At 36.4% G+C, this 72089-nt stretch overlaps 2 protein-coding genes across 4 annotated transcripts; one reads left to right on the plus strand and one right to left on the minus strand.

Annotated features, from left to right (window-relative positions):
• Window positions 1-20117: 20117 nt before the first annotated feature.
• Window positions 20118-37437, plus strand: LOC131165660 (nascent polypeptide-associated complex subunit beta-like). The gene is made up of 6 exons (XM_058123635.1): window positions 20118-20377; window positions 21457-21540; window positions 21721-21869; window positions 22007-22063; window positions 22565-22603; window positions 37061-37437. The coding sequence occupies exons 2-6, from the start codon at window positions 21473-21475 to the stop codon at window positions 37222-37224; spliced, it is 477 nt and encodes a 158-aa protein (XP_057979618.1). The 5' UTR covers window positions 20118-20377; window positions 21457-21472; the 3' UTR covers window positions 37225-37437.
• Window positions 37438-43274: 5837 nt separating this feature from the next.
• On the minus strand, window positions 43275-48537 carry LOC131165661 (GATA transcription factor 8-like). 3 transcript variants are annotated; one of them, XM_058123637.1, is made up of 4 exons: window positions 48373-48537; window positions 47268-47496; window positions 46315-46556; window positions 43275-44666 (listed from the first exon to the last, which is right to left on the minus strand). In XM_058123637.1, the coding sequence occupies exons 3-4, from the start codon at window positions 46537-46539 to the stop codon at window positions 43818-43820; spliced, it is 1074 nt and encodes a 357-aa protein (XP_057979620.1). In that variant the 5' UTR covers window positions 46540-46556; window positions 47268-47496; window positions 48373-48537; the 3' UTR covers window positions 43275-43817. The 3 variants fall into 3 exon arrangements, with proteins under 3 accessions (XP_057979620.1, XP_057979621.1, XP_057979619.1); XM_058123638.1 differs by having other exon boundaries at window positions 48266-48429; XM_058123636.1 differs by lacking the exon at window positions 48373-48537 and adding an exon at window positions 48020-48293.
• Window positions 48538-72089: the final 23552 nt, after the last annotated feature.

Raw genomic sequence — 72089 nt, forward strand, 5'->3', positions numbered from 1 at the left:
TGTTCTCTTCAACCTTCATAAGGCACCAAACATGTAGTTATGAATCATACCATCAAAAGATGTGCTCACATTGTAACAATTGGAATATTTTAAAAGTATTTTATAATTATTTTATTATCATTTGTGAAACCCTAATTTTTTGACAAATAATCGAAAACCAGTACTAAAAACAGAAAACTAACAAATAGAAACAAAAAACAGTCCATTGATCCTAAAGTTTTAAATCTTAAATTATGGCTGTTAATTTAAAATTTAATTATAAAAGAGTGGAACAGAAGCTTCTAAACATGCAGTGGGTACTCTTTTTATATAATGGTTGTGGCTGTGGTTTAAGGTTGAACAATTCATGGGATTTATGGGAACGTGATATGATGCATGGAATTTGGTTGGGAGCCGGAGAGGGACAGCGGCTTACCGAAGAAGCAGCGGACAGCAGCTCGCCGGAGAAGCTGGCGCATAAGCAGTGGCGCCGTGAAACAACCGGAATCGCAGGAGGGGCAGCAGCTCGCCGGAGAAGTGTCGTGAAACCACCAGAATCGCAGCAACAGAAGGATTTCTCCTGCAATTAAAAATTAAAATGGTTAAATTTCAAATTCAAATTATTGGCCATTGGTTTGAAATTAAAAATTAAAACAGCAAAACTATTTTCCTGGCGATATCTTAACTACTCCGGCGAGCAGCTACTCCTACTTTTCTTAATTTTTGTTTATTTTGATATGGAATCCACGTCATGCATTTGAAATAATTTTATTGGTCCTCATTTTTAGTTATGGTTTTCATTGTAAATTTTTGCAAATCTTTTTTCAAAAGTTGTGAATCATATTAGGTTTTTTTTCTAAAAAACCAATCTCACCTTTGGAGCCCAAATTATCATCCAACTCCCATTTTGGGCCCAATAGATCCTCAATTCTCAAGATTAGCTCAAGTTGGCCTATTGAGCCCAATTGGGCATCTACTTATAAAAACCAGCCCAATGTCTCATTTGAAATCTAATTGGGCCTCCAACCTGAACCTAGCCCAATGCCCCAGCTAACCCTCAAAATGAGGCCCAATTGGGACCCAATTTTCCAAATCCAAGCCTCAAGCCCTCGAAACCCCAAATTGTGCGCAATCAAACCTCAAGGCGCAAGCTCTAGAGTCCAGCGCAAGTGCTGCCCCAACACTCCTTCTAACCCTCAAGTAGGATAAATCATTAGGTTAAACACTCTAATGACGTCATATTTTAAGTAATCAGACATATTTTTAGTATTAAAATAATTTTATGTGATTTATAAATATTTCAATTAAATATTTATTTTTTAATTTAAAATCATTTAAAATTGAAATATGTGATTAGTTTGTTGCTTGAAATATGACGTAGTTAAACTTAGGGGTGAGCAATCGGTTGGTTAGGCTAATTTGACCTATTAATCAAATTAATTAAATATTTTTGGTTAACTCTTCATTACAAACGAATCGACCAAATTACCCCCTTACTCGAACCTTACCCGACCGAACCAAATTTTTGGTTAATTCAGTTAACCGAATAACCAAATTTGTCGAAATATAAAACCAAACTAAACCGACTGAATTTGGTCAGTTGTTTTCATTAATTTGGTTTTCACCGAATTATGCACACCCCTAATTAAACTATCTAACTTAATGATTTTTCCTCGAATAGAAGCTAAATTGGACTTTTAATACTTACCAGTAAAATATGATATATGATTATGGGTGTTTTCAGAGTAAAAAAAATTATATAGTTTTATAGATTTCAGTATATGTGTTTTATTTAATTAATTGTGTGGCGTGAGAAATTTTTTAGTACAATATAGAATTTATACAACTTTCATGTTATCAGCATTTATGTAATTTTACACAGTTAAAATATTCAATTTTCTCAATATCATGATTATACAGTTTATACAGAAAGCATGATATATAGTATTAGGCAGAATTATGATTTATACAGATGATGATTTTTACAGCTTATACAAAAATATGAAATTCAATTTTAGTAAACCATGATATTTAGATTACAGAACCATAACATTTAGATATATCAGTTTATTCATATCAGTTTACTACAGCGTTATGGTTATTTCAGTTAAACAGAATTATGGTTAATCAGTAATATAGAAATATCAGTTATATATATATAGTATCAAACCTTGATGGACCAGATCAGTTTTTAGAGTAAGGTACCGTTACTACTTCAGTTATGAGTGCAAACACATATCTTAGATAGTATATGGATTTTCAGCAATCGATCGTGCCTTTATTGTGGACAGGCTCCCCGTCAGTTAGGGTTGAGGTGGCGGATCTGACTATCGGAGTTTAGTTGACTTATCCTGGTCAGCCAACTAGTGTTAAGTCCCGCCTACGGGTCGCACAACCTTGTCATGAGGGGTTAATTCATGACTTTCAGTTATTCATTCAAGGAAGTTTTCTCAGTTATTATTATATATCCAGATTTACAGAAACCGCAGTCATGCCTATAAATATTAGAATTATTTTGAATAGAATATTCAGAAAACAGTTTATGTTAAGCAACATAGGTGTGAGTTATACTATATATTATTTATACGTGTTTTCTTAGACTCAGTTGTTTGCAGTACTTTTAAATCAGATATTACTGTTATGCAAATTCATTTGTCACACACTGGTAATGTCACACACTGGTAATAACATATTTCATCTTACTGAGAGTTGTCTCATCCCAATAATTTATCACTTTTCACGTGAACTAGATAGACGAGCAGATCAGGCTCAGAGGTAGGGGAACTACAGTACTGCCCTGTCTGTAAGGTGAGTATTTTTAGGAAAGATGTATTTTTTAATGGTCCCTAGGAGATCAGATGGAATATTTTTGGGAATGTTCATGTTGTATGTATATTTTGGGAATACTGAAACTCTGGTATTGTAAATGTGGATGTATGCCTTTTGTTTATCGTTGCAAGGGAAATTTTATGGATGTTTAGACTTCCCAATCCCCACTTGGATCGGGATGACGTTATCGATTGTATTAAAGGTATAAGAGTAGTATAATTTTATGGTAAAAATTTGCATGAAAAATCAGGTCATTACAATTTGGTATCAGAGCCTGGGTTGTTAGGTTCTGTAGACTCTAGAGTGCAACACAAACAATACCAGAGTATAAGAAAAAGGATTTGAGATTTTGTTCTGCAGTTTGGAGGTAAGACTTCCGTGGTAGTTTTTGTGCCTTTCCTGGGGTGACGATTTCAAGAAAGTCATAGTAAACTATTGTCAGATTGTGTTTCTAAAGTGTAAGACTAAATCTTGGATTAAGATAAGGATGTCAGGGTAGAGGGATAATATGAGATTTTGGTTAGATACGTAAATTATAAGGATAGGGTTATTAAGTCATGTTTACTGTCTTTTAAGAATGGACCTTGGGGGTGGTAGTGCTCATACGAGCGGTAGTGAGGGTGTAGGGCCCTCGAATGCAAGCGGAGCTGATTCAGATGCAGTATTACTCAATGTAGCTCAACAGGTAATGACTGAGATTACACGAAGCTCTAGAGTATAGGGAGGCTCGACTACAAGCCTGGGTTGTACTATAGAAAAGTTTACAAAGATGAACCCTCCAGCGTTTTCAGGAGGAGCTAATCCTACAATTGCTGAGAACTGGATGTAGGAAATCGAGAAAATACTGACGGTGCTCCAGTGCACAGATGAGTAGTGGGTCTTGTATGCTACCTATAAATTGACCGGCGAGGTTGAGAGGTGGTGGAAAGCTATGAGGTTATTGGAGGAGCAGAGACCCATACTGGTGGCTATGACTCGGAGTCGGTTCAGAGAGACATTCTTCGATAGATATTTTCCCACCACTGTTAGAGAGGTTAAAGTACAGGAATTTCTAAATTTGTCCCTTGGTAGATGACAATTCAAAGGTATGCAGAAAAATTCATCGAGTTGTCACTCTTTTGCCCTTATATCGTCCCAAATGAAGCTAAAAAGGCCAAGATGTTCGAGAGGGGTTTGAGGTGGGACATTTATAAACAGGTGGCAATTCTTAAGGTACAGGATTTCTCTGAGTTAGTAGATAGGGCTACCATTGCGAAGGAGAGCAATCAGAGAGATGCAGGAACATCAAACCAAAAGAAGAGGTCTCTTCCCTCAAGTTTTTAGACCGATCCTAGCTGGACCCATGGAGAGGAAACTGATATAGTGGAGGTCAGAAGCAGCTGACATGACATCGCGAGAATCAGGATATGCAGATCTATCTGTGCGTTAGACGTACGAGAAGAAACATTTGGGAGAGTGTCGAGCAAGGAAAGACGTCTGCTATCGTTGTGGGAGATTCGGACATATGGCACGAGCATGTCTAGGACCACCGATCCATGTACCAGCTCCCAGACCATTACGGGGTGGTTATCAGGTGCCCTGTGGAGGCCAACAGATGAACGCAACTCCAGCGAGGGTTTATTCTTTGACGTCGGGAGACGCCGAGGCTGTCGGAGGCATTATTACAGGTACACTTATTGATTTACCATATAAAGTTGCTATTTTATTTGACTCAGGTGCCGCCTATTCCTTTGTGTCGTCGGGATATGTTAGAGTATCTGGGGTCGAGGCACATTTATTAGATATTGATTTGTCAGTATAGACCAACTGAATCAGTAATGAGATATAAGAGGCTACTTAGAAACTATCCAGTTGGTATTCAGGGAAAAGTGTTACCAACCGATATTATGGTGTTAGACATGCAAGGGTTTAATGTGATATTGGGTATGGATTGGCTGGTAGCTAATTACGCTAGCATTGATTGCCATCAGAAAGAGGTGATCTTTAAACCCCTAGATGAGCAAGAATTCAGGTTTGTGGGTTCGCGTGTGTGTGACTCGCCACAGTTAGTGTCGGCTATTCAGGCGAGGAGGCTACTTCAAGGTGGTTGCGAGGGATATGTTGCCTATGTAAAGGAGCTACCAAAGGAAGAACTGAAACAAGCTAACATTTCAGTGATTAGAGAATTTTCAGATATATTTCCAGAGGAGTTACCTAACTTACCACCAAATCAGGAGATAGAATTTGCAATTGATTTGCTTCCAAGGACGGCCCCAATATCTAAAACACCTTACAGAATGGCTCCAGTTGAATTGAAAGAATTGAAAGATTGGCTACAATAGTTATTAGACAAAGGTTTTACCAAGTCCAATGCGTCACCCTGGGGAGCGCCAGTCCTGTTCGTGAAAAAGAATGATGGGACCATGAGGATGTGTATTGATTACAGAGAGATAAACAAAGTGAAAATCAAGAATAAATACTCTCTTCCTATAATCGACAATTTATTTGATCAACTCTAGGGGACCCAAGTCTATTCCAAGATTGACCTCCGATCAAGTTACCATTAGGTGAAAGTTAAAGCAGAGGATGTTTCAAATATAGCTTTTAGGACCAGGTATGGGCATTATAAGTTTCTAGTTATGCCGCTTGGTCTGACTAATGCACCGGCTGCATTCATGGACCTGATAAATTGAGTGTTCCATCAGTATCTGGACCAGTTTGTTGTGGTTTTTATAAATGATATATTGGTTTACTCAAAGAGTTTTGGGGAGCACGAGCATCATTTAAGGTTGGTATTACAGATATTGAGAGAAAGAAAGTTGTATGCAAAATTCAAGAAATATGAATTCAGGCTGAGGCAGGTCACCTTTCTAGGACATGTGATCTCCGAGAATAGCATATCAGTTGATTTAGTTAAGATAGAAGTAGTGGTAGATTGGCCAAGGCCGATGAATGTTCAGGAGATCAGGAGTTTTCTAGGTCTGATAGGGTATTACTGGCGCTTTGTAGATGATTTTTCCAGACTATCAGGTCCCTTGACACGACTCACAAGGAAGAATGCGAGGTTTGAATGGTCCGATAAGTGTGAACAGAGCTTCCAATAGTTGAAGCAGCGGCTGGTTACTGCTCCGGTGTTAGCTATTCCATTAGGAGATGATAGATTTGTCATATACAGTGACGCGTCCTAGAGGGGACTTGGGTGCGTGTTGATGTAGGATGAGAGAGTTATTGCTTATGCATTCAGACAACTTAAAGAATATGAGAAGAACTATCCTGTGTATGATTTAGAATTAGTTGCGGTGGTGTATGCTCTCAGATCCGGAGGCATTATCTGTATAGAGGAAAATGTGAAATCTTCACAGACCACAAAAGTTTGAAATATTTCTTCACCCATAAAGAGTTGAATATGAGGCAGAGGAGGTGGCTAGAGCTCATTAAATATTATGACTGCACTATCAGCTACCACCCATGGAAGGCAAATGTAGTGGCTGATGCATTGAGCTGGAAATCAGTGGGGGCAGAGTTGTCGACAGTGAAGATTCAACATCTGATCCAGATGGATCCTAAAGAGACTCAGGGTAGAGATAGTAGAGGGTGATCACCAAATATTTATTGTTAATCTGGTGTTGCAGCCTACTCTGCAGGAGAGGATTAAATCCGCTTAAAGGAATGATATAGAGTTAGTAAAGCTGATAGGGAAAGTACAAGATGGACAGGGGGAAGAATTCAGTATTTCATATGACAAGGTTCTGAGGTTCCGTACCAGGTTGTGCATTCCTGCAAACGCCAAGATCAGGAGGACAGTCTTAGAGGAGGCTTATAGATCCCTTTACACTGTGCATCTAGGTAGCACGAAAATGTATCGGGATCTACGAGAATTATTTTGGTGGAGTGGTGTGAAAAGGGAGATAGCTAAATTTGTGGAGCAGTGTTTGATGTGCCAACGGGTGAAGGTTGAGCACCAAAGGCCGGTAGGACAGTTGCAGCCACTCCACATCCCCGAGTGGCAGTGGGACTATATATCTATGGACTTTATTATAAGATTACCGCCAGCGCTTCATGGTCAGAATGTCATTTGGGTGATAGTGGACCGACTGATGAAGACTGTCCACTTCCTACCTATCAAAATTAGCTATCCTGTGAACAAACTGACAGAAATATACATTCAGGAGATAGTTCGACTTTATGGAGTGCCAGTATCCATAGTTTCAAATCGTGACCCACGCTTTACATCACGGTTTTGGAGGAGCTTGTAGGAGGCCTTGGGATCTCAATTATCCTTCAGCACGACATTTCATCCTCAGACTGATGGGCAGACAGAGAGGATGATCCAGATACTTAAGGATATGTTGCAAGCATGCGTGCTAAATTTCGAGGGTAGCTGGACCCAGTATATGCCGCTGGTTGAGTTCACATATAATAACAGCTATCAGGCCAACATCGGTATGATACCTTACGAAGCGTTATATGGTAGGAGGTGTCGTTCTCCACTATACTGAGATGAAATAGGAGAGAGGCGAGTTTTGGGGCCGGAGTTGGTACAACAGGTGTACGATAAAGTTTGACTTATTAAAAATGGAATCAATGCAGTTCAGAGTTGGCAGAAAATCTACATAGATGTTCGCCGCCGAAAATTGGAGTTTGAAGTAGAAGATCAGGTATTTTTGAAAGTGGTACCACTAAGAGGAGCTATAAGATTTGAAAGGAAAGGTAAGTTAAGCCCTAGGTTTATTGGCCCATTCGAGATACTTGAGAGAGTGGGTCCAATTGCCTACAAGCTAGCCTTACCACCAGTTCTATCCAAGATATACGACATATTTCATGTTTCCATGTTGAGGAAATACATCCCAGATCCCTTCCACATAATCAGCTACGAGGAGATAGAGCTCAGAGACACACCAGCATATGAGGAGACGCCAGTACAGACATTAGATAGAAAAGAACAAGTGTTACGCACTAAGATAATTCCATTAGTAAAAGTTTTGTGGAGAAATCATAAAGTTGAGGAGGCCTAGTGGGAGCTAGAAGATGACATACGACAGAAGTACCCACAACTGTTTGATGGGGATCAGTGGTAGTCAAGAGTAATAATTCAAATAAAACTAGTATTATTTATTTCAGTGCAAAGTAGTTAAAGTATGATTTGTATGTTAGATTTTAGGATAAATAGTGTTTTGGTTTTGGGAGAATCTTCTTTTATGTATATATTTGTAATCTCCCGTAACCCTGTATGTAACCACCGTATTCCTCAGCCACAAGTGAGAGTAAGTAATAAAATAATCAATTTTTCCTCAGAGGGTGGTGTGTAATGTAGACAGCAAATTTTGAGGACGAATTTTTATAAGGAGGGGAAAATATAAAGACCCGAAAAATTTATCGCAATTAAATAATAAAAAGAGGGATAAAAAAGGAGATTTCAAAGGGGGATGCAGCAGGGTCCCGTTGACGAACAGTCTTGTTGGGCACGTCGACAAGGACACGTGTCTCATCAATGAAAAGATACCAAAAGGGGTGCTTTAGGGCCTAAAGTTTGTCGACAAAGGTGTGAGTTCATCAACGAACTCCCTTCTTCGCCTTGTCGATGAGACCACGTGTCTTGTCGACGAAGCCACGTGGCCAACCACCTATATATAGCTGAAAATCACTTTTCGGCAAAGAAATTCGTCCCGTTTCACTTTCTCTCTCTAGAAAATGAACCCTCCACCTTCTCTCTAGATTTTCGGCTCCATTTCTCCCCGGTTCGACGATCAAAAGCTACCACGGTGATCTTAGGGAGATTCTCTACAACATAACAGGAGCAGAATGTTGATTTGAGAAGTTTGGGTACCATCCCAATTTTGGGGTAAGTAGATTATTTTGGTATTTTCAACATTACCAAGTTTAACCGAGGCCAAATTTTGTGTTGTATGAGAATATATTGGTGTTTTTTGGAGTAAAATTAGGGTGTTATGATTTCAGGGTTAGGATGTTTTGGGATCTTGTAGAGATGGGTTGAGGACCCCAGTGGATATTTTTCTAGGATTTCAGGTAAATTATAGTTTAAAAAATTACGAGTAGGCAAATTCATGAAATATGAATGTGATGATTTTCTAGAAATTTTGTATATATGTAATTGCAGGATTTTGAGGTTGGTATGCTGAGGGCGTGAGGGTTAAATTGGAGGCAAGGCTCCCAATCAGAAAGGTAAGGGAAATACGCTATGCCAGCTGATTTAGAAATACTTACCAGTAAAATATGATATATGATTATGAGTGTTTTCAGAGTTAGAAAATTATATAGTTTTATAGATTTCAGTATATGTGTTTTATTTAATTAGTTGTGTGGCATGAGAAATTTTTTAGTACAGTACAAAATTTATACAACTTTCATGTTATCAAAATTTATGTAATTTTACATAGTTAAAATATTCAGTTTTCTCAATACCATGATTATATAGTTTATACAGAAAACATGATATGCAGTATCAGCCAAAATTATGATTTTTACAGCTTGTACATAAATATGAAATTCAGTTTTAGTAAACCATGATATGCAGATTACAGAACCATAATATTTAGATATATCAGTTTATTCAGATCATTTTACTACAGCGTTATGGTTATTTCAGTAAGAATCATAGTTAATCAGTAATATAGAAATATCAGTTATATAAATATATGTATGTATAGTATTAGACCCTGATGGACCAAATTAGTTTTCAGAGCACAGTACCGTTGCTTCAATTCAGAGTGCAATCACATATCTTAGATAGTATGTGGATTTTCAGCAGTCAATCATGCCTTTGTTGTGGATAGGCTCCTCGTCAGTTAGGGTTGAGGTGGCCGATCTAACTATCGGAGTTCAGTTGACTTATCCTGATTGGCCAACCAGTATTAAGTTCCGCCTACAGGCCGCACAACCTTGTCATAAGGGGTTAATTTATTACTTTCAATTATCCATCCAAGGAAGTTTTATCAGTTATTATTATATATCCATATTTACAGAAACCATAGTTATACCTATAAATATTAGAAGTATTTTGAATAGAATATTTAGAAAACAATTTATGTTAAGCAACATAGGTGTGAGTTATACTGTGTATTATTTATGTGTGTTTTCTTAGACTCAGTTGTTTACAGTACTTTTAATTTAGATATTACAATTATGTAAACTCATTTGCCACACACTGGTAATAGCATATTTCGTCTTACTGAGAGTTGTCTCATCCCAGTAATTTATCACTTTTCAGGTGAACTAGATAGACAAGCAGATCAGGCTTTGAGGTAGGGGAACTACAGTACTTTCCTGTCTGTAAGGTGAGTATTTTTGGGAAAGATGCATTTTTGAACGGTCCCTAGGAAATTAGATGGAAGATTTTTGGGAATGTTCATGTTGTATGTATATTTTGGGAATATTGAAACTCTGGTATTGTAAATGTGGATGTATGCCTTTTGTTTACCACTGCATAAGAAATTTTATGAATGTTCAGGCTTCTCAGTCCCCACTTGATTCGGGATGATGTTATAGATTTTATTCAGGGTATCAGAGTAATATAATTTTATGGTATGCATATATATATAATTGCATAAAAATTAGGTCGTTACAAAAATGTGTGTATTGTAATGAGAATTTTGCAATGTGAATACTGGAAATGTGAAAATTGCAATGAGGATTCTGCAATGTGAATACTGAAATGTGTATACTAGAAATGTGAAAATTGTAATGAGAATACTGCAATGTGAATAGTGAAATGAGAATATGAAAATGTGAATATTGTAATGTGAATGCTACAATATGAGTACTGGAATGTGAATGTGAAATGTGGAAATGAGAACCTTGATGGACGATTGTTGATATTAAGCATGGTACTGTTACTAGTGAGGTGTTAGTTCAACCACACGATCTCATGATGAGTGTGGTGTGGGCAGTCGATTGAGCAAGTGAGAAGGGTAGTTTTGCCCCCTAGGTCCAGACTAGGGTTATGGCAAGCCAATCGTACTATAGACGCATGGATGGATTTCCTATTTTGATCTAACCGAGTAGGCCAACCGCGGTTTAGATTTAGCCTTCAGGTCGTACAATCTCGACCATGGGGGGAAGCATGGTGTGAAGAATATATTTAGGGCAGCACAACCTTGACCATAGGGTGAAGCATGGCTTGGAAAGAATATCCTCAGAGCAGCCATGAGTTACAGACGCGGATGTATTGGTTACCGAGGACACTCATGTGTTAGATGATGAAATGAAATTGAAAGTGAAAATAAAGAGCGTGAATTTAATAACATAGATAAATAAGACGAAGTAAAACTCTCCACCTGAGGGTTTACTGAGAAAGGTGAGTGCCCTGATAAGTATCAGTTGTAGTTGTACCCGAGTTAATCAAGCAATATTACAAACGATATCATAGTAGAAGGGAGCTACATATATGGGCGTGTAATCTCCCCCTGTAACGACCTGCCTATTTTACCATATTTATTTTATTTTTTTTTACCCAATAACATACATAATATCCAGCTAAACTAACACAATCATGGTCAACCTAGACCCATGGGTACCATGGATATATTTGTCATAAAACTCTGATACCTAAGCAGCGGGAAATATAAAATCATATATATGCCATAGATATTATAAACCATACCAGAGTTCTATTAAATCTGTCATATACCTATACATACAGTCATCCACAAAAGACCAAAAAGTGCTCCTAGGGTTTCAACCCCAAAGTCCATTTAACCTTAGCTCAATCCACTTACCCTACAGATAGGGTAGTCCAATCCTCTTCTATTGCTACGGGGCTCTATCAGCCCTCCTACCTGAATTTTCTGAAATATTTGTAATGCTGGGGTGAGACACATCTCAGAAAGGGAGACAAATTAATATCAGTGTGTGGTAACATGAGCATTTTCATGATATACATATAAACATTACATAATTCATAACTTGTATAACAGTTGTATCATATTTGAATATATCATGGTTTACCATAACATAGCGCCTCGTACTTAATTTATGTACTGATAAAATCATCTTATATAATCATATCATACTTAAATTATTACCCAGGATAGATAGTTAGTTAGCTATCGTCATGTCTTACCCCCCCACATGACAAGGTTGTGCGGCCCGAATGTGGGACCTAGTAATGGCTGACCGACCATGCTAAGTCAAACATAGGTATATGTAAGTACAATGGGTCTGTTCCACCTGTGCATTGATTATCGCGAGATCAACAAGGTAACAGTGAAGAACCGATACCCGTTACCTCATATAGATGATCTGTTTGACCAGTTATAGGGAACGTAGGTTTTTTCGAAGATTGATGGTTAGGACTGAGGATGTTGTGAAGACTACTTTCCGAACTAGATATGGTCACTAAGAGTTTCTGGTTATGCCTTTCGGGTTAACTAATGCTCCAGCGGTATTTATAGACCTAATGCACAGGGTTTTCCATGAATACCTAGATCAGTTTGTAGTAGTGTTTATCGACGATATTCTGGTATACTCTAGGAATTCAGAAGAGCAAAAAAACCATCTGAGGTTGGTACTCCAAGTTCTACGGGAGAAGAAACTATATGTTAAGCTGAATAAATACGAGTTATGACTGAATCAGGTCGCGTTTTTAGGCCATGTTGTATCGACAGATGACATCTCAGTTGATCCTGGAAAGATAGAAGCAGTGGTTGATTGGGGGAAACCGAAAAGCGTGCAAGATGTTCAGAGTTTCCTAGGACTAGCTGGGTATTACCGACAGTTCGTTGAGGGATTCTCTAAATTATTTGGCCCTCTGACATGGTTGCGAGGAAGAGTGTGAGATTTGATTGGATCGACGAGTGTGAGCAGAATTTTCAGGTGTTAAAACACCAATTGGTCACTACTTCGATTTTAACCATCCCATCTGGGGACGGTGGTTTTGTGATATACAATGACGTATCGCTAAAGGGGTTAGGATGTGTGTTGATGCAATAGGGGAAGATAATTGCTTATGTTTCTAGGCAACTCAAGGAGTACGATAAGAATTACCCTACGTATGATCTGGAGTTGGCGGCAGTAGTGTATATGTTGAAGATCTGGAGACACTATTTGTACGACGAACAATGTGAGATCTTCACGGACCGCAAGAGCCTCAGATACTTTTTCACACAGAAGGAGTTGAACATGAGGCAGAAGAGGTGGCTTGAACTGATCAAGAACTACGATTGCACCATTAGCTATCATCTAGGGAAAGCTAATGTAGTAGCTGATGCGTTGAGTCAGAAGTCAGAGCACGCGCTTGCATCTGCAGTGGTAGGTCAACATCATATCAGATAGGATCTGGAGAGTCTTGGCGTGGAGTTGGTGGATAGTGATCATTAGGCTTTCATTACTAGCTTGGTGATCTAACCGACATTATTTGAGAGGATTAAAGCCGCGCAGGCTAATGATGTGGAGTTAGTCGAGGTTGTAAAGAAAGTGCATCAAGGGTTGGCTGCAGATTTTAACATCTCTAAGGGAGGTGTGCTGAGGTTTGGGACTAGGCTGTGTGTTCTAAACGATGAGGGGATAAAAAGGACGATCCTGGAGGAGGCACATTGTTCTTTGTATACGGTACATCCGGGTAGTATGAAGATGTATTGAGATTTGCACGAGTCTTTCTAGTGGAGTGGAATGAAGTGGGAGATTGCTTGATTTGTGAAGCAATGCCTGATGTGCCAGTAGGTAAAGGCTGAACATCAAAGGTCGGCAGGGCTATTGTAGCCATTACGTATCCTGGAGTATAAATGGGAGCACATCTCCATAGACTTCGTTACCGGGTTACCACCAGCACTACATGGGCAGAATGTCATCTGGGTCATCGTGGACAGGTTGACTAAGTCTGCTCACTTTATACCGATGAAGGCTAGCTACTCTTTGAGTAGGTTAGCAGATTTGTACATGCAGAAGATAGTCATAATGCACAGGGTACCGGTGTCCATTGTTTTAGATCGAGACCTGAGATTCACTTCTCGATTCTAGAAAAGTTTACAAGAAGCATTAGGGATGAAGTTTACTTTTAATACAGCGTTCCACCTCTAGATTGATGGATAGTTAGAGAGGGCGATACAGATCTCGAAGCATATGTTACGGGCTTGTGTATTAGATTTCAGTGGTAGTTGGATCCAGTTTCTACCATTAGTGGAGCTTGCCTATAACAACAGCTTCCAGGCTAGTATCGGGATGACATCGTTCGAGGCATTATATGGTTGGAGGTGTTGGTCTCCTTTGTATTGGGATGGGGTCAGTGAACGGCAGATATTGGGGCCCGAACTCGTACAACATACTTCTGAGAAGGTTAGATTGATTAGGGATAGGATTAAATCAGCTCAGAGTCGGCAGAAGAGTTACGTGAATGTTTGCCATCGTAAGTTTGAATTTGAGGTTGGGGGTAAGATATTTCTGAGAATCACTTCGATGAAAGGGGTGATGAGATTCGGGAAGAAGGGCAAGCTGAGCCTGAGGTATATCGAACCATTCGAGGTACTAAAATGAGTGGGTCCGGTGGCCTACAGGATTGCACTACCCCCAGTGCTCTCGAGGATCCATGATGTGTTTCATGTATCCATGTTGAGGAGGTATGTGTCGAATTCGTCGCACGTGATTAGTTACGAATCTTTAGAGATTGGGGATGCTTTGGCGTATAAGGAGATACCCGTTTAGATATTGGACCGTAAAGTTCATAAGTTACGTACCAAGGAGATACCGTCAGTGAAGTTATTATGGCGGAATCACGCGGTTGAAGAAGCTTCCTGAGAGTTAGAGATGGAAATACGCCGAAAACATCCACAGTTATTCTGAGTAGTAGTTTTAGTAAGCAGGATTGGTATGGGTATGTATGTATGTACTATTTTGCTATTGTAGTAATGTTGTGTGGTTAGTCTCTGGGAAAGTTTGGTAGTATTGTGAGCTCCCAAGACAGTGTATGTATGTAACCACGGTATTCATCCACCATAAGGGAGGGTATGTATGTATTTGGGATAGGGCTACTATGTGGGTGGCCGCTGGCTCTTTTTAGAGTCGGGTATGCGTTTGGGCATGTAGTTGAATTAGTAAAAGAGAGATTACAAATTTTGACGACGAAATTTTTATAAGGAGGGGAGGTGGTAAGAACCCGACTCGAGATATGTAGATTGACTAAATAATGAAAGGGTAAAAAGGTAAATTTTGTAGGCTTCATTGACGACGCCACTGTTCTCATCGATGAAGGCCCCCGTACTCTTTGTTGCCGAAATTCAGAGTCTCATCGACGAAGAAATACTGAACGTGTTGTAAAATATCAGAATAGGGTTCGTCACCGAAGGAGCTGGTTAGTCGACGAAATGTAAGGATGATTCGTCAACGAGGTTGGCCGGGTCAAAGGGGCTATAAATATCCTATTTCTTTACTTAGGTGCTAAGAAACCTCAATTTCTCTCTCTCTCTCTCTCTCTCTCTAGAACCAGCGGGATCTCTCTCTCTCTTTGATTCTTCGTTGTTCGTCGCTTGATTCAATAATCCGACGTTACTACGTGGATCAGGGGAATAATCTCTACGTTTTTAGTGGATTGGCAAGTCATTTTGGGGATTTTTGGGTTTTGACCCAAAAACGAGGTAAGTGTCCGATTTTAGTTTCGTTTTTGAATATGTGTAGTGAAGTATAGTTCTTGGATGTTTAGGTTTTGGTGTCTCAGTTCGTAGTTTTAGAGCCGTAGAGTTCGTATTTTGGTATTCTGGGAAAAGGTAAGGGGATTCTATTTATATCAGTTATTTTTGGAAATCGAAATCGGTAAGCATGTAGTTTACGATTGTATATATGTTTTGGTTACTTATTTAAGAAAATCTATCGGGTGAAAAAGCAAGATTTTTGGGTTACAGTTTTTAGGAAAATTGGGGGTTTCGAGTATCATCTCTATTTCTATTAGAAAAACTGTAAGTTGTATAAAACTGTAGTATTGAGATGACCGTACCTGTATTTGTATTAAACTGTATTTCTCGAATTGAAAACGATATGATTTGTTGTATACTCAAATAAGTGTGGAATGAAATGTTGTATGTAAAATGTTCCACGGTTTTATAAAATAGTTATGGGAGCTAATTACCATACGCTGATGAGTATAAGGACACGAGTTCCAAAATTATTCCAGGTTTTGTAAATAAGCTAGGGGTGGCTAATTACCGTACATTGAATCAGCTAGGGGCGGCTAATTACTATACGCTGACGCCATGACTCAGCTAATTACCGTGAGCGAGAGTATCTGACTTTATATCGGAGGGTGTGAAAGATCGCCTGTTCTTTTCAGCTGGTCACCGATGGATGTGAGTTACACCGTACTGGCAACGATATCGCTATGAGGCTTCGATTATTGTAGGGTATCGATTGCTTGAGCGTGACGACACTATCCGTATGTTTGGTATCGTATGTACTGGATCTGAATTGTGAAAATACTTGAATTGTATCGTGTTATGTTTTACGTTGAATAACACTTGTATGCCAGACATTGATATAACTTGCTTTCTTCCTTATTGAGAGGTGTCTCGCCCCGAATATACAAATGTTTTTCAGGTCTTTCGGGTAGCTGAAACTAGCATCCTAGCGTTCGGAGGCATGGGTGTCGGTTAGCTGCGTTTGGTACCTGAGTAGGTACGAGTTTTGTAACCGAGTGGTCAGTGTTGGGTTTTTTAGACACTCGGAGTATGTATTGTATTTTGGGATGTATATTTCTAGATATGTATAGACTCTAGTATGGTATGATGTATGTATAGAAAGAACATTTCCGTTGCGTATTTGATGAGTATGGATATGTATGTAATTGTTTATAGAGTTACGTGTACCCCACGGGGTCGAATCCTCATTCAGTATAGTATCATGTATGTTTTAATTGATACAAAGACAGGTTAGGTTACTGAAATCACACTTGGGACCCATCCGCGGGTTTGGGGTGTGACAGGGTTATGGGATGATGTGACAATGGGGCCCAGTGACGATTGTGCTAAATTACACCAAGTAAATTCCCAAGGAAGTGGGGGGTCACAATGGACCACTTAAGTCCCACTTTCCTAGATATAATTTTTCTTAGACACGCAATTAGCAAATATAACTCCTGGGACTTTCGATCTAGCGACTTTGCTCTGATATAACAATTTTGCTCTGATGTGGCGACTTTACTCAGATCTGACACTGATATCAATTGTTAGGGATCTAGGAACAATAATCACACACACAAGAAAAACAAACATACAAAAGAAGAACACCAGATTTACGTGGTTTGGTATAATCTGACCTACGTCCACGGAGCACACCGAATATACTATAATTTGGGAAAAAAACAAGAGAATGAGTAACACACTCAACTAAACTCTTCTCACACTTTTCTCTCTCTCTTTCTCACCTTTAACACTCTCACACTCCTCGCTCACTCACTTGCTTGTAGTATTCACACAACACAGATGCTCTCATTTATAGATACATAGTATAGATAGAGAAGGAAATGAGTTATTGCATTTTAATGGGATAAATGAGCACGTGGTATTTAATGGAATAAATGAACACGTGGTATTTTCATTATAGCGCATAAGAGTTGGCTCCTCCGCGACCTGCAACTCCTCCTCATCAATCCATTAAATTTCATATCTATTTCTCCGTTTCCATATTTACTTAACAATAGGGTAGATTGACATGGGAAAAACTCCCAAGAAATATACTCCTTGTCATAAGGCACACCGTAGTTTCTAATTAATATTTTTCTTCCTCATCAATCTTAAAATGCATTTTTTTGACAAATTTAAAAAGTGAAAATGTAAGAACCTGAACCATGATATATGGAATAAATAAATAAAATAAGGATAAAACGGTAATTGAGCAAGCTTCGTGGATGAATTCCAGCTTCGTCGACGAGGTCTCTTCTATTGTTTGACGGTGAAATGCAGGTGTTTGTCGACGAGGAGAAGCCGAGGGGTTTCGGGAAATCCAAAAATCTCAGACTTGTCGACGAGGCCACTGCTTCGTTGACGAACTCCCTTCGTTGACTCGTCGACGAGGTTGGTCGAGTCAAAGGGCTATAAATACCTTTTTCCATTTCTTCTTAGCTAAGTTAGCTAATTTTTTTTTCTCTCTCTAAGAACTCGAACTTTGCTTTCTCTCTCTCTAAATTTTTTCATCGTACATTGCTAGAATCGACGATCTGACGCTACTACGAGGATCAAGGAAGGATTCTCTTCGAGATTTGTGGAACAGATCTTCGTTTCGAGCATTTTCGGGATTTGACTCAAAATCAAGGTAAGACTCAGTTTTCAATTTCGTTATAGTAGTTTTGTAGAGAATGGAATGGTGAGTATGTTTTGTACTGTGATTTATAGGTTTTGGAAACTCGGTTTGTTGTTTAGGAGCCGTAGAGTTCGAGTTTTGGATATTTGGGGAAAGGTAAGGGGATTTTGTTTATATCGTTTATTTTCAAAATCGGACTTGGTAGAACTGTGGTTCACGGTCCTGTGTGTGTCTTGGTTACTCATTTGAAAAAATCTAACGGGTAAAATTATGGGTTTTGCATATTATAGTTTTGGGAAAAAGGGGGCATTGGGTTGCATCTCTGGTTTCGTTGGAGAACCGTGGATATATTGTGATATATATTATGTTATGGGGATGACTGTGCCTTGACTTGATTTAAACTGTATTTTGAAAATCATGATTGTTGAGATTACCAAATGAGAGTGGATTGATTGGTTATATAAACATGCATATGTTGTGGTTATTTTTTAAATGAGATATAGGAACAGGGTTCCAAATTGTTTCAGGTTATGAAAGAGTGTCTGGTTCTATATCTGAGGGTGTGAAATATCACCTGCCAATGATTGGCAAGAGTGTCCGACTCTATATCCGAGGACGTGAGCCTTACCAGCTAATCACCGAAGGGTGTGGATCCACTAGTTGTACTGGTACGATGCCATGGGAGCCTGGGGTTACGCCATGTGCCGGGACGCCGTGTAATGCGGGTCGGCTTCGGGCCAAATGGGTGTGATGACACCGGGTTACTTGATCACGTGTGTGTGTGTGATGAGCACTATACTGGAACTGTTTTGTGAAAATACTGAAATTGTATTGAACTGTGTATGTTTTATGTAATGATAACACTCATATACTACACACTGATATAACCTGGATCTGCCTTACTGAGAGGTGTCTCACCCCTATCGTACGTACATGTTTTTCAGGTCTTTCGAGTAACCGGAACTAGTGTCTTTGTGTTGGGAGCGTAATAGTCGGTGTACAGCGAGAAGTACTTGTGTAAGTACTAGGACTTTATCGGATTGTCATTTTGGGTTTTGGCTGACACTGAGTTTATGTTTTGTATTATGGAGCGTAGACTCCTTTTGTATAGAATCTGGTATGGTACAATGTATGTATAGAAAGAACAGTTTTCGCTGCTTATTTGTCAGATATGTGGATGTGTATAGGGTGTACGAGAACTCCACGGGGTCAAACCCTCATTCTTTATGTTGTATCATTAATGTTTGGTATGGTACAGGGACAAGTTAGGTTACTAATTCACCCCTGTGTTCCATTACCTGGTTCGGGGCGTGACAGAAAAGTTTCAATTAATGAGTAAAATCATAAAACATTCCTTATACAATTTGTTGAGCCCAAATTTTAGTTCACATGCTTTTACTCAATACAATTAAGAACTAACTAATTTTTAGTCACTTTAAAAAGGTTCACACACACACACTGATATGAGATAAATGTTTACAATAGACTGTTGAAGGAGAAAACAAATCTTAATAATAATTTTACATTTCAAACTACTTTTTTTAAAAATATTTTTCAAATACTACATTTGTAAGCAAACAGTAAACATTGAAACAACGCAATTCATTAACAACCCCTCTATTAACATTGTGTGTTTAGCAAGGGAGGCAAGTAAACTAAACACGTTGATAATAGCTAATGAGTTTTACAAGATTGATGAACACTCACCATCTCCTAAAGAGTTTTATATGCAAATCTCATCCTAACATTAAGAAACATCAAAGTGACCGAGGAGTCATACTACTTTATTTGGCATACAAAAAAATTACTATTAGAAGATAAACTTATACTAATATTTACATGATAGAAACTCATCAAAAATGCACGAGATAAGCGGTCATAGTCAAGCATAATACCCTCAACAAAATATTTATTAAAAGACAAAAAAATAATTTCAAGTTGAAAATAAGTCAAATTGGATTATATTTAATTTAATTTTTTATTTTTCTCAGAAATGGCTCTAAAAAAATGGAATAAATCTAAGGTTATTATTTTATAATTTTCTTTTTTTGTGATATTTGAAGACTAAAGAAAAAATGGAAGGAAAAAAATACATAGATTTGTAGAACTTATAAGTTGGTGTGTATGCGGAGCACACGATCATTATCCAACCCTAAACCCCAACAATTCTCATCGTCTCATTTCTTACAACACTCCCCACTCTCAGCCGCTCGCTTACTCGCTCTCTCGCGCCTCTCACCCGTAACCTATCTCCTCCGCGCACGGCCGCCTACTACCGGCATCTCTTCCGAGCAAGCCCCTAACATCTCATTGCCGGCACTGCGTTGGCGGCCACCACTTCATCACCTGCCTGGTATTGTTTTGAATCTGCCCCACCTTCTGTGTCACCTTCTTTCTTTTTTCGGTTAAACCCTTTCCAGATTGGTTCGTAGCGAGTTTTGAATTCTTGGTATATTTTATTCACGGTGTGCGTGTTCTTCTTCTTAAAGACGATTTTGTCTATGGATGCTAGCGGAAAGGAAAATTAAAATGCATGGGAGCACATGAATATTGGGGGTTTTGAGGGTTTAAGAATAAGAAGCGAGTTGAAGGGGCGAATATGTTTGCAAATTGCAACGCATAGAAATTGTGATTCTACTTGAAGTAAATGAGAGCACATGAATATTTAAGACCTTCATCTAAACATTTGCTTCAATCTTTTTCATGTGCAAGGGTTAACATTACTTCCACGCTCAGTTGCCTAATAATACTACAACATACATTGTCTAGCTTTTGCCAAAGCAATAAAATTCTTATAGGTAGACAAAACTTGTTTCTTTAATCAAACTTGTTTGCCTGATTAGCTTGTTTGATTGACTTTACGGGCATAATCGAGCTCTTACTGAGGTGAACTTGGAGCTGCTCATAATCGATTTGGATCATTTGTATCCCTGTTGGAAAATATATTATTCTAATTTACTATAACAGACTGCGAAGTACAGGATGCTTTCTATGAGTTCAAATATGAAACCAAAACCCTAATTTCTTCCTATTTCCTTATTCTGTTCTCGCGAACAAGCAATTTCCGACAACAAGGAGAGATAATATCTTTTTGTTGGATAGCCCCTTGTTGCTAAACTGACAAAACTGAACCCCACACCTCAGCTTGACTATCAGTTTGAGCTTGTTCTTCATTGACACAAGGTGTTTTCGTCTTTCTCTGTAGATATTGAATAATATGTGATGGTTGGTCAGCTTTTTGACTGATTTTAGAATTCTTTAAATCCTCTGGCTTTGACTTGTTCAGTTGTAAAATTTTTTGGTTTTGCGATTCTTTCTTAAAAAATTTGTGTTCCCAATCTCTTCATGCATCCTTTTTTAAAACTTTTTTTTTGCAGTCTTATATATTTTTTTGATGTTTTAAAACTTTATGACAACATAAAATGACGGCAGGGATAATTGCTTGAAAATGAATAAAGAGAGGCTGATGAAGATGGCTGGTGCTGTTCGCACTGGAGGAAAAGGGACAATGCGAAGGTATGATGTCCCCTCTATACAATTTCATAGCGTGGGTTGGTGAGACACCTTTTTGTAATGGAGATAAGTAGAGGTTCATGTTTTTTATGCTTTGATATCACATTTTGTCAACTATTCTTGTTGAGTATTATTTAGACATATATGATGTCAGGTTAAAATCTTATTTCCTTCCAATTTTAGAAAGAAGAAGGCTGTTCACAAAACAACAACTACAGATGATAAGAGGCTCCAAAGCACTTTAAAAAGAATTGGGGTGAACACCATTCCAGCTATTGAAGAAGTCAATATTTTCAAGGATGATGTGGTTATCCAGTTTCTAAATCCCAAAGGTTAATGCAGTGGTCTTATAATTGCTTTTTGATAGTCATTCACTCACCTTCGTTGACTTCCCCCCACCCTAGTCAATACTTTAATGCTTTATTATTTGACTACTAATGATTTGTCATTTATGGTTTCTGCACTACAGTTCAAGCTTCCATTGCTGCCAATACATGGGTTGTTAGCGGTTCTCCTCAAACAAAAAGTACTTTACATCTCTTTCTCGGTCCTCTGTTGTTATCTTTAATTAAAAGCTAATAATTTAATTATTTGTCTCTCTAATTATTTCGAGGTGCGATTCGATGTGGATCACACAGATAGATTGCTATCCTAGGAAAATTTGTACTACTTGTGGGTTCTTGATTAGTCTAAGGGCAACTTGCCAACAATTTTGTCATGTTAATCTTTTAGTTTGTGGATTATTGAGATCTGTTTCATAGAGAATTAATCATTGAATTTAACCCCTCTTAGGGGACGCTTCTATGGTTTGTGCGTGGGACATCTATGTTGGAATATGAGATTCAGACCTTGAAGAAGTGGGAATGGATTTGGGATCGGTGCCATGGGCCTCTAAATGGACTTCAAAAAAATCATTTGAATTTACTCTAGTGTTGCTACTTTGGATTTTTCACTCATAACAACAGCATTTTATCTTTTACTAGTTTTAGATTGCCTGAAACTAATACTTGGATTTGTTGTATTACAGGGTTGCAAGACATTCTTCCTGGGATCATCAACCAGCTGGGTATGTTCTTGCATGTCTTGTTATATTATGTGAACCATCTATATTTCTTGCATTTTCAATTCACCATTCCATGCTAAATGATAGGCATTGGGAAGTCCTGATTATGGTTGAAATTATTACGATTTCCTTATATGAGTAATTTTTTTTCTTAGTTTCCAAAGTGTCATTTGTGTCCCCTTTAAAAAGTGCTCTTATAGCTTATTAATTGAAGAGTACTTTATATATATATATATATATATATATATATATATTATGTCTATGGTGTATGGGACATTTTGAAAAGAGTATTTTTTTTGTTATATCATTTCCACTTTTAGCTTATTTTGAGTGAGAAGTAGAAGTTGGAGAAGATTTATGCTTTTATATTTTGATTTGATTGTTTTGTTTTGTTTGGTTTGGTTTTTAAGTTACATTTCCTACTATAAGTTACAATTGAATAAATATGAAATTGGTACCATTCTCCTGAAGTGGCTTGTGTGTATAAATTGCTATATCCTATTGCTTGATTTAATTTATTTTCAATGCTATTGTGGTTTTCTTAGCATACTTTTTTGATGATATCATATGCAACATGTTAATAAACAAATGTTAAAATGTCAATATAATGCATTATCAATGAAAAAAATACATATTTACTTTTAGTTGTCAAGAACACGAATTTTTTAAAAAGTTGTCTTTTGCGTAAAGTAAGTCTTCTTGATAATTTGTATTCAAATGCTGCTAGGATAACGACAACACTTAATAAATCAAGTATTTAATTAGAAACTCTTAATACTAAATGCTTAAAAAATTAATGCCAAACATACTAAGTGTCATGGGCTGAATATTTCACACCTTTGTGAAAGGACTGTGTAGCGCTAGGTAAAGCACTCTTGTTTAACTAGTCAGTCTAGTGTTTACTTCAATTTACCAACAAAACACTTTCATTGTCATTCAAGCAAATATAAGGGGAAGCAATAAACAACTTATGAAAGCAATGACACTTAAGCAGTAAACATTGAAGTAACGTAATTCATTATCAACACCTCGGTTAACAATGCGTGCCTAGCGAGGGATGCAAGTAGGCTAAACACATTGACAATAGCTAGTGAGTTTTAGAAGTTGATGGACACTCACCTTCCCCTAAAGAACTTTCTATGCTATTCTCACTTTGACACTAGAAAACATTAATATGATTGAGGAGTCATACTCTCCTTTTTAGCCTAGGGAAAAACTATCTCTGGAAAATAACCCTGCACTAGTATTTACATCATGAAAACTCATTCCAAACGCATGAGATAAGCATTCACAGGCAAGCATAATACCCTAGACAAGCTTGACTCACAATGCTTCTCTACTTATGCGGTCAATGTCCTCGTAGACTTTGACACTAGGTACACTTTAACTTTTTCCACAAACGGTTGCATATCTTCTGTAGAAACCCAATTGATTTCTTCGTCATCAAGGCTTTTCCACTTCACTAAGAACTCTTGCCGCTTCTTTCTTGAGGATGTGAACTCTCTGTCCGCAAGGATGTATTCAACTTCTTGTCTATCAAGTTGCACTGCCTTAAATTATGCTCTTGTCAACTCACTTCTGCTTGGATCTTCGGTATCGACATTGAATGGGTTGAGGTAGCTGACGTGAAACATAGGATGCACTCTCCCCAAGTTGGATGATCAATTCTGTAAAAGCCAAAAGACCTTCCTGATTTTGGCCAAGATGGGAACTGGTTATTCACATTTATTAGGTAGTCTCCTATCTCAACCCCGTAGTGTTCATGATTGAGCTTAACAAGTACCAAGTCACCTACATTGAAGTGCTGTGGTGTTCTCCCCTGATCTGCCCACTTCTTCATTCGCTTGGAAGCTTTCTCTAGGTAAGCTCGAGCAATCTCTGCATTCCGTCTCCATTCTTTGGTGAAGATGTATGCTCTAGGACTCTTTCCTTTGTAGGGCTCATCCATTGTGTGAGGTAATAGCGGCTGTTGGCCTGTAACAAAGCTCAAAAGGACTCTTGTTGGTTGTTGAGCTCTTTTGGACATTGAAACAAAACTAAGCTACATCAAGTAGTTGCATCCAATTATTCTGGTTGACGTTGATGAAATGATGCAAGTACTCTTCTAGTAGCTTGTTGAACCTCTCCATTTGTCCATCTGTTTGTGGATGATAGCTTGAAGAGATGCTAAGTTGTGAACTGAGGATTCTGAAAAGTTCTATCGAGAAGTTTCCAGTGAATCTTGAATCTCGGTCACTGACAATATCTTGGGGAACATACTTCACAATATTCTTAAAGAATAGTTATGTTGTCTCCTTTACTAAACATTACTTCGGTATGGGTTTAAATGTATTGTACTTCGAAAATCTGTCTATAACCACAAATATAAACTTTGCATCTCCCACTCCGAGCATGTTGGTGATGAAGTCCAATGAAATACTTTTCCATGGTTTAAATGGTATTGGTAGGAGCTCCAAGAGTCCTACAATCTTCTTATGCTCCACTTTGTCTTGTTGGCAGGTAAGATAAGTTCGGGTATAATCAACCACATCATTACGCATGTGCAACCAATAATACCTCTGGTTCAGTAATGCCAAAGTGCACTGACATTCTGGATGTTTGATCCACATGGTATTATGTCACTCTCTCAACAGTGTCTTCCTTAGATCTCCAGCTTGTGGTACAAAGAGCCGACTACCATGGGTCATCAACAATCTATCTTCTATCTAAAACTGGCGTGCTTTTCCCTCGTCTATCAGCTTCATAAGGTTCTGCGTAACTAGATAATTCTCCTTGATGCGCTCTCGCATCGTTGTGATAATGGTACTCACTGTCAAGTGCGTTAAGCTTGGCCTTCCTACTCAGTGCATCAACAATATGGTTTAGGCGCCCTACCTTGTGCTCAAATGAGAAATCAAATTTTGCCAAGAATTATTGCCACCAGCCTTGCTTCGGTGTCAACTTAAATTGTGTGAAAAAGTGGCTAACATTCGAGTTATCCGTTTTCACCGCAAACTTTGACCCAAGTAAGTAATGTCGTCACGTGCGGAGACAATGTATTGCTACTAGCATCTCCTTCTCCTGAGCTGTGTACTTCCAGTCCGCTTCACTAAGCTTATGGTTCTCGTATGCAATACGATGTCCCTTCCGTAATAAGACTCTTCCAAGGGTAGAGTCCAATGCATTTGTTTGTACCTCGAAGGGTTTCATGATGTTCGAAAGAGCAAATACTGGATCTTTCATCATGACATCCTTCAAGTCATCAAAGGCTCCTTGACTTTTTTTTCTGTCTAGTTCCACCCTTGACCCTTCTTCAGTAGTTCTGTCAAAGGAGTAGTTCTCCTCGAGTACCCCCCTCTATGAACTTCCTATAATAGTTGGCAAAAACAAGAAAGGAACGCAGCTCCTTCACTGTCGTTGGGATCTTCTATTTTTGAATAGCTCTCACCACCTCCATATTCATCCTGATATGAGCTTGTTCAATCACATGAGCAAGGAATTTGATGCTCCACTGAGCGAAAGAGCACTTCTATTTCTACCTATCCAACACAACTTGGATGGTCATAGGCACAAACTCTTAGCCTACTTCTTCCACTACCAACACCGTGGCGAGATACGTCTGTTCACCCCTTCTCAATCCTTTATTGAATTGCATGGCTGAAAGTAACTTTTCAACGTCTCCTTTCATTGCAACAATTTGCACCATGCAAAAAGGGGTGATCTCCCATCAAACATAAGGAACTAGCAAAAGGCATCGGCACTGCCTTAGTCTCTCTCAGAAATTCCATTACTTTTGTTCACATGGTTAACCTACCAAAGCGTGCAGTGTTCACCTTGCCTACCCTTTGGCGCTTGGCGTGACACCTTGCCTAACCCTTCTGGGCACTTGGCATGACACCCTACATACCCTCTTGGGCGCTTGACATAAACCATTACCCTTTCTCCTAGTGTTAACTTACCAAAGTGTGCAACATTCACCCTACCTACCTTTTGGTGCTTGGCATAAACCATTATCCTTTCTCTATAGTGTGTTGAAAGTCATCCGACAACTCCACCATCGAACTTTGTTGATCGCTTTGGGATCCCTCTAATTACTCAACACGTTCCCTCTATTGGGCCCTTATTGTGGCCTCTTTGTTGGTTGACGACTCAACCTATGCTTTCAGCACATTAATTTTTTGGGCATTGGTCGACGTGGTCAATTACCAACGCTTTACCAATCCCACAACGAAGGCAAATGAATTCACTTAGCAACTAACCGAGCTCTGATACCAGGTGTTTTGGGTCAAATATTTCACACCTCTGTGAGAGGAATGTGTGGCGCTAGTTAAAGCACTTTTGTTTAACTAGTCAGCCTAGCGTTTACCACAATTCACCAATAAAACACTTATGTTGTCATTCAAGCAAATATAAGCACAAGCATAAGCAACTTATGAAAGTAATGACACTTCAACAGTAAACATTTAAGTATCGTAATTCATTATCAACACCTCTGTTAACAATGTGTGTCTAGAGAGGGAAGCAAGTAGGCTAAAAACGTTGACAATAGCTTGTGAGTTTTACAAGTTGATGAACACTCACCCTCCCCTAAAGAGCTTTTTATGCTGCTATTCTGACTTTGGCACTAGGAAACATCAATATGACCGAGGAGTCATACACCCATTTTTAGCCTAGGGAAAAACTATCTTTGAAAAATAACCCTACATTAGTATTTACATGATGGAAACTCATCCTAAACGCACGCGACAAGCGGTCATAGGCAAGCATAATGCCCTGAACAAGTTCGGCTCGTGAAAGCTAGGGGCTTCTTTAAGTTCATTTTTTGCATCTGCCATGATGTAGATATTTTCTTATTTTTCTTTTAACTGCAGCTAAAATTTCAGCATATTCTGTAAACATGCAATGGCTTGTTTTTGTTTTGTAGGATAATATTTGGATGTCTAAGCAATTGACTTCATTTTTTTTTAAAAAAATTGATCTTATTAAGAAAATCAGGATACATATTTGGATAAAGTAAATTGATCCTTTTAATCGGTTAATTCGTACTAACTGCATATCGGCAGACCATTTTTTGAGGAAAACCAAAAGCAATTGAAGTCCTAATTTGTTAGTCTTGTTTAAATGCCTCATAATTTCAGGTCAAGTTGACAAATGCATGATGCTTAAACTTTAACTCACTTTTTGAAATTGAGATTAACATTGTAAATCTTTGATGTGTTGTACTTGGGTTTTGATATTGTTAAATGAGTGTTGATCCTTGATCTGATTGTCAAAAATATTCTCTAAAAACTGCAAGAGAGCTCTAGTGAAAGTAAAATAATTTGGTAGTGGGTTGAATTTTTAGATTTCTTAGCTAAAGTAGTGCCTAGAGCCAATAAACTAGAAACCAACCAACTAATTCAACTGTATTGCCTGAAGTGCTAAAAACAGTATATAAAATAATGTATTCATTATTCTTAGAATTTAAAAAAGGGTAAATCATGTTGACCTCCTGAATTGTCATAATGCATAGGAGAGGTCAATATAATTTGCTTCTGAAATTTTACAAAGCTCCTCTTTGCGTTATTTGTCTGTAAAAAGTTCTAGTCATCACTGTTGTCTCCCAGGGGTATCCCAATTGTTAGAGATTAGGACTTATAGAGGTCTCAGTTTCAAACCTTTGGAAATTTTGGGGATGGGTATGGGATCATTGGGATGGATGAACTATGTCCTATTCTGTAGCCCAAGCCCAGTGGAGCTCCAATGGACCCAACAAAATTGTTAATCATTAGGATATTGTCATCCAGCCTTTTGGAAGTGCCTATTTCTATTGGTTCTCCCATGTCATTGTATAATTTTATGAGCTATTGGTTTTACCTTCTCATATGTATGCCTAAACTTTTGATATGGCCTTCATTGTCCATTTTGACTCACCCATTCCTTGTGACCATTACTCCCAATCACTGTCACTACTCATTTTATGTGCTACGAGTTTCACTTTTCTGGTGATATGGTCCTTTCAAACCCCTCCGGTTACTAACCGAATGTTTCATCATGTACTCATTTCTTAGGATCAATGAAGAGGGGTTTTGTTGAGGTAAGGTGCTTGTTTATTTGCGGAGTGGATCTAATTGAAAATTTCTGAACTTGAGTCATTTCATTGTGCTTTTGAAGGGACCTTGGTGATGAAGGAGAACTTGAGAAGGACTGAAGAGTGAAAATATTCCTTAGGAGAAGGGGTTGGAAGGAGGAAATGTTGATAGGTGCTTTAATTTGTAAGATGGTGACCTCCCAGGCTCCCTTTTATTATTAAATCATCCACTAGGAGCTAACCTAGTGGCAAGGGGATTTGGATCTGGTGATATAAAGATTTGAGAAAATATTGATGGGATGGAAAAGGAGGCCTTCCTCAAAAGAAGGCTTACATTAATTATGAGCAATCCTTCAAAGCTGCCACTGTGTTTCATGCCCCTTTCCGCATTCCAGGTTGGGAGGCAAGGAACCTGGGTGATATCCAGTGGTGATTTTTTGGGGGGCAGTAGAGGAGATTAAGTATCATTTACTGAGGTGGGAGTGGTGAATTGGGACTAATTCTTTTTTGGTACTAGATATGGATAGCCAGGTGAGTTCCTGCATGAATGTTACTGGAGGGGTGTTGTGGAATGCCCTTCTTCTTGAGAAGGGCCCAGGGAATTTGGAGCTGGAAAGCTTTTATAAGTTTTTTGACAGCTTGTATGGGCGGGAGACTTTTGATTACATAGGTGTGAAAATTTCAAAGCCAAGCATGTCTTATTTTTAATTAATAAAGGTAACTGAGAGGTAGAGAGGAATGATCTTCTCTGAAAAGCCATTGGGAGAACAAGCACGTCCACTAATTATTATTATTTTTGGCTTGAAATGCTTCATGGAAAGGGAATTTTGACACTTGATAGCTAGCTAAAGATGAGAAGAGGGGAATTATTACTGTAAACAGATGTTCAATTGAGATAGCACATCGTCTTCTCATTCGCTACACTAGACCAAGAAATGTTTGGGATTGTGCTTTGGCTGTGATGGGAGTGTTTTGAGTGGCAGAAGTTCTGTTTTGGAAGAATTGTGGCTTGGATGGGTATTATGGCAGATAAAGAGAGGAAGATGTTATAGCTGATCCTCAAACTATTTATGTATGATGTGGAGGTTTGTGGGGGGGGGGGGGGTGGTTATAGAGTCATAGAGCCTTTCTAGGAGTTGAAATTACTCTGATATTTTTTAAAGATTGATTGTGAAAACTTTGCATTTTTTTATTTATTGGATAGCTTTTGTAAATGTTTTTTAAAATATTTGTGTTTATTCCCAAATGGTGATTTTGTCTATGTTGCTAGTTTTTTTTTTTGGTTATTTTGTTGGTTTTAACAATTTGTAGCAGTCATATTGCTTTAATATCCCAAACTTGTGTCTCAAAGAACCGATTGATATCTTTGTGAAAAATTATCAAGATGATAACCGGAAAATAAAACTGAAAATCAGAACAAAAACTGAAAACTAAAAATTAGTAATCCCTTTTGTTAATATTTTCATAACTAAAACAAATTAAAAAGCTAAGTGAATTCTCATTTTCGTTTTTTCATGACTTGAAACCTAGATTGGTGTCCAAGCTAGAAAAGGGACTGGATTGGTTAGATTGGTGGGTCAAACTGGTGGTTAACCAATGATGTCAGCATGACAATATATGTCTCTATATTTATGTGTGTGTATATATTTGTGCGTGTCTATGCATGTATATATGTATGTATACTGCAACTATAATATTGTACCAATATGACATAATATTACAAAGATGCTGGCCATAATCATCTATTAGCCAATAGTTATATTTTATAAATATTTTTATATTAGTTATGCTTTAAATTCTTGTTGTTATTTTTTTTTTTATTTTAACTAAAATTTGTGTATAAAAATAATACTTTAATCCACAAAATTTAATTTTGGATAGGGGAAAATACATTTACACCCCTGCAACTATACCATCTACTACAAATGACTACCTAAACTTCTGAATGTGACACTTACACCCCCTCAAACTATATTCATGGTTGCAAAAAAAATGTCTTCTGTTAACAATGTTAAATCTAACCAATTTTTGTAATATATGTCACATGAATAGTAATTTTTTAAGACAAAATTACCCTTGTTAGTCTAGGCAATATTATCATTGATAAATTTTACTGTATGAGTGTGGCAAATATGATCGTAAGGAACAAAAAAAGGGGCAAAATTAATTTGTGCTCAATTGGCAAAAAAGTTTTGAGGAATTATTTGAAGGGAAAAAATTTGGGGGATTAAATAATTAATTATATAAATTAAAAATATACTGCGTATGCATTGTAGTATAATATACATTAATAAAATAGCATATGCTATTTATGGCAATCTTTATATATTCACATAACATATATCTTATGAAATTACATTTTGCTATCCAAAAAACTCAATAAAATAAATAATTTAAACTTAATAAAAAGAAATAATTTTTATGCATTTATGCATAGTGTATATAAATGATATCATAAGCTTCAGAACATAGGTGGTTTACAACCATAAGAGTGCTTTTTTCGGAACTTTGATTCAAGAAAAGGTGAGCATCCTTACTGTTAAGGTTCAGGGAGCTGTAAAGATAAAAATAAAAATAAAAATTGAGACCCTTTTCTAGTGCGTTTAATAGGGCGAGCATTTGGTCAGTACATTAATTTTGTTTATTAACTGAAATAATTGAAAATTTTGGTCAAAGAATCCTTTTAACCGAACTGAATTGAAGTTTCATATTAACCAAACCCCAAAACCAACTGAACCAAATGTTGGTTAAATTGGTGAACCGATTTTATCCAATTTAATATTTTAATAGTAAATATATAATATATAATTTTAATATATATAACATATAATTATTAATTATTAATGTATACTAATCGGTTAATTCAGTTAACCAAACATATTAAGCCCTAAAACTGAACCAAAATTCAGTGAAAATGAAAATTGAATTGAATTGAATAAATTTTTTACCCAACTGAACCGATTGAATTTATTTGATTAATTTGGTTTTAGCTGATTATGCTCCCCCCTAGTGCATGGTTAAGTGGCATTGAAGAGAAGAAATATATTGATAAGCATGCGCACGTAGAAGAATGTTGTTTGATTCTTGCCGTCAAGAAGTAAGGGTATTAAGGTATTTTTAATATTTTAGTTAACAAAAGTTAACTCCATTACTCCCTTTGGTAATTTAGGTGTAAATGTCACTTTTAATAGTTTAAAAGGCATTTGTACTAAATGGTATAGTTTAGGGGGTGTAAGGGTATTTTCCCTGTTTGGATATTAGAGCATTATGGGAACAAGAAACAACTAAAACACAATCTTGTTTCCAATCTTTTTGAAAATAGCTAAAAATTGACAACAGATATAAATAAACTAGCATCTAAAACAAATGCATTGTTATGATATACTTGCTCGTTGTATGAAAATGAAAGCAAGAAATTTAAAAGTAGAAAGTAGAAACAAAAATAAATTGACCCGTACTTTTTTTTTTTTTGTGAAAATTGGCAGCAGGAACAGAAAATGAGTAACGTAAATGCAGACATTGTTATAATCTACTTCGTCAGTGTACTGTAATGAAAAAAAAAAAATAGAAACATATCTAACAGCCCCTAATTTACTGTGTAAATTTTTTTTAGAAGCAAAAAATAGTCAGCATTTTTAGCCTTGGATCAACAGTAACTTGCTCCTTTGTGAATTGTGATTGGTTGGTCACAAGTTCAAGTCCAAGAAAGCAGGCTCTCTACATAACCACATGGGTAAAGCTGCATACACACGGCACTCTAACAAACCCCCACCCTCGCAAAGCAGGGAGCCTTGTGGCCTGGGGATGCCCTTTATATACAGATTGTTCCTCAAGTACTAGCGAGTTTAAAATTATTATTATTATTATTATTATATTTTAGTTTTTATTATTTTACATTTTTCAATACCCTAAAAAATATTTTAATTAATTCTAATGTAAAATCCATTTCTAATGTTTGATTTTTTCAAGGTTTGATACTGGTACCATTGACTTTTTAGTGCGCAAATGATGGAAAAAACTTTACCATGATTTGTGGAAAGTTAGATTTAGCACATGTAGAAGATAGGCCAAGGGCTGTTAAATATATTGGATACTTGCATTGTAGGTCAAATAATGCACTAGGGAGGAAAGGAGCGAGCTAAATGATGACTTAGACTGAGATAGTGATTAAGGATTTGTTAGAGGATATTACTGCAGATCATGTGGATTGGCAGCGAGGGTTAATGCACCCGACCCCATCTAGTGGGATTAATACTTGGTTGCTATTTATTGAAAATGCTATAATGATTAATTGTTATTTGATCAACAACAACAACAAGCCTTAAATCGCACTACATGGGGTCGGCTACATGAATCCTTTTCCGCTAATTCACCTGATCAAGAGCGTTTTCCTCTATTAGAATAAGGGCTTTTAAATCCTTCCTAACTATCTTATTCCAAGTTATTTTAGGTCTACACTACCTCTTTTCATGTCAGACACTAACCAACTCACACCTCCTTACAAGTGTTCTACTAGACCTACATTTCAAATGCCCAAACCATCTAAGCCGCCCCCCTCTTATCTTGTTTTCAACCGGTGCTATGCCTAAATTATTACGTATATATTCATTTCTTACTTTATCTTTTAATGATAAACCATTCATCGACCTTAACATTCGCATTTTAGCAACTTTTATTTTTTATACATGTTTTTTAGTTGCTCAACATTCTGAACCATAAAGCATAGTCATCTTATAGTCATTTTATAAAATTTTCCTTTTAATTTTAAGGGTATTCTACGATCACACAACACAACTAACGCACTCCTCTGTTTTCCCCAACCTGTTTTAATTCTATGTACTACATCTTCTTCAATTTCCCCTTTAGCTTGCATTATAGATTCAAGATATCTAAATCTATTAGTGTTATTAGTCTCTTGATTATCAAGTTTAATTTTCTCTCTATTGCTACTCCTTACATTGCTGAAATTATATTTCATATATTCTGTTTTATTCCTACTTATCTTAAACCATTTAGATTTTAATGTGGTCCTCCAAAGTTTTGGCTTAGATTCTACTCTGCTCCTGCTATCATCAATCAACATGACATCATTTGCAAACAATATACACTAACGGATCTCATTTTGGATATTCTTAGTTAGTTCATCAATTACTAAAGTAAAAAGATAAGGACTCAAAGTAGAAACTTGATGTACACCTATTGTGATTGAAAAATCTCAAGATTCGCCTCCTACCGTCTTAACGCTAATCTTTACTCTATCATACATGATAGTGTTTTAAAAGGCTCAACCGAGACTCACCTCAAGGCAAGGCATGCTTAAAACGCCTCGAGGCTAAATCTAAAATATCAAATTCCAAAAAGGCTAACGCATTACATGTTGAGGCTTACGCATTTTTATAAAAAGCACACCTTTTGCGCCTTTTTAGTTGAAGCTTATGCATTTTGGGTGTGTGATTCTCAAGTTAGAATTGGTTAGAAAATTTTAACTACATGTTTGTACAAAAAGAATGTCATAATATGAGTTTATTTCTAAAACTCTTGAACCTCAACCTTTCCAAAATAATTGGATTTGTATCTTATGTAATGAAAATAGTTTGAACTTTGTAATGGTATAGATATCTCGTCATGATTTATGTCATGTATTCAAGTTAGCAATTTTTGAATGGCCAACAAGTATTTTGCAAAGTAAATCTAGTTTTTTTTTTTACATTATATTTGCGATTTTCTTAATTTTTGCTTTATTTTAAATATATTATTTATTTAACAAATTTTTATCTTAAAAACCAAATTCTCAAAAGGCTTACGCCCCAATGCCTTAAAGCTTTCGCCTCGCCTTTTGAGGCTAAAACGCCTCGCCTTATGCCTTCGCCTTTTAAAACATTGATACATATCCTCAGCGACCTCTGTATATCAACTACAAACTTCCTTATGTTTTGAGACTTATCTAAGAACGTACCCTATCATAAACTTTCTCTAGGTCAATAAAAACCATATGCAAGTCCCTCTTCTTTTCCCTAAACTTTTCCATTAAACTTCTTAAAATTTAAATAGCTTCTGTTGTTGATCTCTCAGGTATAAAGCCAAACTGATTTTTTGAAATCTTTGTTTCTAATATTATTATATGTTCAATTCTCCTTTCCCATAATTTCATCATATGACTCATAATCTTAATTCCACAATAGTTACAAGGTTGTTAGGATTGGGATTCTAAGTGGGATTATTGGAGGGGTCTGCAGGATCGAATCGTACAACCAGATCAAGAATCGTATGATTCTACTTTCAATGTAAAATAAATATTAAAAAAATATATATGTTAAACTTTATGACAAGTCTTAAGACTAAAATCTTGGTTAGTAACTTTGTTAGTATAAGAAGTTAAACATACAACAAAAAGTTCAAGCAATGAAAAGTAGAAAAAGAAGAGCAAGAGAAGGAGAAGGAGAAAAAACAGTGCTTATTATTTAGTCTTTTCAAGAAGCAAAAAATTATTTTCAAAGCATACCTCTGCAGCTCTGCTGGGCCAGCTGGCTTGGCTCTTCTCTTGGCTGCTGCTGATCAAACAAGAACCCTGTGTTGAAGAGGACTGATGTGTTCTTGTTGAACACCAAAGAAAGAGGACTGAGGACTGAGTTTTTGTTGAACCCCAGGAACTCTTGTTGTTGAACGCCAAAGAACTGTTGATCAAACAACAAAACTGCTAGCTGCTGCTGATCAAACACCAGTCACCAGATGGAGGGCTCTCTGGTTGTCGAACAAGAGAGAAATTCAGGTGCTGGTTGCTGAATTTCAGCGAGTAGAGGACTGGGTGTTGAACTCCAGGGAATTCAGGCGCAGATTCCACAGAATCTGTTCACTTTTTGCCCCAGTTTTAGAAGACTTTGGACCAAACATAAACCTTTTGGGGCATTTGGGGGAATAAAAACATGTATTGGCCCACATTATTGAAGCCCAAAAAGGAAAAAAATCCCAATCCAGGTAACAGAGTAGGATCTGTACGATTCTACTTATGATTCTACGATTCTACCGATTCTTTTACGATTCTACTTGATTCTGATTTTTGTTGTGACTTGGATCGTTTGGGTGAATTTGGATCGTAGAATCATACAATCCTCTGATCAAGATCACGATTTTAATAACCATAAATAGTTATTAGAGTTTTGAATATCACCTTTGTTTTTGTACACATGTACTAATGTACTTTTGTATTTGATCCAAGAGACACCAAAAAAAACATGTTAAATATTTTTAATTTATTTCAGTTTTAGGAATATATCTAACCAATTGCCAGTTTTTATATTTTAAATTTAATTTTTTGGTTTTTAGTTTCTGCTTCTGTTATTTGTTTTCATAATTTTTGACACTTATCAATGCCCTCCAAAAATAATTATTACACAGAAGTTAGAAACCAGTTCAATCATGGTTTAAAAGATTGGTAATAGAACTTGGAGATGGTTCAGGATTGTGGTAATGGAGATGATGGATCCATTTGGATATTTTGGATTTACTTGCGAGGGGGGTAGATAGGCAAGCCTCTACTCAATGGTTAGTGTATTAAACAGAAGCGATCTTTCCAAAAATGGAGGCTAGATGTTACATATTTCTAGCAGTGCCAGGCTAAAGAAAAAGCCATGCGTTGGTGGTGCTATTCTGCAATGTTGTGAGCAAATGGCATGAGAGCCTTGCACACTGGATGTTACACTTGGAAAAAATGAATAACTTTGAAGGCACATGCATTGATGGTGCCATACTGCAATGTTGTAAGCAATGGCGCTATCATGACTCTTGAGTGTTATGGTTGTGAGAATTGAAAACTGAATATGTTGTTTGGGTTTTTAAACATGAATTTTATAGATTATTGTCACAAAATGGTACAAGAATGATCGACAATGGGCTGTTCTTTGACTTGTTAAAAATTAAAAAGAAAGAAAGAAAGAAGCACAAATGGGCAGCACTTTTGCTGCTGAGATGTTAAAAAACTGAGTGATGGGGGTGAGTTGAACTGTTTTAAGCATTAGGAGGTTTGCAGTGATGATGGATGGCAGTCAACCTCAATTTATATGCATATATATGTGTGTGTGTGTGTGTGTGTGTGTGTGTATATATATACATATATATATATATATTTTAACCAGCTTATTTGTTGGATTATGATACTCCTGAATTCTACTGAAGTTCTTCATTATATGATCTTTTACATTTAATGATTCAGATTAGGTGCCTGTATGATTAACCCATTAACTTCCAAATTCACGAAAAATGGGAAGAGAAATTTGAAGAAGACGATTGCCCCAGAATTAGGCATTAAATCTACATTAACGGCAGTTCTTTCTGGCATAATATTGCGATTATACAAATAGTTGTGTGGGGGTAATGTGGCTGATCTTAAGATATTTTTGGGCTTTATTTTGCAGGACCAGATAACTTGGACAACCTGAGGAAGATTGCGGAGCAGTTCCAAAAGCAGACACCAAGTGCTGGAGCAGCAGTACCAGAGGAAGATGACGATGAGGATGTACCAGACCTTGTGGCTGGTGAGACCTTTGAAGCTGCAGCGGAAGAAGCGCGCACGTCATAGCCAGACTAACTGGTGTTTCTCCCAATCTTAGCCTCTTCTACTTATTCCGTTTTTCTTCTAAGATTTCTATTTTATGCTGCCTTGTTCAATTAGGCTGTTTTCTTAATATTTTTTTGTTATTGTAACAAATTGGGTGGTACCTGTTATAATGTTGTCAAACTCTGGGAAAATGTTGCTTTTTAGGATGTAATAGTCTAGTTCTTACCATCTGAATTGTGGTCTGCCTACGTTGCTCTTTCCCATGTTTATTATATGCATCACTTTATAATAATATAATGATATAATGATAATAATTATAATAATAATAGTAACGATAATAATAAAGTTCTCTTGTTTTAGGCACAACACAACCAATAAAATAAACATGGATAGCTTCGGTATTCTCGGTCATGCTTCCCTTAATTGAGTTTCAGAACCTTTGTTTTACATAGCTATATTTTCTCTGATGAGAGGGATGATATCTTGTTTTGATGAGAGTTTTCTACTGTGGACACATAGGACTAGGATTTCTGTAACTCTACACAATATATATAACTTAGAACCGTAGCACTAGTACTCAAACATTGGCTTGAGGCATTTTCTACTGCTTATTCTAAAAAAGCAGGGTCTGCGCCCTTCTTCAATTAGTGAATCTGCCAGAGAGTTTTGTTAGAATTCCAGGAAAGCGAACTTTAACATAGGGTTTTTGATGGTGATGGGATATTGGATGGGAGGTGGAAGATATTCATTCCACCATTCCATTTCAGATGGGTTATGCTTAAGCGTCCCTTCTTCTTTATTTAGTTCCCTACTCTATTACAGTGCCATCTTTGATCCATATATATATATTTTTTCAATCTTATGTTCAATTCCAGGTGGGTTATGTTTAAAATCCCCCACGATTTTGATTTTAAACAAGGAAAGAAGAAACAATCGTGCAGGGTTTGTAGCGCGCTGGAAAGGAAAAGAAACCTATGTTGTCTTATACATTGAATTACGATTTACATATTTGTGTTTGGACAAAATTAAGCTCATGAGGATATAATCTATTTAGACGATGAACTGTCCATGCGCCAGAGAATCCAATGTTGTGCTTTGATGATATTTGGGGCACTTGGCGCTGTATGTTGGCGTGGGACACAACTGAGGTGCTAATACAAGAATGAAAAAAATATTAGGTTTTCTAGAGGACCGGTATGGTCTTTCAATGAGATATTCTAGGCCCAATGAAATTACTCCAAACATAAGATCTGTTATTTAAAGTGACTTCATTGGATGAAGAAGCCTGACTAGAAGACTAAGTTGGTCCTCTGAAATGACCTCATTTTTTCTCCATTTATGTCAGTGATGATCGATCCAATTTATAGTTTTAAGACATGATTAAGTTTGACTTGGGAAATTATAAGAGAGCGTAAAGAGAAATTCTTAGTTTCAAAATGGATCTGGCATCTTATGTTGCCAAAACAGGTGTCAAATTGTATGTGGAAGTTTTGGTTCGCTCATCTCTTGGTTGATACTTGTATTCAAGAAGTAGGTGTTTAGATGGCATCTTGGTGTGATTGTTGTTTAAATGTCAAGATTGAATCTCTAGACCATGTGTTTTGCACGAGGTCTTTTGCTCAGGAGGTATGGAAACAAGCAGCAGTGGCATTGAATGTTAGTTGTATGGCAACGAATACATGGAAAGTCAAAGTTAATTTCTGGTTTAGTTGTGCAAGATGGGTCTCACAATTAGACATTTTGATAGGTCTCATACCTAGTCTCATCATTCAGAGACTTTGGACTCGTCGATGTAGAGCCAGGATGGAATCAATTCATGATTCAGTGAGAACTGTGTGACTTGATATTAAATATTGGCTGAGATTCATTTCGAACAAGTTAACTAAATGTGAACCTGATTCTTGTACGGATATTGTAATCATTCATGCTTTGGATATTCAAGTTAAAAATGTGGGGGTTTGTCTTCCTCATGTAGTTAGATGGTGTAAACCTGGGATAGGGTGAGTTAAGTTGAATGTGGATGGAAGCTGTAGAGGTAACCCAAGTAATTGTGGTGGTGGAGGTGTGATAAGAGATGAAAGAGGATTATTTAAATCAATTTTTTCCTCAATACTGGGTTATGAAACCAATAATATGGCTGAATTGAAAGCAATTGTTATAAGGATTAATCTGTGCAAAGATCTCGGATTTGATCAAGTGGAGATTGCCTGTGACTTTGCTTTGTTGGTTCAGTGGATTAATTTTGGAAAATGTTCGGCTTGGAACTTATGAGAATTGTGGGAAGAGCTTGTGTTAGCATTGAGAGACATATATTACAAAGTGAAACATGTTTACAGGGAGACGAATCAAAGTGTGGATTTTTTTGCCAAACAAGGTGAATCTGGTATATCTCGTTCATATAGTTGCTAGGATGAGCTTCCACAGCAAGTCAGGGGAATTGATTCGATTGGATTTGTTGGGATTTCCTTCCTTGTGCGCGTGATGCTTTGTACTAGTGTTTGTGAAGGTTGGAGTGGTTGGTTTATTCCTCGAGATCTTTCCGAGTTTTGTTTGTTTTCCGCATATAGTTGTTTAGTTCTTATTTATTTGTTTGGTTGTTGGTTATTGGTTTATTGATTTTGAATAAGTTGGTTAAGTCAGTTTTAGATTCTTGGGGTTTGATTTTGTTTTCCCCAAGTCTTAAGGTTAGAACCATGATATTCCTCCGCCATAAATGAGGGGTTTTCTAATAAAGATAGGAGGTGCTGCATTCTTTTTCAAAAAAAAAAAAAAGAAAAAAGAAGAAGTTTGGCTTGGTTCACAAGCAACTCAGAAGCTTGATGCGATAAGAGTTTATTTAGACTCATCCATTATGTAAGTAAGCGATTTCTAAACCCAATTTTGAACTTGTTTAATAAACGAACCGAGCTTGAACATGAATGGGTCAGTTCATGGGTGACTTTTGATTGTAAATTCAATTTGGACTTGTTTAATAGGCTTGAATTAGAATAATTTATGAGTTAGTTTAATAAGTTGTAGTAGACTTGATGGATTGTATAAGCTTGAAAGTGGGGATTATTTGTGCATAAGGGTATTTAGTTCAAATTTCATAACTTTAATTTAGTGATAAGTATACTGTTCAAAGCCAATAGGTTAGCTTCGTGAGGTAAAAACACTCTCGAAGGTAGTATCAATGAAATTTTCTTTTCACTTTTTTGCATAACAAAATCTTTGGTCTCCCAAAATGAGAGGTTTGAAAAGAATTAAATTGTTTGTAAGCTCGTTCATTTGCATAATAAACAAGTTTGAACTAGTATATTAGAACTTGGTATGAGCTCGGACTCCTAGACAAGGCATGATGACATGTGACATGTTACAAAGTGAGATCTAGAGCACATTTCAAATCTCTATAGAGTAATTGAAATTCTTTAATCACATTGACATAAATGGGACAACAATTATAAAAAGAGACTACAGCTTGTTAGAAATGGGAAAACAAAATTATAATTGATGCTATTCACGGTTTTAAATAACGGTCGTGACCGTTATGTAACTGTTTTTTGGATTTTCGATACTATTACATACCGTGAAATTAGTGGAAAGAAAAATCATGGCCATACTTGCCGTTATAGACTGCGATCATTACGTAAAGGCCGCTACGACCGTTACGTAACTGGATTATTACATTAAAAAACTTTATTTTATTTTTTACTTCTTACTTTAGTTTTCTCCTTGTCATAAATGATTCTCAATATACTATCAAGCGAGAAGGGGAAACGATTATGAGGATGATATTGATACAAAATTTACTATTTCTTTTTTTAAATGCTCACAAGAGATGCATTAATTAACAATTTGGAAATACTAATTTGTTAGGAAATTAGTTTATTTTGATAATATTAGCAATTTGGTATTTATGTTCTATATTTTTCAACTTCAACCTTCCATTCTTTTCTAGTTATTGTATAATATTATTTGTATATCTTATGTGTCTAATTGATTAATGGAGTGTGTAATATATTTTGTTTTATTAATTAATTTATTCATAAAAAAATTTATTACACGTAAGAATAATGGGAAAGTATAAATATATAGACACATAATTTTTCTTTCAATGGTGGTTTAAAACAAATCTAAATTTTTTGCCCCGACCAAACAACTTAGTTGAACGAAAGGATCTTAAATACACAAACTATTTCTAAGAAGGGTTAAACTCAAAACATGCAAATACATTAATGTGTACAAGGTTGTACATGCTTGAAAAAAAATTCACAGCATTACACTTGCTTACTGGCATGTAACATCCGTTACTCTTGCTTTCTGTTACACCTGTCACCGTTACCTTAAACTACTTGACACTGTGATTTATGCTACCTTAAACCATATTGATGTAACACGAAAATTCTTTGATCTCATTGGTAAAATGTTTGCTACAATGAAATATGAAATGGATTAAAAATTTTCATGAACCTTTGGATATAGAGTTATTAATTCTATTTATTTTTATGTACCAAACATCTTTTATAATTGATATAAAAGATTTAGATCATGGTTTAGATCATATTTTATAATTGCTACAAAAGATTTAGATCGTGACTATGATCATTTACAGTCACCAATTTAAACATCAAAGACAACTCTTGGAGGCCATTAAGGTCTCTCAATATATATTTTTTTCTTAATTATGAGTAATCATTGAGAATAGAAAATCAATAATCGAGTTTTGACATTACACAGTGTATTATAGATATCATAAAAGTGTGTATCACAAATACATTATACAAAAAATTATATGACTTATTTTTATAAAGATAATAAAAGAAAAAACATAATTTGTAATACAATATATAATGAAATAATAATATTAAGTTAATAGATTTTATTTTTATTTTCATTAGTTTATATTTTAATAATATAATAATAATTTATTATCATAAAAATGATAATAATGAATGAAAATATTGTAATAATTTATCATCATACGTGTCATAAGTGCAGGTGGAATTGTTTCGGCACCAGATGAATAAAGATGCAGGAAAGAGTTAAAAAGAAAAGAAAAGAAAGTGTATGGTGTTTGGATTGACAAGCAAGTCTTCTCTTTTACTCCATTTTCCTTCTCATACGATGAGAGTTCATTTTTAAGAATGGTTTGCCTATTTCATTGAAAATTTTTATTTTAATTCCAGTTATACAGTTATATCACATTCCTAAAGCTGAATTGTAAAATTCTTGAGCCAAACAGATCCTAAAAGACTGTAGAAATAAAATTTATTTTTATCAAAAAAAAAAAATGTACCACTAGTGAGTAGTGACTGCATCCTGGGTTATATAAATACTTCAGCCGGATGGTGGCAATGCACATGGGCTTAACAACCAGAGACTAAGATATATATATATATATTAAACTTAGGAGCAAAGGAAATAATGAAATGATTAAACTTCTCATAACACCATTGAAATGGCTTCAATCTTAAGCCATCTTTCAGATCATCATCATCATCATCATAATCAGACAAATTTGCCTTCTAAAGGGAAATCATCATAAACAAATTTACCTTCTGTAAGAAGTAATCACATGTAGATGGCAATACTTTTACACCCTTCTTTAACTCTTCTTGTTTTTATTTTATAAGGGTCCATGTTGGAGTTTCTCAGTTTCCTACCTAAAACACTTTATTTATGGCAGACTTTAGGTAAGGTGGTGCGAGCACCATTTTTTACTTTTTTTTTTTTTTTTAACTTTTTCATCAGAAAACAACATTCTCTTCAAAGTAACTTCATTACCTCCTTGATGTACATTTGGTACGTAGAAATAGAATAGAACTGATTTTTTTTTAAACTTAATTTCTTCATACTCTTCATTCAATTTTTCATTTGAAACACCATGGAGTACTCATTCTCAGATTCGCAAGCATCAAAACAAATGCCCATGTTGTAGTCTCCACAAGCACAAGTACCATTCCGCAATTGTTGATCAGAGATTGGAAAACTCAACTGGATGGGAGATCATTTCTCTGTTAATTGCTTGAGGTTGTAAAAAAGGGCATAAGTAAAGACCAGGAAAAGGCCAAGATAGAGGGGAAAAGAAGAAATAGAAAGAATTATAACAGCTGTATTGAAAGAAGATGTGAGCTGGACACTGAAACATGTAAGGAAAAAAGCAGGGTCTACTACTACATTGCAGGGCAAAGCATTTAAATAAAGCATAACAAGATTTCAAACCCATAACTCATCTCAGAGTTTCCTAGTGAACATTTGGACTGCAAAAAGAATTCCCATGAGGAATTTTAAAAAGAAATAAAACAAAATAAAGAAAGAACAGACTCAACACCTAAGACCTTAGACCTTAGGACCTACCCATCCACTAAAAAACCTAAAATCTTAGCCCTAGACTTCCCATTCCTCTCTACCCTTTTCAGTTTTTCTCATTTCAATCCTTTACTCTACTAGCTAAAATATGACCATCTATAAGCTCCTCCTATCACCCCCCCTCCCATTCCATCTCTGTACAAGATTAAAACAAATGAACGAAGAAATGAAATAACTGCAACTGAATAAGACAATGAAAGGAAGAGGGAATCAAGCTGCGAAGAGAGAGAGATCCCAACTAAGAACATTTTCTCCCCCATCCTCCCTCACATGTAATCCAGCGAAATGCTGCTGTTCGGAATTAGTTCTGGCGGTGTAGCGGTGGTGGTGGAGCTGCTGGGGCTCGATGTGGTGCTGGTGGGGGTTGCAGTCCCAACCGCAGGCACACCTGCTGGCTTCTCATCCGTCTTGCACCTCATTTCAAGAACTTTCTTATGGGAATTGGAGTGCAAGGCTGGAACGAATGTGGGACTTGCTGCAGGCCTGTATTCTGGGAAGAGCCGTCCCGACTTGTAGCGAACACCACAGGCATTGCACAGTGTCTTAGGCCCCATTGGACCTGCCCTCCATTGAGGTGTCTTCGTTATCTCACAATGCATGCATTTTCGAACAGACTGCAATGGTGGATTATTTTGATTCATCTCCACAGGACCCAGAGGAAGTGACAATTTTATTTTCCTTTTCTTTATCTTCTGCTCTCCTGCACCGTTAACTGGCTTTGGAATCTTTTTTTTCAAAGGATGGGAGTCTGCAAAATTCTGAGACTCTGGGACTTTGGGGGCAACAAATGGCTGTGGGGTATCTCCAGCAGAGGAGGAGGTAGGGGATATCAGTTGAATAGCTGGGCGAGGGTTGAAGCTTGCAGGGCGAGGACGCTTGCTGCGAGCACGTCCAGGCTTGGTGCGAGCCAGAACATCAGAGTCAGGGCTCTTCCCTCCCGAAGAGGAGCTGCTGCTTTCAAGCACAGACACTGGGCTGGATGTCTGGAATTGGCGATGGGATGAGTCCTTGTTAATGGTGGAGTAGTTTTCTTTGTCGAGCCCAGCGCTGCTTCCCCCAGAAAATGAATCCTCCACAAAGTTCGAAAGCCATTCAAGGTGAACCATGTCTTCATACTGTGCACGGATATAATAATAAAATCAGAACAGAATTAGACAAGATGTCAAGAAAAAAATGCTTGCAGCTGCCTGCCTACAAAAGATTTTCCAAAGGTGCAGATTACATACTCAATGTTTTGGTGTGATCTTTTTAAGCAACGAAAATCAATGAAAAAATATGGAACAAATGCAGGCAAATACATTCAACTTCAAATAGAAAGGATAGACTGTTTTTGAAAATTCATGCATATTTATGTTAATTGAACAACACAGATCTATCGTCCTCTTCTTTGGACCAATTAATAGAAAAAATTAAGCAAATTTGGCATTAATTTCATGGTAATTCATATGGTGTATGTGGATGCATCCCTTCACAGAGAAGAAGTTCCAAATTTTGATGGTGGTAACCTGCCTAGCCCGCAGCACTTCCAGCAATGAACATAAAACAAGTCAAAAAGCGAACCACCCCCCTAAACATTCCCAAAATGACTATGCCACCAAACATACACACTTTGGCTTGAGCTTTTTTCTGTTACGCAAATTACTTTTCCTTGTTTGAGTTACATAGAAAAGGCTATTTATTTGAGTAAAAAGTCACACAAGTTATTTTCATAATCCATCCCAAACACCCTGAGCATTAATATTGATGCAGGAGATGTTTGATATGGATCTACGACGGGGATGGGTCTGCTTGAATACATCAAGGCGTCAATCAATCAGCCTAATTGGATGATTTTGATCATTCAATTAATTTCATTGCAACCAAATCAACTGTTTCATGATACAGTAGTCTTAAACAACGCCCAAAAAAAAAATAAATTCCAACCAAGCTTATCTTTTAAAGAGATAAGGTACTTGTGTACTGTACTCATATGGCCCAATTGAGAAAAAAAAAAAAGTGCACGAATGGAGTTAAAATGGAGAGGGTAGATAGAAGATCCATGCTCATATACACATAACGGGAGACCAAATCATTCACAACCAACAGTAGGACACTTGAAAGAGAAACTCCAGCAAAGAAAGTCAGGAAACCGGGAGTTTACATCCAACACGGACGCCACCACATATCTACACTAAGTAAACCAATGGATCATTAATGCAGTAGAGAAACTCAGAACCAACATAGAGCACAAACAGCTTACAGTAACGATGCGACTGAGCACATGGCTTTCTCTGTATTTGACAGTTATCTGTTGGCTAATTCGGTATGGAGGCGCACAGTGGCTTCCCAAGGCATAACTCGATAATCAAAGTGTGATAATAATAATGCCCCTAAATCATCCCTCGGGTTAACTAAGATACCCTTTTGGAGAATTTTGAATTTCAAGCACACCCAGCATTGGCATGTGCATACACGCCATGTATGCATATAGCTAGATCCCACCAGCAGACAACAACTTAAAAATAAAGTTAGGTATGAAAACACCACGCTACTTTTGTGCAGGCTACCAAGCTGGCAAGTATAATAATTAAAAAAAAAATAATGTCATAACCGGGGGGAAAAATGGCATTGTAATCTATTGTAACCAATTGAAGTGATATGAGAAGAAAATGAAAATTAACATACCACCACAGAATAGGACATGGATATAGTAACAGACAAAGTAGCGAAAATTCTACGAAACTGACATAGGCAAGTGGAATAGATTGAGCAGCAACCACTCACCGGAACATGCAGTTCGGCTGAGAGGTCGGAAGTGCTGTTACCGGAGAAAACCGAATTACAGGCCGGTAATCCATCGGAGGGGTTTTGCCAAATGCTGGGGAAAGCATCAGAGTCTTTGCCAGCCAACCCGGTTGCAGCATCGTCTGCGGGGAAATCAAGCAGGTCGTCGATGTGGTCGAAGAAACTTCCGCAGTCTATCTCATCCATGAAGTTGGGTCCAATCATTTTCTTGCCTGATTTTGCTGAGAATCAAAGAGAAAAATGGGAAGGAAAGTTCAGACAACGGGCCATTCATTCATTTACATTAGTGTGTGTATGAAAAGCAAGTGGGGAGATGGGAGTGTTTAAGGACGATAAAAAGGGTGGGGTGCTGGTGTACGCCATATGCGTACGAGGTGGGCGGGCCACGATGTCGAAGCCCTGTTTAGGGTAGTGACAATGTGTCAATCATGAAGCCAGCACAGAAGCCGTGTAGCGCATGTTAGCAATCAAGCTTGCTTTCTTAGTGGTTAAATTTCAAATCCTTTTCGTCATTTTTGAAAATCTGAACGTGTTTTTCCCTGTTTGAAATCAGGAAATTAAAATCCCAGATTGGGTTCTTACCTGGCAAGCAATAATAGATTTGCATAAGCCAAAAGAGGCAATAATCGAATTTCAAAAAGAGAGAATCAAATTCGAAAAAAAAAAAAAAATTAGAGAGAGAGAGAGAGAGAGAGAGAGAGAGAGATTGAGAAATTGATAGTTGGCAACAAGAGGCGTGAGTTGGACATGAAGGCCTCGAAAAAGAAAAAACCCAGAAATATATTCAATTGTCAGGTTAAACAAAGGGTAAAATATAGCAAGTAAAACGAATTTTTGACTGTGAAAATCATATTTAAAAAAAAAAAAAAAAACAGAACGGGTAAGAGAGGAACCGTGAAAAGAAATGAAATCAAGAGATTCAATAAGCAAACCTTGTTTTTTGCACACAGCTTTTCTTCAGCGGCACTTAGCAAAACTCAAATTTTCAATTAATCTGTGCCAAGAAAAATGGCTTCTTTTTTTTTTTTTTTTCTCTGAGGGCTTGAAATGAAGAGCCAAAATGGAGAGAGCTTCAGCGAAGGCAGAACGGTGGTATTCGAAAAGTTTTTTTTTCTTTTTTCCGTAACCGGAGAGGGAAATTGAAGAGACCTAGCTAAAACCCTGCAAAAGAAAAAAGACATGGTTCAGGAATGAGTATTAATGCATGATAAAATCGCAATGCTATGTTTGGTTCTTAGGCAGAATGATAAAAATTTGAAGCTTTAGATTTTTATTTGAATCTAAAGGAACCCCCAGAACAAATGAAACCACTGCAGTCCAGAAAAATGAAAACATTCCGGTGAGCCTAAGAGGACTACTTGGCTCAGTGAAGCTGAGTTCTTCATTTTGTGCGAGAGAAAAAGCACCAAAACCGCAGCAAGACAAGACTCAAAAACTTCATAAAAATTAGCGACTTTGTTAAACAATAAAAAGTGTGAAGGCTTCTCAAATTTCATAAAAAAAAATGAAGAAAAATCAGTTCTCCACTCTCTGAAATTTTGTCAGGCACTTGGAACGGGGGACAACTGAGAAGCTAGCGCATTACGGGGACTAATAGAACAACCCCATTAAGAAATCTTTCAGTCGTTAGAGGAAGGCATATAGACTAAGACAGAAATTCAACCCACAAAATGCAGAACCAAACCTGAGCTTAAACCCTAAATCCCGCCCAAATGAAAATCCCCCAAAACTCACATCAGCTCTGGGCGAGAACTCCAAGAAACCAAAAAAAAAACCCCAACGGCAGAGAAACAAGGGGACAGTGACAAAACCCTAGCACCCACAACTCCGAATTAAACCCCCAACTAGTCCTCCATTGCGTTGCAGACCCAAAACTCAAAAAATAAAAAATAAGAAAAACCCTTTAACAGAGAGAGAGAGAGAGAGACACCTTAGAGGAGAGAGGAGCATGCGAAGTTTGAAAGAGAGGAGAAGAGAGGAAGAATGGCTAAAAAGGAGAGGGGGAAGGGGGAAGGGGGAGAGAGAGAAAGGACACACTACGGCTTGCAGTGACGGTAGGTGAGCCTCCTCCTTCATTGCTAGCTGTCCTTTACGATCCCTCCCCTGTCGTGATGTTGAAGTCTTCAATGCCTTCTCTCTCTCTCTCTCTCTCCTTATTGCCCACGGGTCCCACACCACGCCACCTCCCTCCCACCGCTCTCCACCTTTGCCACTGCCTCTGCCCCTTCTTCCCTTTCTTCTTTAAATTTTCATTTTAAATTTTAATCTTCTCTCCTTCGTTTTTAATCTTTTCACGGACTCCCCCCCGCCTAATTGTTTTTTGCTTTTTAAAAACATTAAAATGTTGCACAAAAACAAAACCCCATAAAAAGAAACAACGAAAAAAGCAGCTCCTCCCGCAGCACCTTCAAGAGACACCAAATCTCTCTCTAGCTTTTCCTTTCTCAAACTTCTAATTGGCTTTCGTTTTCAGATATGGGTGTGTGACTAGACACAGAAGAGAGCCACAGGCACAGACACAGACACAGACAGACACACAGACAAGAGGAGAGAGAAAAACACAGAGTTAATGTATAATTTTTTGCTTACAGTTTAGCTTACAGAGTAGAAGAAGAAGATGATGAAGATGAAGAATTAGGATTTTTTTTTTTTTTTTTTCTGTGGTCAGACTTTAACTGCCGTTGTTTCAGACACCGGGTTTTCACTTTGTACCCTATATGCCAAAAGTTGGGTCAGACGTCTTTTCCCCACTCCCCCACGGCGCGTGCACTACACTGTTTAAAGGGAAGCCCCACTTTACGCCATAGCCTCTCTCCACCGGCGCGTGCTCTCCACCCGCCTCTCGTGGACTGGGGATGGAATTTCTAGAAGATTTTAATCTTTTGAAGAATTTTTTTTACTTAGGTATACCAAAATAAAAAAGGAAATTAAAATGAGAACAGGTCATACATGATTGCGCCTTAAATAAATATTATTATAATTACATATTTTCCCTCCGACTTGACTGAAATTACGACCCCACCCTACAACGCAGTTTGCGCTGTAATTGGTGGTGACTTTAGCATGTAATTTTCCTAATTTTGAAAACCTTTTCTGCAATTCTTAATATCTTATTTCCGTAAAACTCAATTACACTTATAAAAATCTATTTAAGAAAATATCGAAAAGTTTATTCAAACGATATAATTAGATTGTTAAATATTTTTTAATTCCTTGAATTTTGTCAAATTTGTAGTTTTGTAAATGCTTTGCCTAATATGGATTACAAGTTCAACAAAACAAAATTGCTTTTTATTAATAATGATGTTGCGAAATAGTTTTTTTCTTTTATTTTCTTCTTTTTTATTTTTTTGTTTTGAGTATTTTACTTTTTAAATCATTTATGATTGAGTCTCGAATGAATCTTAAATGTCGGGTCGATATTTAGATCTTATTGAAATTTTGCATTTGGAATATAAAGATTGAAAATATTATTATATTCATTTTTCATTCAAAAGTTAAATTTAGATATTATTTGAGATTAGAAAATATTTGTAAGTCACCACTATCACTTACAAAAAATCACATTTTTGTCGGCATAATTAAGACCGTAAAAATTTAGTTTTAATACAGGCATATAGATTATTATTGTAAGAATCTTTTCATATCCATATTATAAATAACAAAAAGATGTTATTATCTAGATGTCGTATTCTAATAATAATCAAAAATAAAAATAAAAATCTCATTCCGAGCACCATACTTGTCTTATCGTGTTTTCTTAATTAATAAAAAAACAATATATTTGTTTTTGTAAGGACAAATATTGAAAAGAATGGATGAGGGGAAATAGAATAATTAAACTTTTCATAGACAAAATAGTTGATGAGGCTTCACATTTTGGAATGGCTAATGGTATTGAAAATAAATTATTAAATATATGGTTATAAATAGATAGAATCGTGAACGCAATTTCAACTATAAATTATATGTTTCTATCTTATCAAATTCGCACAAATTAAATATAAATTTTATAATTAATAAATACTAACCCTAATTAGATGTACATATTACATGCGACATGACACATAAACACCTCGTATTTACACTCAATTCTATTATTTTTTTCAAGAATTTTTAAATTATACCTTTTCATCAATAAAGTATCTATTAAAAAATATTTACCTCTAAAATATATATATATATATATTCCCTTAACATATAAATACTAACGTGTTTAGTTTGTCAGATCAAAAAGAGATTATATTTTTAATTTGCACGTAAAAAAGGCCATCATTTCTTTAAAAAAAAAAATGTTCCTCAACTTACCATCCCTCTTAAAAGTAAAAAAGCCTATACACAATATTTGGTACCTATGTATATATATATTTTTTTTGGTCCTATACTTTTAACCCAAGTTGTTTTTTTTTTTAAATTTTTAAATTTTAATTTGTATGCAGGCATGCAGGAGAAATTATTTCCTACGCCCCACGTCCGCCCCTATAAAATGTCATATTTAATTTATTGCGCATTGACATTTTGACTTCAAGTGATCAATTTGACGGCCGTAGGAGATTATAATCTCCCAATTTGTGGGCCCCGCAGATTGAACTGATTCGTGGGCCCGAGCTTTTCATGCGAAGGGCCAGATCAGCCGGTGGGGTCCGCAACTAGTGATGGCAGGTTCTGTAATTTATGGGAACTTGCGGTGCATTACTACAGTAGCGCGGACTGCAAAAGCTAAGATATTTTGGGTGTGTGTTGGAATTTGAAAAATCAAAAATGGGAGGACAGGTGGCGTCAAACTGTCAAACCGTTTTAACTTAGAAACGAGGGAAGTGCGAGTTTACGAGAATGCCCTCAGCGTTCCGCCACCGAACGCGAGTTAATGCGGTATATCTAACAGGCGCCACACAGGGGGACCTGTGGTGCAAAGTTGGAAAGACATTTCCACCCCACCAAAAATAATAATAAAAGCATTAAATTGGGTATTAAGTAATTTCAGAATAAGGAAAATGCTTTTTAAAAAGAGAAAACAAAAATAAAAAACAAAACTAAAGAGAAAGGTTTACAAAAGTGACCGCACACCGGAAGCCTACCCGGTTTTGGGCCTTTGAGAAATGATGGCCCTCAACTCTCCCTCTCCCTCTCCCTCTCCCTCTCCCTCTCTCTCTCTCTCTACTTTTTAACCAATGACTTGAGATAGACTCCTTGCGTCACTCCCTTCCAAAATACTCTCTCTGTGTATGATAATATATTGAAAGGGGCTTATGGGCTTTCATGCATATCCTTTTATTTTTTATTTTTGGTTGGGGGGGGGGGGGGGGTGTTAACTAACTTGGGATGTACTCTTTGAATCACTTCCTTCTAAAAGACTTCTCTCTCTTTCCAAAAAGCAAATGGGGCAAAAACCCTAATTCTATATGGTGATTGGGAAGGAGTCAATTAGGGTTTATGCATTGGTTGTGACTTGTAATTAATGATGATAATCAAGAGTTTACACAATCAATCAAATGGGTTAGTTTCAATATGGTAACCCAATAAAAATTTTGGTAATGCTATTACTTTGTGAATAAAAATCTATACTAATAAACTCAATAAGGAGCCATGCATAAGGAGCCACGTGATATTTCTAAGGGCTGCATCATCACAATAATTATTATCTCTGATGTTTTCCCCATATTGGCACTATCCCTTCTCTCTAAAAAAAAAAAAAAACACATTTCCTTCCCTTGAAAGATAAGGTACGCATACTTTATATATGTTATGGGCTATATTCTTCTTCTTTTTTTCTTATTCAAATTCTATGAGTTGCTATGTGTGTGTAATAATTAACTTATAACTATTCAAAAATAGCTAAGGAAAATTAATTTTATAAGTACTTTTTTATTCAATAATATAACAAATTTGAATGCGTGTCGTGGCACTGACAAACGTGTTGGCTTTATTTTTTTAAGGATAAACGAAGAAAGTATAGCTTTATTATTTCATTACTGATTGTATAGACATGACAGTTGTGTTTTGATGTATGACTGACTATATATGCGTATATGTGAATTATGTGTCAAATAGTGGATGTCATGATCCAAACAATATATAGTGCAAAAATAATTCTAATTTAAAAAATTTGAATAGATGTTCGATAATTTTATCAATTATTTCATTCAAATAAAACCACTACAAATACTAAAGGGCCTAAACAAGTTGAACTTTTTTAACTTTCAAGTTTGGTCACAAATTCTTTTAAAAATCTTCGAATTTATTATAATTCAATACAACTCAAAGCGTTTACATTATTAAAAATATTTTTCCCCTTATTTAAAAACTTAAAATTAAATTTATGCAAATTTAAATAAAGTATAATATAAATTTTTATCTCTACTTCATATAAATTTAAAATTAATATATAAATTTATACTTTCAAAGATAATCCTCATATTATTAAAAATGCTAAGTTTTTTTTTTTTTTTCCAAATTTTATAGCAATAAGTTAATAATAGAAAGTACACCGACACCCCATGGAAGGTCCAGCCAAAATGCATCCCATTCTACACTTATATGAGTTATATCTTACACCAATAAAATCAAAACAGCTCTGCATTTTATAAATGCAAAGTGTTTGAATATTTAAAATTTAAAATATAATAATTTTGTATGTCCCTGATTGTACGAATTTTGTTTAGCCAAATAAATACAATAATCTTTAATTTAATAAGAATAATAATAATAATAATAATCGACGCTTGTCGATAAACTAGAAAGGCAAAAAAAAAAGGGGGCAGTCCCTGTAGGTGCCTCAAATAATAAAATAGAGAAGAAAAGCACATGCCAGTGTATCCTCCCTAAGGCTGTCTCGTGTCGGTTTTTTCTTTTTTCTTTTTTTAAAAAAAAAAAATTTCTTGCTAATTCTGAGAAAGTAATTAATTATAGGTTGGTCCAAGTTATTCTGGATTCACACCTGGACTCTTTGAAATTTTTAGTAAAGGCTTTCAAACACTATTTGGTTATATTTGTTTTTTATGGATCTTATCGGAATCAATCAAATGAAAAAATAGTTTGGTGAGTCACTTTGTATTTAAGAGCGTAAGTTTCAAATTTTGAATTTAGATTTGAATAAAATTTAATATAATTTTGTATTATATTTTTCCTCCAAAAATGGCTTAAGTAGTAAACTTAAAATTCTACTGGTTAAATGGTCAGAGGTACTACTACTGATTTTTATTTTGAGATAATATTTTGATACTTAAGTAAAGAAGGTTAAAAGGATGGACCCATTATCCGGAATTTCTAGTGAATTAGTTGAGTTTTTAAAGGATCCCAGACAACATTGTTTCAAAAAAAAAAAAAAAATTTATATCTTATTTAAATTCAAACAAATTCAAATTGAAGTTGTCCTAAACATAATGTTAGAATTTGTTCAATATTTAGAAGTATATTGAACCTTTGGGCAAAAAAAACCCAGGAAAAAAAAAAAAGAATTAGTCGGGTTGATTTATGTTTAGCTTTTGCTTCAAAAATATTGTACTAAAAAAATATGACGTTCATTCAAAATGAAGTAGAATTTACATAACTCATATATTGTTTCATAAAATAATTTAAGAATTTATTTTATTATATTTTACATAAATATGCATTGTAATGTTAATAAATAAACTATGAAACTAATAATAAATTAATAATTAAATTATACCAGTCAAAATAACCAAACCTAGTAATGCGTAAAATGATTAGTCAATCAATTTAAAAATGACTTCAATTTTAAAAAATATTATTTGTAAAATTTTAAAATATATATATATGTGGATTCTTGAGTTCATTTACCCAAACACTCAACCAATAATTTTAATATCAACTTGGCCCTCGCTGTATTCCAGTAGTTTCATGTCCACTCTTTTAAAATGACACTTGCTAATGACACGTAATTATTTTTAAACAACTGATTTTAAAAATAGTCTATAGTAATAATTACAACTTAGGGTTTTTTTTTTTTTTAAGACTAGAGCTATGTCCAACTTAGAGACGTTGGATTATTCCCACTAATTTTTTCATCTCATATCTTTTTTCATCTTTTTAAGAATCTAAATTTAAGGCTTCGAATGTTATATTTCAAACTTCTTATTATAAGAGAAAGAGATAATATACTTATTAAATTTGTGACTTATATTAATGAGGAAGTTAGCATAGTGAGAAAATAAACAAAGAAGCTGGGAAGCTATACTTCAGGATGAAATCGTCGACAGACATTGACTATATCGACGGTTTACTCTCTGTCTAAAACCGTCACAATAGCCGTCGACGATTATATTGTTTTTTTATCATTGGTTTTGTTCTATCTGAAACCGTCAACGGTTTCCAATCTGTTAGACAATTATTTATTTTTCTATGTTAGTTTTTTGTTGGTTCGTTAGTTATTAATTTATTTGTATAAATAAGAGGTATGATTGACGTTCATACAAGCAAGAAATATAATACAAGTTGGTTGTTCAATTTTTCTCTCCAAGACTCTGTTTTCTCTTCATTGTTTCTTGCAATACAATTTTTTCCTTTCATTTTGATATGGTATCAAAGCAAGGTTCTCGTTTTTTAATTGAAGAATTTTCCAATCCATATTTCCTTCATCATGGAGAAAGCCCTAGTTTGATCTTGGTTTCTCAGCCTTTGTGTAACGACCCGAAGAATAATGGTATTTAAATAATAATAAAAAAAGAAATGAAAATCAGAAACAAAAGGAGGTAGTCAACGAACGCTTCGTGTTCATCGACGACATTGCATTTTGGTAGGATAAATCTCGAGGAATTTTTCAGCTTCTCATCGACGAGGAAATATCGAGAGAGAATTTTGGAAGCTTGAAATTGGTTGACGAGGGCTGGAGTTCGTCGACGAACTTTCTACAGAACTCGTCGACGAGGTGACGTGGCTCGTCGACGAATCCTGCAGTATAAATAGGGATTAAACGTGATTTTCAGTCATTTTTTTTTTTTTGCGCAGAGCTTCCCTCTCTCTTACCTTTTGGTTTCTCTTCCTTCTCTCTTCGATTTCGAGCCAGATTTCCGCCGGTTTGACGATCTGAAGCCACCACGACGTTTCTGGGAAAGTTCTCTACAAATCCGCCAGAGCGGATCGTCAGTGGGGTTGAGGTGGAAACCATCCCAAATTCAGGGTAAGACTTTCTACTCAATATTTGGATTTTTGGCAGTTGTTATACGCATGGAAATACTGAATTTTAGTTCTGAAAAATTCCGTTTTCAGGGTGTTGAACGGGGAACCCTGCGGGTGCGGGACAAATTTTCTTATAGGTTTTTCAGGAATCAGGTAAGGGGATAGACAAAACTAGTTCTTTTTAAGAAAATGTATGTATATATAGCATTTGATTTTAGGAAAGTAAATATGTTCATATATATGATTTATATTTGAGAAAACACTGTTGAAAATGATGGTATGTTGAATATATGAAAAATCTGTTAGTGTGGTATGAGTATAAAATGTTATGAAATACTGTTTTCTAAAAATGTGATTATGATACGGATTTTTTTTTTATAGTGAAAAACCGGCATACGGGCCGAGATTTTTATATGTTTTGCCGGCGTATGGGTTGTGCTATGTATATGATTTGCCAGCATACGGGTTGAGCTATGGATATATTTTTCCGGCGTACGAGCCGTGCTATGGATGTGATTTACTAGCGTACGAGCTGTGCTATGAAATGATTTGTCGGCGTACGGGCCGAGCTATGGATGTGATTTGCCAGTATACGGGCCAAGCTATGATAAAATGTGTAATACCGGCGTACGGGCTGATGATTTTCATGATATATGTATATATGCAAAATGACATGATTAATTTGATAATTAATTATAAGAAATATCTATGTATCACAGTTTCATTATATGTTATATGGTATCAGAACCTCGTTGGCTTGGTCTAAGCTAACACTTGCACGGTATCGTTGCTATGTGTCCATGGTCTTCATGATCATGATATCTGTGTTAACCCCGCTGTACGGAGTGGTGTGAAATTGGATGGTCAATGTGGTTTTTAAGAAATGTGTGAGTGCCCCTGGTGTACGGACTAGGTCAGGCAGACCTATCAAACTTATAGACTGTACTTTTGACTTGGCAGTGGTCGGCCAACCATTGTCAGGTCCCACCTTCGGACCACACAACCCAGTCATGTGGGGTTAATACATGACAACAGTCAGCTAACCTATCAGGAATGTTTTTGTGTTATTATTATTATATGAGATGAAATATGTTTATGAAAATGCAGTATGTTCTGTCATATTTTGATGATACATATGTTTCTCTATATTTGACATAACAACTTACTGAATATGTTTTGTATGGTATATGTATAAGACGGAATACTTATATTGCCACACACCAGTATTAGTTTATTTCCCTTACTAAGAAGTGTCTCATCCCGAATTTCATAAATATTTCAGGAGCCCCTAATAAGAGAGCGGGTAAAACCCCGCTGATCTAATACGGTAGATCTGCCCTTCCAAAAGGGTAAGTATTTTGATAGGGTCGGATGTATTTTGTGGAAATGACCCTAAGACATCCTTTTGGGTTGAGTGTTGTGTATATATGTATACAGTGATTGTAGTAACTCTGGTATTGTGATATATGGTATACTGAGATGTATATGATTGTATGTTTCCTACTGCTTAGACTTCCATTATGTGTTCTGATGTATCCCTGGTACCCACGGGTCCAGATGGATTATAATCTGCTGAGATTTGTGATATTGAATTTATTATCTTATGAAAAAAAAAATATGGAAATTAAGCAGGTCGTCACACTTTGAATGGTAAGAACTACCATACGTGGAGCAAATCAATGTTGATAGCTCTTAATGCCAATAATAAGATGAGTTTCGTGGATGGAACGTTTCCTCAACCTGAAAATCAGTCTAACCCATTGTATATTTTGTGATTTCATTGCAACAACATGGTCCTTTCATGGATCTTGAATTCTCTCACACGAGAAATTGCTGCCAGTGTTATCAGCACTTCGATTGCTGAAGAAGTTTGGACGAATCTGAAGATTATATTTACACAAGGTAATGGTCTTACTAGTTTATTCCAACTCAAGAAAGATCTTCCGTCATTAATTCAAGATCAATCTTTTGTTAGTTCTTATTATACGAAGTTAAAAGCTATATGGGATGAATTTTCTACTGTGAAACCAATCCCTAGTTCTTGTGGAGCCTTAAAAACAGTGATTGGTCAACATAAAAAAGAATATGTTGTTCAATTTTTTATGTGTCTTAATGATCCGTTTACGCATATTCAAGGACAAATTTTGCTCATGGACCCAATGCCATCTATTGATGAGTTTTATCTCTTACTTTACAAAAAAAAACAAAGAAAGGTCATAGGATCATCTTTGATAACTAAAACTATTGCTTTGTTTAGCAAGAATGTGGTAAAGAATTATCAGAAGCAACGTCCTAAGCCAGTTTGTACTCATTGTGGTCTCACTAGGCATACTGTAGTAACCCTAGAAAAAAAATTATTATTACTGTATTTAATTAATTGAATAAACAAATTAAGTGAATAGTATTATAATGGTAATAAAATCTTATTGGAATAAGATATATATATATATATATATATATATATATATACATACATATATATTATTAATATAATATATTATATGTTATATAAGTAAAGTTATATATATGTTAAATTAAAGTTTCCTGAACAAGAAACTTGAAATGTGAATTGCAGAGAGCTTCTCTACACTCTCTCTCTCTTCATGTCTCTCCGTCTTTGTAATGCCTCGGACCTGTCATGCGGGGCTCGGGGTGTTATGAGACCAATCATACATTTTTTATACCATTCACGCAGTAGAACTAAATTAAACAACCTCAAACAAAATACCAAAGTTCTATATTTATATATGCAAACCCATAAAATACAATTTCATTTTTCATATTGTATAACCAAAACAAAATATTAAACACAGTTTATACACATATTCGTTCTTTTATTTACTCGCAAAAACTAACTCCGCTCTGGAGCTATCTAAGCTCGATCGTTTGGAGAACCTGAAAAGATTAAATATTCGCTGAGGTGAGACACCTTTCAGTAAGGAAGAAATAAATTACAGCAGTGTGTGGCTGAAGTATTTAATATATAATTACAAAATATACATACAATTGTATTTCACTATCAATAGCAACTGGAAAAAAAAAATGCATTCTTAATCACATTATTGTCGACTTCTCTGTCACCCAATCACATACACACAAACATAATTATTTTTATTGATAATTCCTAAGAATAGGGAAGTCTACCCACCCATACAAGTAGATTCCCTATGCTCTAGTGCTAATACCAGGGCACTTATCTTTCTTAATAAGCCCTCGGGTTATGTATTCAGGTAAAGTCTCTGAGAATAAGGAAGGTCACCCGCCCATACAAGTGGCTTCCCTCTGCTCTGGTATCCATAGATAATTACCAGAGCACTCGCCTTCCTCAGCAAGCCCTCGGGTGGAGAGTTTAACTTTACCATAAATACTTATGTAATTAAAGTTACACATATCTAATGTCGTCATTTCATAGAGTTCCACACATATACACATACCACAACCAATCCACACAGGATAATTCGTACAATTTTCATTCACACCCACACAGAATACAACATCCACACAGGACTCTAATCCATATGAAATACATATCCACACAGGACTGGTCCACACAAGATTATCAACCACACAGGTTACACGATCCACACATAACTAATCATCACACATATTACAATACATACCACCCTATTCATGGTAAATAGGTAAAACAAACTCCTCATACCACTGCCAATGTTTTACCTCCCAATATAGATGCACATATAACGACCTCCTCATACCACTGCCAACATTATATGGCAGTTATATCAGGTACGATATAACAACCTCCTCATACCACTACCAACGCTATATCGCAATTTACATGAACCACAGTACAAATCAATAACAAAACCAACCACTCAAGCATATCCACGCATCTACCACTGTTGGCCTAACTAGGCTTACAAATCTTGATTTTGATGATAACAAAGTAAGGCTATCTAATTTGCTTCAAAGTGGTGATATTTTAGTTAATGAAGGCAAAGTGGATTTCAAATGATAAAATGACAATTCTTAAAGCTCATGTCAAAATCAAAAATCAAATGAAGCTTAGACCTTAAAATGACAGATCTTGAATGCTCACAAGGATCAAGGAACATGGAAGGCTCATATCAAATTAATGATCCATAATGAAAGCTCAAAATAAGATTGAAAGATCAAGGATCAGCAACAAAGAGATAAAAAGTCAAGAGAGTCAATAGGAGATACATTGTAAGTATTTCAAATATAATTCAAGTATGGATTTTCATTTTGAAGCTCATTAGGCAAAGAGATCTAGAAACCTTGTTTTTAAGTCTTGGAACATATTTTTTAAATAAAAACAAATTGATATTCCAAGATTCAATAAGGAAAGAAGAGAGAGAACAAAAATATTTTAAAACAAGAAAAAATTGCTTGATAGGTGACTGATTGCACATAGATAGTCTAATGCCATGTTAAAGAGTTTTAAATAAACAGATAAAAACATAACAGTAATCTGTCTAGAATTGGGACTGCCAATGAAACTTAAGACGACTGACTGAGTTTTGGTAGTCAACTGTCACCCTTCAACTCATCTTTAAAAACTCAGTTGTTCAATGACAGGCGCCTAACCCCCTGTTGACAAGCGACTGCCACCTTACTGCCTGTATATTTTATATGTGCAATACATTGACAGGTTGTAAGACCCCGAATTATGATATATGAATTTAAATAATTAAGAGAAGGGTAAAATTAGAATTTAAGCAGGCTTTGCCGATGAAACTAGAGTTCGTCAACAAAGGTTTTATAGTTCTCGGCGACGAATTTCAAGTGCTCATCGACAAGGAGAAGCCAAGAGGTTTCAGGAAACTAGGAATCTCAAACTCGTCGACAAGGTCACTACTTCATTGACGAGGTGTCAACATGGGCTCGTCGACGAGGACGCCATTCGTCGACGAAGACAGTTGAGTCAAAGGTACTATAAATAGATATTTTCATTACTTATCATCTAAGAAAACTCAAATTCTCTCTCTATCTCTCTAGAAACTCAACCTACTCTCCATCTCTTTAGATTTCTTCGCTAATCGTCACGGGAATCGTTGATCCAACGTTACCACAAGGATCTGGAAGGATTCTCTACAAGTTCTACAGATTGGATTTTCGGTTTGGGCATTTTCGGGCTTTGGCGTAAAATCGAGGTAAGGCTTAGTTTTCATTTCCATTCCAGTAGTTTTGTAGAGAATGGAGTCATGAGTATATTATGTACTGTGAGTTGTAGGTTTTGGAACTCGGTTCGCTGTTTAGGGGCCTTGGAGTTCGGGATTTGCCATTTGGGGAAAAGGTAAAGGGATTCAGTTATGTCGGTTATTTTTTAAATTGGACTTGGTGGAACTGTAGTTCACGGTCTTGTGTGCGTTTTGGTTACTCATTTGGGGGGATCTAACGGGTAAAACTATAGGTTTTTCATGATTACAGTTTTGGGAAAAAAGGGTGTATTGGGTTGCATCCCTATTTTTGTTGGAAAAATCGTATGTATATGATGATTTATACTATGTAATAGGGATGACCGTGTCTTGAATTTATTTAAACTAAATGTGTTTGGAAAACCATGATTCTAGATTATCAAATGGGTGTGGTATGCTTGGTTATATGAGCATGCATAGTTGTGTTTTGTGGAATGCAATTGGAACTAGGTTCTGAGTTGTTCCAGGTACTGAGAGTGTCTGGCTCTATATCCGTAGGCGTATGAAATCACTAGGCCATATTTGGCAAGAGTGTCCGGCTCTATATCTAAGGGCATGAGCCTTACTAGCTGATCACCAAAGGGTGTGGATCCACCAGTTTGTGCCGGTACGATGCCATAGGAGTCTGGGACTAGTCATGTGCCGGTGACGCTGTGTATCGTGGGTTGGCTACGGCTGACGCTGGGTATCACGGGCCAGCTTCGGGCCAAAGGGTGTGACGACACCGGGTTGTTTGATCATGTGTGTGTGTGTGTGTGCTTGTATGCATTACTATGAAATTAGTACTGGAACTGCATTTAACTGTGTATGTGTTGTGTATCATGATAACACTCGAATGCCACACACTGATATAACCTGTATTCTTCCTTATTGAGAGGTATCTCACCCCTGCTGTACGTACATATTTTTCAGGTCCGTCGAGTAACCGAAACTAGCGTCCTGGTGTGGGAGCATAGTGGTCGATGTACTACGAGAGGTACTTGGGTAAGTGCTAGGACTTGTGTTCTCGGGTTGTCATTTTGGGGTATGGTTGATAACCGAGTTTATGTGTTGTGCTATGGAGCTTGGACTCCTATTATATAAACTCTAGTATGGTACTGTATGTATATATATAGAAAAACCTTTTTCCACTGTGTATATGGTTGTATATGAATGTATATAGGGTGTCTGGGAATCCCACGGGGTCAGACCCTTATTCATCGTACTGTTTTTTTGGTGATTTGTATGATACAGATACAGGTTAGATTACTATTCACTCCTGGGTTCCATTTTCGAGTTCGAGGCATGACACAGGCGACTAACAGAGACCTCATAGTCAACTGTCATGCGGTAAAATTTAAAATACAAAACGGACATATTTTGAAAAATTCAATTACTTGAGCCTCAAACTTATTTAAATATTTGCTCTCAAACTCTCAAGGCTCTTTCTTGCTCTCAACTTGCACGAAGCTTACTGAGTTCTTATTGATTCTTACTTACTGATATTGTGCTATAAATATTAATTCTTTCATCCATTGAAAGAATCATATGGTAAAATACTTCTAGAGCTTCAATCTGAATTTCATATTGTGAATTACATTGAAGTATATAGTTTTGAATTGTACTAATCAACTCTTTTAGGAGCAACAAAATATTTTTATTTTTTTAAATAAAAGGAAAGTATTTGTAACGACTCGAAGAATAATGGTATTTAAATAATAAAAGAAAGTGAAATGGAAACCGAAAACAGAAGGAGGCAGTCGACTTTGTCGACGACATTGCATTTTGGAAAGGATAAATTTTGAGGAATTTTTCAACTCCTTGTCGGCAAATACAGGGAACTCGTCGACGAGGGTTGAAGTTCGTCGACGAAAATATTATTGGGCTCATTGACGAGGAAATACCAAGGGGAAGATTTTGGGGTTTCTGAATTTCATCGAGGAAGGGGAGAGTTCGTCGACGAATTTTGTATTGACCTTGTCGACGAGGTGACGTGGCTCGTCGACAAAGGCCACAATTTAAATGTCACGACCTGCTCATTTTCCACATATATATATATATATTATTTTTTTATAATAATAATATCAACGTCACGCATTCCAGCTTAGCAGGTCACAGTCCACCTAGACCCGTGGATACCAGGGATATATCAGAACATACAGCAGAAGCTTTAACAGCAAAAAACATACAATCCTATGCATCTCATCATTTCATATATCATAATGTTCCAGAGTTACTACAAACACTGTACTTTCATATATACATCCCAAAAGAAATCTATGGACAATTCCCACAAAATCGTACTATCTCTACCAAAAACTCACCCTTCAAAAAGGGTAGATCTACCGTGCTAGATCAGCGGGGCTTTTCCCGCTCTCCTATCTGGGGCTCCTGAAAAATTAATAAGATTTAGGGGTGAGACACCTCTCAGTAAGGGAAATAAACTAATACCAGTATGTGACAATATGAGTATTCTGTGTTCTACATATACCATACATATCATATTTAGTACTGTATATCAAATCTAGGAAAACATATGTATATCAAAAACATGACAGAACATACTGCATTTTCATAAACACTTTTCATCTCATATTATAATAATAATAACATAAAAACATCCCTAGTAGGTTAGCTGGTTGTTGTCATGTATTATCCCCACATGACTGGGTTGTGTGGCTCGAAGGTGGGACCCGACAATGGTTGGCCGACCACTGTCAAGTCAATAGTCTAGTCTGTAGGTCCGATGGGTCTGCCAGACCTGGTCCATACACTAGAGGCGATAACAGCACACTTCTTGAAAAATAACCACATCGACTATCCAATCTCACACCACTCCGTATAGCGGTGTTAACACAGATATCATGATCACGAAGACCATGGACACATAGCAACGGTACCGTGCAAGTGCTAACCTAAACCAAGCTAACCAGGTTTTGATATCATATAACATATGCTGAAATCGTGATACATGGATAACTCATATCATTAATTATCAAATCATTCATATCATTTTTCATATATACATATATCATGAAAATCATCGGCCCGTATGCTAGTATTTCACATTTTATCATCGCTCGGCCCTTATGCTGGCAAATCACATCCACATAGCACGGCCCGTACGCTGGAAAAACATAGCACAACCCATACGCTGGCAAATCACAGTCACATAGTACGGCTCATACGCCGAAAAAACATAGCACAGTCCGTACACTGGCAAATCACATCAACATAGCACGTCCCGTACGCCAGCAAAACATATAAAAATCTTAGCCCATACGCCGATTTTCCATCATAAAAATCCATATCATCCACATTCCAGAGAACAGTATTTCACAACATTTTATACTCATGCCACACAAATGGATTTTCATATATTCGATCATACAATCATTTTCACAGTATTTTAAAAATATAAAATATATATATATTTTCTCCAAAACAACTAGCTTAGTTTATCCCCTTACCTAATTCCTGTAAAGCCCCTAAGAAAATATTCCCTACACCCGCAGGGTTCCCAACTCAACACCCTGAAAATGGAAATTCCAAATATTAAAGTTCAGTATTTCTAAGCATATAATACTTTCCTCAAGTGTCAAAAACCCAAATATTGAGTAGAAAGTTTTTACCCAAAAGTATTCAAGTCTAACACCTGAGGGATTCCCTGAGCAATACCCTGAAATTGAAAAACCCCCAGTATTAAACTTCAGTATTTTCATGCGCACAACATTTCTTATAACTAGCGCAAGACCAAATATGGCTTAAAAAGCCTTACCTCAACTTTGGGATGATTTTCAACTAGCTTTCACCAACGATCTGCTCAGGCAGATTTGGAGAGAACTTCCCCAGGAGCGTCGTGGTGACTTTAGATTGTTGATCCTGCAAAGATCTGGCCCGAAATCGACGAAAGAAAGAGGGTGAACCGAAGGGGAGAGAGAGAGGATAAAGATAGCTTAATTAGGAAGTTAAAATTCGGATTTCCCATATTTATAGAACAGTCCTTCGTCAACGAGCTCGCCCTTCATCGACGAGTCCTTCACAAATTTCATCGAAGAAATCCACTCCTCGTCTATGAAATTCAGTCAGCTCAAAAACCTCTTTCGGTATTTTCTCGTCGACGAGCCCCCTATGTTCGTCGATGAATTCTCTAAAGCCTTCGTCAACGAATCCCTTATATTCGTCGACGAAGTCCTTCTAATCCCCTTTTTCCATTTTTCCTCCCAAAGTTCAATGTCGTCGACGAAGTCGTCGGCCTCTTTCTGTTTCCGGTCTCCATTTCCCTCTTTTTATTATTTAAATACCATTCTAAATTCGGGTCGTTACATTAAATATGCCTAAAGTTCATTTTTGGACAAAATTTTCTGCGCAAAGCTTTTCTCTCTACTACCCTTCGGTCCCTCCTCCTTCTCTCTTCGATTTCGGGCCAGATTTTTGCCGGTTCGATGATCTGAAGCCACCACGACACTCCTGGAAAAGTTCTCTACAAGTCTGCCGGAGCGGATAGTCGATGGGGCTAAGGTGGAAACCATCCCGAATCTAGGGTGAGGATTTCTACTCAATAGTTGGATTTTTGACAGTTGTAGAAAGCGAAACACGTGTAGAAATATTGAACTTTAGTTCTTGGAAATTCCGTTTTTAGGGTGTTGAACGAGGAACCCTGCGGGTGCAAGATAGTTTTTCTTAGGAGCTTTTCAGGAATTAGTTAAGGGGATAAATTAAGCTAATATTTTATGAAAAATATGTATATTGTTATATCATTTGATTTCGGGAGAATAATTATATTTATATATGATTTATATTTGGAAAAATTCTGTTCAAAATGATCGTATGTTGAATATGCAAAAAATCTGTTAGTGTGGCATGAGTAGAAAATGTTATGTAATACTATTTTCTGGAAATGTGATTATGATACGGATTTTTATAATGAAAAACTGGTGTATGGGCCGAGATTTTGATGTATTTTTTGGCGTACGGGTCGAGCTATATGTATGATTTACCGGCATACGGGCCGAGCTATGTGTATGATTTGCCAATGTATGGACTGACCTATGGATATGTTTGCTGACGTACGAGCCGAGCTATGGAAATGATATGCCATCGTACGGACTGTGCTATGATTCGCCGACGTACAGGTTAAGCTATGGAAATGATTTGCCAGCGTACGGGCTATGTTATGATTTGTCGATGTACGGGCCGAGCTATGGTAAAATATGTAATACCGGCGTACGGGCCGATGATTTTTATGATACACGTATATATGCAAAATGATATGATTGATTTGATAATTAATTATATGAAATATCCATGTATCATAGTTTCAGTATATGTTATATGATATCAGAACCTGGTTGGCTTGGTCTAGGTTAACTGATGTAGGACGGGAAAGGTCGACCTATGTCCTACGATTCAACCCTCACACAAGCACATACACTTAAACACTTTAATTTAAGAATTTAATCATCCGAACATAAACACAATAAATCATGTTTTATTTCACATGTTCAAGGATTTTGAAAAGGTGTATGACTTGTCCAACAATTAAGTCCCGATTGATTCTTTCACAAAGGAATCAAGTTATATACTGAAAAGTTGTTATTTCAAAGATTCAAGAATAAAAGTTCTATGTTAGCAAACTAATATTCATACAATTGATTTTAACTAGCAAGTACTAATATTGCAATCTATGGATCAAATGGGCTGTTCAAAGATGTGATTTTAATCTACTAGCAAGGGTTCACAAAAATATAAAAAAGATTCAAACACAAGTATTGAAGTTACCAAGATATTGGTTTGGATGACTTGACGTTGTTCCACACGTAGTTAGGTCATACCGTTGGTCCTTTGTACAAGCTTTGAATCATAAGATGAATACAGCAATGAAGTATAGATGATGATCGTCGTGTGGGTGTATGAAGACGCTGGCCGTGTGGTGTTGATGGGGGCCGTGAGAATATTAGATGGAGGAGGGGTTGATGGAGTCGTTGGATAGTTTAGTGATCTCTCACCACTTGATCTCCGGAGAGAACGCCGTAGCCTCACACTACTCACTCACAAGGAGAGGAACAAGCTTTACAAGCTCAAGCAAAGAAATGCTTCTTCAATATTCAACTTCAACTTCATATCCCTTATTCTTACAATAAGAAAGCTATTTATAGGCATAGCCTAGGAGACATAGCTTTAAACACTCAACAACTCTCAACAATTTTCAATAACAACTCTCAATAACTTTCAACAACAACTCTCAACAACTTTCAACAACTATTAACCTAACACAATGAATACTTACTAAAAAACAAGGAACTCCAACTCATAAGCACACAAGTCAAGCTTAGTTGTTTTGCATTATTACAATTCAAATTTGAAATTTAAACACATTCCAAAAGGAAGGCTAAAACCGTGTGGGACCCATTGGAGCCATGTGGGGGCCACATGGGTTTTGAGTTGGACTTTGCTTCAATACTTCACTTGGGTCTTCAAGCATGGTCTTCAAGCACCTAATAATCTTGAAATAACATATCCACGAAAAAATATAAATTAACACAATAGCAAAGTCTTCACATGAAAAAAGTCTTCCACCAAAGAAGTAGAAGATCTTCAATTAATCCCATGTATTCCTGAAAAATAGATATAAACAATAATGGACATCTGGAGGTCGTCCACGTGTCACCATGTCAGCAAAGGAGTGGAGATCGGAAGGTCGTCCATGTGTCATCATATCAGTAAAAGGGATACATAAGGCATGTTGATCCCCATCATTAACACTTGCATGGTACCATTGCTATGTGTCCATGGTTTTCGTGATAATGATATTTGTGTTAACGCCGCTGTACGGAGTGGTGTGAGATTGGATGGTTGATGTGGTTTTTAAGAAGTGTGTGAGCGCCCCTGGTGTACGGACCAGATCAGGCAGACCCATCAGACTTACAGACTGTACTTTTGACTTGGCAGTGATCGGTCAACCATTGTCGGGTCCCGCCTTCGGGCCACACAACCCAGTTATGTGGGGGTAATACATGACAACAGCTAGCTAACCTACCAAGAATGTTTTTGTGTTATTATTATTATATAAGATGAAATATGTTTATGAAAATGCAGTATGTTCTACCATGTTTTAATGATATATATATATGTTTTCCCAGATTTGACAAAACAGTTACTGAATATGTTATGTATGGTATATGTATAACACAGAATACTTATGTTGCCACACACTGGTATTAGTTTATTTCTCTTACTGAGAGGTGTCTCACCCCAAAATTCTATTAACTTTTCAAGAGCCCCTGATAGGAGAGCGGGTAAAGCCCCGCTGATCTAGTACGATAGATCTGCCCTTCTAGAAGGGTAAGTATTTTGATAGGGTCGGATGTATTTTGTGAAAATAGTCCTAAGACATCTTTTTGGGTTAAGTGTTGTGTATGTATATATACAGTGATTGTGGTTACTTTGGTATTGTGATGTATGGTATAATGGGGTGTATATGATTGTATGTTTCCTACTGCTCAGGCTTCCGTTATGTGTTCTGATGTATCCCCAGTACCCACGGGTCTAGGTGGATTATGATCTGCTGAGTTAGAATTGGTGAAATCGATTTTTATTGTATTATATATATAAAAAAATTATGTGAAAATTAAGCAGGTCGTCACAGTATTAGTGACAGTTCTCAAATTCGTCACTAATAATAGACCAATAGTGACGAATTTTCCTAATACTCTAAACTAAATTTTTTTTTATTTTATTTTAAAAAAAGGAAAGTATTAGTAATGGTTTTCAAATCCGTCACTAATAAGGGACCAATAGTGACGAATTTGTAAATTCATCATTAATACTCTGAACTAATTTTTTTTTTTATTTAAAAAAAGGAAAGTATTAATGACGGTTCTCAAATCCGTCATTAATAATGGGTTATTAGTGACGGTTGTCATATTCGTCACTAATAATGGGTCAATAGTAACGAATTTAGAAATTCGTCACTAATACTCTGAACTAAAAATTTCTTATTTTATTTTAAAAAAGGGAAGTATTAGTGACGGTTTTCAAATCCGTCACTAATAAGGGACCAATAGTGATGAATTTGTAAATTCGTCACTAATACTCTCAACTAAAAATTTTTTATTTTTATTTTTTAAAAAGGGAAGTAGTAGTGACGGTTCCCAAATTCGTCACTAATAAGGGGCCAATAGTAACGAATTTACAAATTCGTCACTAATATTCTAAACTAAAATTTATTTATTTATTTTTAAAAAAGAAAGTATTAGTGACAATTCTCAAATTCATCACTAATAAGAGAACAATAGTGACGAATTTATAAATTCGTCACTAATATTCTGAACTAAAAATTTTTAAATTTTTTTTAAAGGGAAGTATTAGTGACGGTTCTTAAATCCGTCACTAATAATGGGTCAATAGTGACGAATTTACAAATTTGTCACTAATACACTAAACTAAATGTTTTTTATTTTTTTAAAAATAATAATAATGACGGTTATTTAATCATCACTAATGTTTATCTTTTAATGATAGATTTAATTCGTCACTAATACCACAGTAATCATCGTTAATATTCTCTTGGGATAATTTTTGGGCGAAAAATGTTTTCGCGTTATATTTTCTGATTTTTAGAGACGAAACTATTAGTAATGAATTCAATTTCATCACTGATAGTGTCATATTAGTAACGGTTACTAAAATCGTCATTAATATACTACTACTAGTGACGAACTTGAATCCTTCACTAATAATTTTGTCACTAAAAACCAGTTTTTTTGTAGTGTTTTAAGAGCTGTATATAATGTTTCAAGTTCTCAGAAAAGCCTCAATATTTAAAAAGTGAAATGATGCATCTGAGCCTTTTATGCTTTTTCTCTAGGGATGAAGTTTAGCTCCTTTAAATGTCATCGATGATTATGCAAGGATGAAATTTAATTTCTAGTTTTCAGTCATGCTTTCAAAAATATTTTATCATTTATTATATCATAATCATCTATGTACAAGATTTTATTTTGAGAAAAATCAATTGAAATTTCGCAGCATGTTGTTTGTAAATTGGACCTTTTCCCATAAAACCTGTACCTGATAGTTTCAAACAAGCAATATATAATTCAGTTTAAGCATGTAAGAACTTATAATCCACTACCAGCATGTAATTCACATCCACTGCATCTGCCATACATGAGGCATTCCAGACTAAGCATGCAATCAGGTAGCAATTATCAATTCATAATTAATAATCTATCCATCAAGGATTATAAACACTAAATAGTTCGGTCCTATGTTGATTTCTTAAAGTCATATGGGCATAAAATATGATGTAATATCAAGAGAGAATTTTAATTTATATGTTCATGAAAGATGAATGCTCCCTCTGAGTTATGCACTTATTCATTTTACGTCCTTTTCTTATTTTGTACCGAGTTATGATATGACAGGTTCTATACAGAATTATGAATATGATGGCTTTATACCGAGTTATGAACATGACGATTTTATACCAAAATATGATATGACGGTTTTATACCGAGTTATGATATGACAGGTTTTATACAGATTTATGAACATGACAATTTATATTGATTTATGAAAATGAGATCATGTTACAGTTTTTACTATGTAAATTATATATATGATTTATGAACCCTAAGGGACTAGCTCTTATGGAAGTTCGGTACCGAAACTAGTATGATATGTCAGTGCAGGCACACTGTAGTGGAAGTGTAGGCCTTGGGGATAATCAATTTGGCTGCGAAGAGTTGTTGTACCCCCTGGAGTTCGGACCAGGCTGGGTAGGCAAATCGTACTTACAAATGTACATGTTTGACTTAGCCTGGTGGTAGGCCAGCCATGGCTAAGTCCAATCTTCGAACCGCACAACCCAATCATGAGGGTTATTCATGATGTTATATGATGGTCCAACAAGGAAGGTTCTCTATTCATATATGTAATTTATAAAAAATGGGCTATAATGAGCCGAAAGTATGTTATCAGGGACATTATGTATTTTGAATAATATAGGTGTGAGTACAGTTTTCAAATGCCATTTCACTTACAGATATATATATATATATATATATATATATAAATGTATTACGATCATACTAAAACTCATGTTAGCCACACACCGATGATAATCTAATCCGTCTTACTGAAAAGTGTCTCACCCCAATATCCATCTCATATTTCAGGTCCTACAGGGAATCGAGTCTAGTCTGCTACGGGGTTGGGAATAGATTTTGTAGTTAATGTAAGTGTTGTGAGACACTGGATTTTTTATGTTAGTTTATATTGGCATGTAATATATATAACATGGAGATAATATGTGTAACTGGGATGGTTTAGAACTCTAGTAATGTGTTTGATGTTTAAATATCCTTCGCTGCATGTTTAAATTGAGTTTATCGATAGGGATACCCAGGACCCCTTGTTTTGGTTTGGGTCGTTACAATTATGGTATCAGATATATATATATATATATATAGGAAATAACACTCCGGGCCAAATCGGATTCGGGGTGCTACAATGGCTTTTGGTAATAGAGTCATGGGGCAGTGTACTTAGGTAAAGGAAGAAAAATAAATGCCACAAAATTGCGGCAGCAACAATTATGTTATTCAAGTGGAGTGAGGGACTCGGGGCAGAAATGCGGGGAGTTCTATCTCAGGTCAATAGCATCACGATATGAATGAGCATGTGAGCAGGTGGAGCAATAAACTTAGGGCAGAGATGACATAGTTCATATTACAGGGAGTTTTCAGCTCGGGAGACCAGTAGGATCACGGTAGGTTCATGTGTACTATCAGACCACTACTCAGGTGTGTGAGTTGGTGAGGCTTCCAATTTGGAAGAGGATGATAGGATGTCGTAGAGTGATGTATCTATTGTGTGTGAATAACATGTTATTGAATGGAAAGACTTTGACTGAAGCTGATCAGTTGGAAACTCTATTAAAAGGCTTCGACATGAATGTGTTGGGTACAACCAAGATGAGTCTTCATTTGCTAATTCGAATGGACAGAGCTACAGGGAGATTGGTGTTATCTCAAGATGGTTTTGTAGACAGGGCTACAAGGAGATTGGTGTTATCTCGGGGTGACTTTATAGATGGAACCGTAAGGAGACTTTGTTTGTTGTCTTAAGGGGGTTCCATGGAAAATCAATATGGAATGTCTACCGCTCGGTACCCAAGGACGGGTTGTGATGTCCAGGATATGTCAAAGGTTCCCCATGATTGTGCAATAGGGTGTTTCAGCAGGCAACAAAGTGAATTGCCAGCTACTAGTTTTGTTGAAAACTATGTAGGGGGCTTTAATGATATACGGCTTGTAGCAGCTTTTGTGTTTACTGTTGTGGAATGGTCTTATTGGAAGTCTATGGTAAAGTCTTAGGGTATTACATCTACAGCTGTATCGGGGTTGATGGTAGAAGCTGAAGCTGCCATCAGCAAGTTCAAGCAGTGTTGCT

The sequence above is a fragment of the Malania oleifera genome, chromosome 10 (genome assembly GCF_029873635.1).
Source record: "Malania oleifera isolate guangnan ecotype guangnan chromosome 10, ASM2987363v1, whole genome shotgun sequence".
Taxonomy (NCBI): Eukaryota; Viridiplantae; Streptophyta; class Magnoliopsida; order Santalales; family Ximeniaceae; genus Malania; species Malania oleifera.

Coding starts and splice junctions, on each gene's coding strand:
- LOC131165660 (XM_058123635.1), top strand. CDS start 21,473: ATGAATAAAGAGAGGCTGATGAAGATGGCTGGTGCTGTTCGCACTGGA. Junction 21,541..21,720: donor GGAAAAGGGACAATGCGAAG/GTATGATGTCCC, acceptor TTCCAATTTTAG/AAAGAAGAAGGCTGTTCACA. Junction 21,870..22,006: donor CCAGTTTCTAAATCCCAAAG/GTTAATGCAGTG, acceptor TCTGCACTACAG/TTCAAGCTTCCATTGCTGCC.
- LOC131165661 (XM_058123637.1), bottom strand. CDS start 46,539: ATGATTGGACCCAACTTCATGGATGAGATAGACTGCGGAAGTTTCTTC. Junction 44,667..46,314: donor CAGCCGAACTGCATGTTCCG/GTGAGTGGTTGC, acceptor ATCCGTGCACAG/TATGAAGACATGGTTCACCT.